Source organism: Halichoerus grypus, chromosome 9, assembly GCF_964656455.1.
Source record: "Halichoerus grypus chromosome 9, mHalGry1.hap1.1, whole genome shotgun sequence".
NCBI classification, from domain to species: domain Eukaryota; kingdom Metazoa; phylum Chordata; class Mammalia; order Carnivora; family Phocidae; genus Halichoerus; species Halichoerus grypus.
The window spans coordinates 116,023,685-116,095,773 of NC_135720.1; the positions used below are offsets into that span (position 1 = coordinate 116,023,685).

General features: G+C 37.0%; 1 non-coding gene across 1 annotated transcript; it reads right to left on the reverse strand.

Annotated features, from left to right (window-relative positions):
- Positions 1-37,332: 37,332 nt before the first annotated feature.
- LOC118545809 (U6 spliceosomal RNA) lies at positions 37,333-37,437 on the reverse strand. Its single transcript, XR_004922227.1, has one exon. It is a non-coding gene; the product is annotated as a U6 spliceosomal RNA (small nuclear RNA).
- Positions 37,438-72,089: the final 34,652 nt, after the last annotated feature.

The window sequence follows — 72,089 nt, forward strand, 5'->3', positions numbered from 1 at the left end:
CAGGACATGTAATCTGACGATGCAAAAATAATAATAAAGCTTATTTGAAATAAAACATCCAGAAATCTAATGGTTCTAAGTAGATTCCAAGACACCCTACTTTTTTATAAGGACACACACACACACACACACATACACACCCTACAAGCATAAAGATTCATATTTCCAAAAGGAGAGAGGAGACAGCTTGGTCAGTCTGCTTGCTGTCATGCCCCACACTTGGCCTCTTGGTCCATGCCTCCTCCTCTTACTTCTATGATTCATCTGTCATGAACAACAGAGTGAGGAACCATGGCATCCTCTCTTCCTTTCCTGAAATGGAATCCAAAGGAAATGGGAACATCTAGAAAAGGAGAAACATCTAGGAAAGGAGAAAATTCCTACTATTTGGATTTAGACATATGATGAAATATTTCTTGATGAGCTGTTAGTAAACTTAATCTGTTTTTTTCCCCCAAAAGATGTTCCCTCTCGGAGATCTAAAAGAGGAAGAGGTAAACAGATTTTCACCTAGTAAGAAAATAATGTAGACATAGTTGTCAAGGTAGAATCTCATTATGTTTTCATCTTGTCTTTTAGGATTCCGGCATTTGTATTCAACAGAAAGTGGTAAATAAATTCGATATTGATTCGTTAAGAAATTAATACAGACATCTATTTACGAGAAATTAAGAATCTTATGTTTTTCCTTCAATCCTTTAGACACTTCATATGATGAACAAGGTAAGTATATTTAGAGATTATGGTAAAATTAAAGGAAAATCAATGTTTTTTTCCTGTTATAACATGAGGGGCTGTAAAACCTAGGTAAAAAAACAGGAAACCAAAGTAATGTATAGAGGATTCTGAGAAATATTCAGAAATGTTCACCTTCACACCATGAGGTATCTTCCCCCCCCCCCCGCCCCAGTACTACCCAATTCCTCTTTTATCCACCTCCTAATCGACTAAAAGTAATCTGAATACTCAAGAAAAATTTAATATCCCAGAACTCAGGAATATTAGCTACTCAGTGTGCCTTTTTAATATAAATGTTAAGAAATGGAAGAATAAATCCCCGAAAATTCATCACATTAAGGTTTGACTTGTGCACTGAAATTCCAGGAGCCCAAGGAAGGGCTGCTCTTGTCTACTGCTGTCATTTACATCTCATGTTTCTTGGGAAACAAACTTCCTCAGAATAGTTAATCATCACAACACTACATTAAATCAGTGCAAGAAGGTACCCAAATGTGAGAAATGTAAGGGTACACAGATAAGTAAAATGCAACTATAAACAAAGGGAGAGAATTAACATGCATTCAGTACCTCCTATGTGCTGGCCACTTTTGTGGACGTTTTTCATTTTATTTTAATATCTACAAATGATGCTGTGAACCACAAAGAATGAAGCCCCTGTGGCTGCTCAAGGCCTCTACAGGTTGCTTTAGTGCAAATTAGAGAGAATGTTCCTTTCTCTAGGCAGATGCAGCCTCACTCAAGGACACTGCTGGGATTTCAGTCCCCAAATCCCTCTGTGCAGTGAACAATCTATGCAACCATAATATAGTGTCCTGAAGATATAGGAGTGGTATCTCACTCTTAACATGTCCAAAACCCAAGTCCTGATCCTGTCACATACAGGTACCGCACCGGCATTCCCTCAATTGCTCAGGCCACCAACGTCTTTAACTTCTTTCTCTCACTCTCCTCAGACAATCCACCAGCAAATCCCATCCTCATTAGTTTCTCATTATATTTCAAATTAGATCACTTCTCACCATGATGACAATCTTAGCCCAAGCATCAACATCTCTTGCCTCAACTATTTCAGCTGACCCCTAACTGGTTTCTTTCTACTCTTGCCCTCTTATAGTCTATTTTCCTCATCAGTAAGGATACTCCTTAACAAGCAGTTCTTAAATCAATTAACTTACTATACATTGTTATCCCTAATTTGCTATCCCTAATAAGAGAAATGTAAACATGAAAAATGTTAATGACTTGCCCAAAGCCACAGGGCTTGCAAGTGACTCAACCTGATAGAAATATAGAATTGTCTGACTTTAGATTTCATGTACCTTATTTTTACACAATTTAGTAATATCTTACTAATTTCCTGCTATGGATCTTTAGTGTATGGATCTTTAGTCTGCAATCTTAGCTTCTTTCTATTCCAGGCTACCTTTGCATTCTTAGGGAAAACTTGGATCAGTAAGCATTTTATTGTGGTCTAAATAAACCATAATTTAAAATTCATAAAGCCAAATGACAACTTATTTCTTTGATTTCCCAGTCACTCTAAGGTGGCCCTATGAAGCTCAATCATCTTGTTTCTAAGGTCCCAAGCTCTACCAGTCTGCCCTCTATCACTTCTGGACATCGAAATATACATTTGCTGGTCAGCTAGAGACTACAAAAATCTTCTGACAGGAAAATATTGGGCAAAGTCATTATATCAGTTTAGGTGCATGAAATTTAGTACTTAAATTTTGATATTTAAATATATCACAAGTTATATTTTAAAGTTGTCATGATAATTCAAAATTTTGAAATGCACTGAATTTATTTTTAATTTTACTAAGTTTTACAGCAAATGTCAGTGAGGCACATGAAAATGTTCAGCACCCTTGGTATTTTTCTGTTTTCAAAATATCCACAGAACAAGGAGAAACAAGTAATAATAGTGTAAACCTAAAGGTTTCGTGTGTCTTGGACTTAATCCCATCACAATAACATCCAAGTATGGCAGGAAAACATTCATTTTCAGAGAAAAAAAAAAACACATTGTCATTACATTTCCAGGTAGATCTTTACTTATACTTTAGTAAAATATCAAATTAGACAATTATGCAACATAATTTGTCATTTCCATACTGTATTATTTATCTTTACACTTTCATGAAAACAAGAGTAATAGCATGAGGAGTTTTCATGTAATTTGCTTTGTCTGTCTCCAGATCTTTTAGACAATGTTTCCATGACATTACTAAGTGATAAGTTTTAGGTTATAGGATGCACATCCAATCACAATATATATGTGTGTGTGTGTGTGTATTCATTATAATTTGCCATCTCTTCATTAAACTTGAACTCTCAATAAGTTGAGTAAATATTTTGCCATTTTTTCTCTTACTTGACCTCAACTTATTTTATAACTAATATGTTCTTGTTTCAGCGTTTCTTTCCATGTATAGTTTATTATCTCTTCTCCCTACGTATTTACCTTTATTAACCTTCACCTGCTTTTTCATGTCATTTGACTCATAAATTAAGTCATGAGAAGATTTTGCCTCCAGTTTCTTGCCTATTTGGATATTTGAGGGCATTGATTGGGTAATTCTCTGTAATGATATTGAAACTACAGAAATAGAAAATCCAAACTGATTTTTCTTGGTTTCATTTGTGTTTTTAGAGGGATCCAAAGGAGATTACAGTAAGTGTTCTCTTGTTTTTCAACAAAAATTCGCTTCCCATTAGAAACATTTCCCTAGATTGTAAATGCTTTGAGAAAAGAGAAATGCCATCAGTTCATATGAATACTAAGTAATAGATAAAGTCTCCTAGTGCTGATTTAGGATAGTCTGTCATTAACATACTGTCAGTTTCTAAACTTGGTCTGCTGGTTTCCAAACTGACTGAGAGGAAAAGAAAAAAAAAAGAGGAAATGATGAGTGACGGAAAAGGGAAGTGATAGAAATAAAGGAGGAGAAGAGGAAAGGAGAGGAAAGGAAAGGAGTGGGGAAGGGATGAGGACAAAGAAATGTAAGCCACAAATTTTCATAGGTATAGCATCTGTCTACTAAAAGCTGAAATCCTTTATAGAGATGGAAGGGATGGAGTTGATGGGAGTGGCCTCCGATCCCACCACCGGGTCAGTAGGTCTCCCAGGGCCAGGGCTGCAATTCCTGAGAGGAGGTCACAGTGATTGATATGAAAGGTCAATGATCCAAATTCTGATGATTCACCTCATGTTTCTGTGTGTGTGTTTTAGCACCATCAGCCAACTCCCTAGGTAAGTTCCTTGTGCCTTTTCTACTATCATCTGGTTTGTACGTCCTGTAGTTTGTGTATGTTTTTTTCTTTTTCTATATCTTAAAAGAAGTTTTTAAACTAAAGTACAAAAATAATTGACACTTGTAAATCCATACCCTAGATTTGACAACTGATATTTTGTCATATTTCTCAAGTGACAGGTAATATAGAAATCCCTTTTATCCCTATCCCTACACACATTCCACTCTCCCCTTTTCACAAACTCTTATAAATATACCATAAATCTTATAAGTTTATTTTTGTCTATTTGTATAATCTTTATGTATCACTGAACAATAATATTGTTTTGTATATATTTGTTTAAAAACTTTACTAAAATGACATCATTCTGAAAGTATCATTACAACTTGCTTTTTTCCCCCAAAATATTGTAATATTGAAAACATACAGAAATCGAGGTTACACATTTTAATTGTTAAATAAATATCCCAACTTACGAACATATTTTTCCTATTCTTTCTCCTACTGATGTGTTCTCAATGAGTTCAATTTCTGCTATCATAAATAATGCTGCAAAATGTCCTTAAATAATTTGAAAAATAGTTTATCCCGGGTACACACCCTGAAATGGGATTAATGACTCTCAGTGTGCATGAACATTTATGTAACTTAAGCACATTTTTAATTTACTAGTTGTTTTTTAATTGAATTCCACATAGGAGGCACTCCAAAATCTGTAAAAGTTTCCCATTTCTCTGCATCAGTAACAACCCCAATTTTGTCATATTTTCACTTTATTGCCACTTGCATAAGTGTAAAATTTTTAATTTGCATTTTCCTGCTAACTCCGGAAACTGAGTATCTTATATGTTTACTACCTACTTAGGCTTCACCTTATACAAATTGTTCATTTAGTTTACCCATTTACCCATTAGGTTATTGATTTGTAGAAATTCTTTGTAACTATGAAAGCTAATCTTTTATATTTTGTTAAATATTTGCAAATATCTTCTCCAATACTATCTCTTACTTTTTTTAAAAAATTTATTATGTTATGTTAGTCACCATACAATACATCATTAGTTTTTCATGAGATCATCCACGATCCATTGTTTTCATATAACACCCAGTGCTCCATGCAATACATGCCCTCCTTAATACCCATCACCAGGCTAACCAATCCCCCCTCCCCTCTCCCCTCTAAAACCCTGTTTGTTTCTCAAAATCCATAGTTGCTCATGGTTCATCTCTCCCTCCGATTTCCCTCTATTCATTTTTCCCTTCCTTCTCCTAATGTCCTCCATGCTATTCCTTATGTTCCACAAATAAGTGAAACCATATGATAATTGACTTTCTCTGCTTGACTTATTTCACTTAGCATAATCTCCTCCAGTCCCATCCATGTTGATGTAAAAGTTGGGTATTCATCCTTTCTGATGGCTGAGTAATATTCCATTGTATATATGGACCACATCTTCTTTATCCATTCATCTGTTGAAGGGCATCTTGGCTCTTTCCACAGTTTGGCTATTGCGGACATTGCTGCTATGAACATTGGGGTGCATATGGCCCTTATTTTCACTACATCTGTGTCTTTGGGGTAAATACCCAGGAGCGCAATTGCTGAGTCATAGGGTAGCTTTATTTTTAAATATTTGAGGAACCTCCACACTGTTTTCCAAAGTGGCTGTACCAACTTGCATTCCCACCAACAGTGTAAGAGAGTTCCCCTTTCTCCACAACCTCTCCAACATTTGTTGTTTCTTGTCTTGTCAATTTTTGCCATTCTAACTGGTGTAAGGTGGTATCTCCATGTGGTTTTGATTTGAATTTCCCTGATGGCTAATGATGATGAACATTTTTTCATGTGTCTGTTAGCCATTTGTATGTCTTCTTCAGAGAAGTGTCTTGTCATAACTTCTGCCCATTTTTTGACTTGATTATTTGTGTTTTGGGTGTTGAGTTTGAGAAGTTCTTTATAGATCTTGGATACCTGCCCTTTATCTGTAGTGTCATTTGCAAATATCTTCTCCCATTCTGTGGGTTGTCTCTTTGTTTTGTTCACTGTTTCCTTTGCTGTGCAGAAGATTTTTATCTTGATGAAGTCTCAAAAGTTCAGTTTTGCTTTTGTTTCACTAGCTTTTGGTGATGTATCTTGAAAGAAGTTGCTGTTGGCGATGTCAAACAGGTTACTGCCTATGTTCTCCCCTAGGATTTTGATGGATTCCTGTCTCACATTGAGGTCTTTCATCCATTTTGAGTTTATCTTTGTGTATGGCATTAGAGAATGGCCGAGTTTCATTCTTCTGCATGTGGCTGTCCAATTTTCCCAGCACCATTTTTTGAAGAGACCGTCTGCTTTGTCAAAGATTATTTGACCATAGAGTTGAGGGTCCATATCTGGGTTCTCTATTCTGTTCCATTGGTCTATATGTCTGTTTTTATGCCAGTACCATGCTGTCTTGGTGATCACAGCTTTATAATATAGCTTGAAATCGGGCAACGCGATGCCCCCAGCTTTGTTTTTCTTTTTCAACATTTCCTTGGCAATTCGGGGTCTTTTCTGATTCCATACAAATTTTAGGATTGTTTGTTCCAGCACTTTGAAAAACGTCATTGGAATTTTGATCGGGATGGCATTGAAGGTATAGATTGCTCTGGGTAGCATAGACATCTTAACAATGTTTATTCTTCCGATCCATGAGCATGGAATGTTTTTCCATCTTTTTGTGTCTTCTTCAATTTCTTTCATGAGAGTTCTGTAGTTCCTAGAGTATAGATCCTTTACCTCTTTGGTTAGGTTTATTCTGAGGTATCTTATGGTTTTTGGTGCTACTGTAAATGGAATTGTTTCTCTAATTTCTCTTTCTACAGTTGCATTGTTAGTGTATAAGAAAGCAACTGATTTCTGTGCACTGATTTTGTATTCTGCCACATTACTGAATTGCTGTATGACACATAGTAATTTGGGAGTGGAGTCTTTTGGGTTTTCCACATAAAGTATCATGTCGTCTGCGAAAAGACAGAGTTTGACTTCTTCTTTGCCAATTTGAATACCTTTTATTTCTTTTTGGTGTCTGATTGCTGTTGCTAGGATTTCTAGTACTATGTTGAACAATAGTGGCGAGAGTGGGCATCCTTGACGTGTTCCTGATCTTAAGGGAAAGGCTCTCAGCTTTTCCCCATTGAGGATCATATTTGCTGTGGGTTTTTCATAGATGGATTTTATGAACTTGAGGAATGTTCCCTCTATCCCTATACTCTGAAGAGTTTTAATCAGGAAAGGATGTTGTATTTTGTCAAATGCTTTTTCTGCATCAATTGAGAGGACCATATGGTTCTTCTCCCTCCTCTTATTAATGTGTTCTATCACATTGATTGATTTCTGAATGTTGAACCACTCTTGCATCCCGGGGATAAATCCCACTTGGTCATGGTAGATGATCCTTTTAATGTATTGTTGGATCCTATTAGCTAGGATTTTGTTGAGGATTTTGGAATCCATATTCATCAGGGATATCAGCCTGATATCATTTGATATCAGGATATCAAAAAGGAAATTCTCCTTTTTGATGGGGTCTTTGCCTGGTTTGGGGATTAAGGTAATGCTGGCCTCATAGAATGAGTTTGGAAGTTTTCCTTGTTTCTATTTTTTGAAACAGCTTCAGTAGAATAGGTATTATTTCTTCTTTGAATGTTTGGTAGAATTCCCCAGGGAATCCATCAGGCTCTAGACTCTTGTTTTTTGGGATGTTTTTGATCACTGCTTCAATCTCGTTACTGGTTATTGGCCTGTTCAGGTTGTCAATTTCTTCCTGTTTCAGTCTTGGCAGCTTATAGGTTTCCAGGAAGGCCTCCATTTCACCCAGATTGCTCAGTTTATTGGTATATAGTTGTTGATAATAATTTCTAATAATTGTTTCTATTTCCTTGGTGTTAGTCGTGATCTCCCCCTTTCATTCATAATTTTATTAATTTGGGTCCTTTCTCTTTTCTTTTAGATAAGTCTGGCCAGTGGTTTATAGATCTTATTAATTCTTTCAAAGAGCCAACTTCTAGTTTCGTTGATCTGATTTACTGTGTTTCTGATTTCTAATTCATTGATCTCTGCTCTAATTTAATTATTTCTCTTCTAATGTGGGGCTTAGGCATCGTTTGTTGCTTTTTCTCTAGTTCTTTAAGGTGTAGAGTTAGTTGGTGAATTTAGGATTTTTCTATTTTTTTGAGTGAGGCTTGGATGGCTATGTATTTCCCCCTTAGGACCGCCTTTGCAGTATCCCATAGGTTTTGGGCCAATGTGTTTTCCTTCTCATTGATTTCCATGAATTGTTTAAGTTCTTCTTTGATTTCCTGGTTGAGCCAAACATTCTTGAGCAGAGTGGTCTTTAGCTTCCAAGTGTTTGAATTTCTGCCAAATTTTTTCTTGTGATTGAGTTCCAGTTTTAAAGCATTGTGGTCTGAGAATATGCAGGGAATAATCTCAATCTTTTGGTATCGGTGAGACCTGATTTGTGACCCAGTATGTGGTCTATTCTGGAGAAAGTTTCATGTGCGCTCGAGAAGAATGAGTATTCTGTTGTTTTAGGGTGGAATGTTCTGTATATATCTATGAGGTCCATCTGGTCCAGTGTATCATTCAAAGCTCTTGTTTCCTTGTTGGTTTTCTGCTTAGATGATCTGTCCATTGGTGAGAGTGGAGTATTGAGGTTTCCTACAATTAATGTATTGTTATCAGTATGACTCATTATTTTGGTTAACAGTTGGCTTCTGTAGTTTGCTGCTCTCATGTTGGGGGGCCTAGATATTTACAATTGTTTATCTTCTTGTTGAATAGACCCTTTAAGAATAATACAGTGTCCTTCTGTGTCTCTACCTACAGTCTTTAGCTTAAAATCTAATTTGTCTGATTTAAGAATTGCTACCCCAGCTTTCTTTTGAGGTACACTGGCATGGAAGATGGATCTCCATCCCTTCATTTTCAATCTGGATGTATCTTTAGTTTCAAAATGAGTCTCTTGTAGACAGCATATAGAATGGTCCTGTCTTTTTATCCAAACTGCAACCCTGTGCCGTTTTATGGGAGCATTTAGGCCATTCACGTTGAGAGTGATTATTGAAAGATATGAATTAATTGTCATCATGTTGCCTGTGAAGACGTTGTTTTTATAGATTGTCCCTGTAAATTTCTGTTTATATCCCTCTTGGGGTCTTTCTCCTTTTATAGAACCCCCCTTAATATTTCTTGCAGGGCCGGCTTAGTGGTCACATATTCTTTCAGTCTGCCGGTCATGGAAGCTCTGCATCTCTCCATCCATTCTAAATGAAAGCCTTGCCGAAAGTATTCTTGGCTGCATGTTCTTCTCATTTAGTACACTGAATATGTCTTGCCAGGCCTTTCTGGCTTGTTAGGTCTCTGTGGATAGGTCTGACATTATTCTGATGTTCCTCCCTCTGTATGTAAGGAATCTCTTCCCCCTAACTGCCCTTAAGATGGTTTCCTTGGTTCTAAGATTTGCAAGTTTTACTATTACATGCTGGGGTATTGGCCTGTTTTCCTTGATCTTGGGAGGGGTCCTCTCTGCCTCTAGGACACGAATGTTTGTTTCATTCCCCAGATTAGGGAAGTTCTCAGCTACGATTTGCTCAAATACATCTTCTAGTCCTCTCTCTCTCTCCACTCCCTCTGGGATTCCAATTATTCTGACATTGGAACGCTTCATGGTGTCACTTATTTCTCTGATTCTATTTTCATGGATTCTGAGTTGCTTTTCCCTGGCCTCCTCTTTTCCCTTTTTATCTATTATATTGTCTTCCAGGTCGCTTATTCGTTCTTCTGCCTCACTTACCCTAGCTGTTAGATTATCTAGATTGGACTGGATCTCATCGATAGCATTTTTAAGTTCTGCCAATTCAGCTTTCATTTCTGCCCTTAGAGACTCTATGTTGCCATTAATTAATTTCTCCATTCTAGCTATTTTCTTCACAATTGCTAGCCTGAATTCTATCTCCGACATCTTGGTTATATCTGCATCCATTTGTAAATCTGCAGCATAAGTCATAATCTCTGAGTCTTTTCTAGTTTGGGTGTTCCTCCTCCTAGTCATTCTGTTGATGGGTAGTTGAGGGAATGTATAGAGTCCAAATTATTGACCAGAACCCAAGCAAGATGCACCTGTTTTCTAGGGACCTTAGGGTTGCTGGCCTCTTATTTTCCCAGTCTGTCTTCTGGGGGAGGGGCCTGCTGCGCTGTTACTCAGGCAACCCTGTTTGGGCGGAGTTGCCCTGCCCCCCTGTGGCAGGGGATGGGCTCAGTCGGCATCAGTTTTGGGGGCTTTTGTTCTCTGGCAGCTTTTCCTGGCAGCTTTCCGCGTCTCTTCCGGGAGTCAGAGCAGAAGAGACCGTTTCCAACCTTCTGCCTCAGAGCAGAGAGATCGCAGTCTGTTCTTCAGTGAGCTCTCCAGACCACACTATCTCCATTTCTGTTCGTGCTGCTATGAATTGCAGCGTCCTGAGTTGTGCACCCCTCCACAACACTCCCAGTCCTGCCTCCAGGTCGGGGCATGTCTCTGCCCTTTGTGCCTCTAAAACCGCCAGCCACTCCCAGTTCGCACGCGCGACACTGCCGCTCCGGGTTCTGCCCTGGGGGCTGCCCTAAAGTCCTTTCCCTGCTACTACCGGTCTTCGAGTCGTGCCCTATCCCCAGCGATCGAGGCTGTCACTCACCAGTTGTGTAGGAGCCCCGTGGCCAGGCTCCCTCCCGCTGCCATTTATCCTCCTATATCTGCCCGCAGAATCATGGCTCCCCACTTTGTACCTCGAAACCAACGTCTGCAATATTCTGTTTGTAGAGATCCAGATCTTCTTATGTCTCAGGCTGATTTCGTGGGTGCTCAGAGTGGTCTGGTAGAAATCCAGCTCAATTCCGGGGACCAGTTGAAATAGGGTCCCCTACTCCTCCGCCATCTTTCCTTCCCTCTCTCTACTATCTCTTACTTTTAAATTTTTTTAATTACGTTCAACTAGCCAACATACAGTACATCATTAGTTTTTGATGTAGTGTTCAGTGATTCATTAGTTGCATAGAACACCCAGTGCTCATTATTTCATGTGCCCTCCTTAATACCCATCACCTGGTTACCCCATCCTCCCACCCCCTCCCTTCTGTAACCCTGAGTTTGTTTCCCGGGTCCATAGTCTCTCATGGTTTGTCTCCCTCACCAATTTCTTCCCATTCAATTTTCCCTCCTTTCCCCTATGATCCTCTGTGCTATTCCTAATTTTTATGGTGTCTCTTGACATTTAGAAGGCCCCATTCTCCCTCCTCCCCAACCACACACAATTAGTTGTAATAATATTTGTCAATCTTTTGTTTTCTTTTAGATTTTGTGGGTTTTGGGGTGTTTTTTTGGCCTTTCTGGTCTGGATATCACATAGATGTTATTCTACACCTTCTCTTAATAGTAATAATTTTCTCCTTCCACATATAGGATGTTAATCCAAATGGAGTTTTTTGTATTTGGGATTTTTTTTTATCTCATGCTTAGTTTTTCTGTGGATTTTCTCTGTCTTAGTGAACCTTTGTCTTTTGCTCAACAGATACTAAATTGCTTCCATTACTAAAGGTTTATGACATATATTATGAGGAATGGCACATTTTTTTCTCTTTATTGTTCTTTTCAGAAATGCTTTGCCTATTCTTGGACCTTTATTCTTACACAAATTTTAGAATCCATTTCTCAAGTATATGAGTCACAGTAGGATTTCACTGGAATTTCACTGAGTCTGTAGATTTATAAAATCAATTTTTCCTATGCATTAATATGATAATGTATCGTTACTCAAATCTTCTTTTATGCCCTTCAATAATGCCCTATAATTTTCTCTAAAGGGTCTGGAGCATCTTTTGTTAGATTAATTACTATGCACATATTTGTTTTTGTTTCTGTTGTGAATGATGTTTTTTTCCATTGGATTTTACAGACAATTATTGCTGCTATATAAGTTGGATGTTGTATTGTTGAGAGTAGATTTGGTATCTAGCCACCCTGCTGAGCTCTAAGACTTCTAATAATTTAGAGTCTTGGATTTTGTATGTAGAAAATCCTATCTGCAAAAACTAACAATTTTGAGTCTTCTTTTCAGTTCTTAAACTTTTTCCTTATCTTATTGCTTTGTCCAAAATATCCGGCACTAATATCAGCAGTAATCACAGGCATCCTTCTTGGTAACTGACTTTAACAGGAATGCCTCTGGTTTCACCACTAAATGTGATGCTTGGTTCCATTTGGCAGCTCCCTTTTATCTGGCTAAGAAAACTCCTATTTCTAGTTCGCTAACAAAAATCTTATTAAGAATAAGTATTGAATGCATTTTAAGTAATGCTTTTTTTTTGTACTTAATAGCATACAATTATTTTATGATTCTAAAATTCTAAAAACTGTTCACTCTATCTACGGATATGTCCTATTTTTTAAAAAGATTTTATTTATCTATTTGAAAGAGAGATTGTGAGAGAGAGAGCACGAGGGGGGGAGGGTCAGAAGGAGAAGCTCCCTGCTGAGTGGGGAGCCCAACGGGGGATCAGTCCTGGGACTCCTGAGACTCTGGGATCATGACCTGAGCTGAGGGTAGACCCTTAACTGACTGAGCCACCCCAGGCGCCCCCTAGATATGTCCTATTTTTATTCCTAGTATCACTGGGCTTGTGCTTTCTTTCTTTCTTTCGTCATTCATGCCAAAGGTAGTTATTATTTATTACTCTATTTGAAAATCAGTTTTGGTTTTTTTGAACATCTACTAATTATTTTTTCCTATTTTATTAGTTTCTGTTTTATCTTTAGTATTTCCTTCTATTTTTGTTCCTTTTTCTAGTTTACTATGTGAAACACTTCATTAATTTCCAGACTTTCTTATTTTCTTTTCTTTTAATTTTTTATTGTTATGTTAATCACCATACATTACATCATTCGTTTTTGATGTAGTGTTCCATGATTCATTGTTTGTGCATAACATAGAGTGCTCCACGCAGAACGTGCCCTCTTTAATATTCATCACCAGGCTAACCCATCCCCCAACCCCCTTCCCCTCTAGAACCCTCAGTTTGTTTTTCAGAGTCCATCGTCTCTCATGGTTCATCTCCCCCTCCGATTTCCTCCCTTCATTCTTCCCCTCCTGCTATCTTCTTCTTCTTTTTTTTTTCTTAACATATATTGCATTATTTGTTTCAGAGGTAGAGATCTGTGATTCAACAGTCTTGCACAATTCACGGCGCTCACCATAGCACATACCCTCCCCAATTTCTATCACCCAGCCAACCCATCCCTCCCAACCCCCCCCCCACTCCAGCAACCCTCAGTTTGTTTCCTGAGATTAAGAATTCCTCATATCAGTGAGGTCATATGATACATGTCTTTCTCTGATTGACTTATTTCACTCAGCATAACACCCTCCAGTTCCATCCACGTCGTTGCAAATGGCAAGCTCTCATTCCTTTTGATGGCTGCATAATATTCCATTGTATATATATGCCACCTCTTCTTTAACCATTCATCTGTCGATGGACATCTTGGCTCTTTCCACAGTTTGGATATTGTGGACATTGCTGCTATAAACATCGGGGTGCATGTACCCCTTCGGATCCCTACATTTCTATCTTTGGGGTAAATACCCAGTAGTGCAATTGCTGGATCGTATGGTAGCTCTATTTTCAACTTTTTGAGGAACCTCCATACTGTTTTCCAGAGTGGTTGCACCAGCTTGCATTCCCACTAACAGTGTAGGAGGGTTCCCCTTTCCCTGCATCCCCGCCAACATCTGTCATTTTTGGACTTGTTAATTTTAGCCATTCTGACTGGTGTGAAGTGACATCTCATTGAGGTTTTGATTTGGATTTCCCTGATGCAGAGTGATGTGGAGCACTTTTTCATGTGTCTGTTGGCCATTTGGATGTCTTCTTTGGAAAAATGTCTGTTCATGTCTTCTGCCCATTTCTTGATTGGATTCTTTGTTCTTTGGGTGTTGAGTTTGATAAGTTCTTTATAGATTTTAGATACTAGCCCTTTATCTGCTATGTCATTTGCAAATATCTTCTCCCATTCTGTCGGTTGTCTTTTGGTTTTGTTGACTGCTTCTTTTGCTGTGCAAAAGCTTTTTATCTTGATGAAGTCCCAATAGTTCATTTTTGCCCTTGCTTCCCTTGCCTTGTGATGTTACTACAAGAAGTTGTTGTGGCTGAGGTCGAAGAGGTTGATGCCTGTGTTCTTTAGGATTTTGATGGACTCCTGTCTCACATTGAGGTCTTTCAACCATTTGGAGTCTATTTTTGTGTGTGGTATAAGGAAATGGTCCAGTTTCATTCTTATGCATGTGGCTGTCCAATTTTCCCAACACCATTTGTTAAAGAGAATGTCTTTTTTCCATTGGACAGTCTTTCCTGCTTTGTCAAAGATTAGTTGACCATAGAGTTGAGGGTCCATTTCTGGGCTCTCTATTCTGTTCCATTGATCTATGTGTCCGTTTTTGTGCCAGTACCATACTGTCTTGATGATTACAGCTTTGTAATAGAGCTGGAAGTCTGGAATTGTGATGCCACCAGCTTTGGTTTTCTTTTTCAACATTCCTCTGGCTATGCGGGGTCTTTTCTGGTTCCATACAAATTTTAGGATTATTTGTTCCATTTCTTTGAAAAAAGTGGATGGTATTTTGATGGGGATTGCATTGAATGTGTAGATTGCTCTAGGTAGCATTGACATCTTCACATTATTTGTTCTTCCGATCCGTGAGCATGGAACGTTTTTCCATTTCTTTGTGTCTTCCTCAATTTCTTTCATGAGTATTTTATAGTTTTCTGAGTACAGATCCTTTACCTCTTTGGTTAGATTTATTCCTAGGTATCTTATGGTTTTGGGTGCAATTGTGAATGGGATCAACTCCTTAATTTCTCTTTCTTCTGTCTTGTTGTTGGTGTATAGGAATACCACTGATTTCTGTGCCCTGATTTTATATCCTGCCACTTGACTGAATTCCTGTATGAGTTCTAGCAGTTTTGGGGTGGAGTCTTTTGGGTTTTCCACATAAAGTATCATATCATCTGCAAAGAGTGAGAGTTTGACTTCTTCTTCGCCAATTTGGATGCCTTTTATTTCTTTTTGTTGTCTGGTTGCTGTAGCTAGGACTTCTAATACTATGTTGAATAGCAGTGGTGATAGTGGACATCCCTGCCACATTCCTGACCTTAGGGGGAAAGCTCTCAGTTTTTCCCCATTGAGAATGATATTCACTGTAGGTTTTTCACAGATGACTTTTATGATATTGAGGTATGTACCCTCTATCCCTATACTCTGAAGAGTTTTGATTGAGAAAGGATGCTGTACTTTGTCAAATGCTTTTTCTGCATCTATTGAGAGGATCATATGATTCTTGTTCTTTCTTTTGTTAATCACATTGATTGATTTGCAGATGTTGAACCAAACTTGCAGGCCAGAGATAAATCCCACTTGGTCGTGGTGAATAATCCTTTTAATGTACTGTTGGATCCTATTGGCTAGTATTTTGGTGAGAATTTTTGCATCCATGTTCATCAAGGATATTGGTCTGTCATTCTCCTTTTTGATGGGGTCTTTGTCTGGTTTTGGGATCAAGGTAATGGTGGCCTCATAAAACGAGTTTGGAAGTTGTCCTTCCAATTCTATTTTTTGGAACAGTTTCAGAAGAGTAGGTATTAATTCTTCTTTAAATGTTTGGTAGAATTCCCCTGGGAAGCCATCTGGCCCTGGGCTCTTGTTTGTTGAGAGATTTTTGATGACTGCTTCAATTTCCTTAGTGGTTATAGGTCTGTTCAGGTTTTCTATTTCTTCCTGGTTCAGTTTTGGTAGTTGATACATCTCTAGGAATGCTTCCATTTCTTCCAGACTAATTTGCTGGCATAGAGTTGCTCGTAATGTGTTCTTATAATTGTTTGTATTTCTTTGGTGTTGGTTGTGATCTCTCCTCTTTCATTCATGATTTTGTTGATTTGGGTCATTTGTCTTTTCTTTTGATAAGTCTGGCCAGGGGTTTTTCAATCTTGTTAATTCTTTCAAAGAACCAGCTCTTAGTTTCGTTGATGTGTTCTACTGTTCTTTTGGTTTCTATTTCATTGATTTCTGCTCTGATCTTTATTATTTCTCTTCACCTGCTGAGTTTAGGCTTTACTTGCTGCTGTTTCTCCAGCTCCTTTAGGTGTAGGGTTAGCTTGTGTGTTTGAGACCTCTCTTGTTTCTGTAGAAAGGCTTGTATTGCTATATACTTTCCTCTTAGGACTGCCTTTGCTGCATCCCAAAGATTTTGAACAGTTGTGTTTTCATTTTCATTGGTTTCCATGAATTTTTTAAATTCTTCTTTAATTTCCTGGTTGACCCATTCATTCTTTACTAGGATGCTCTTTAGCCTCCATGTATTTGAGTTCCTTCTGACTTTTCTCTTGTGATTGATTTCTAGTTTCAAAGCATTGTGGTCTGAAAATATGCAGGGAATAATCCCAATCTTTTGGTACCAGTTGAGACCTGATTTGTGACCTAGGATGTGATCTCTTCTGGAGAATATTCCATGGGCACTAGAGAAGAATATATATTCCATTGCTTTGGGATGGAATGTTCTGAATATGTCTGTGAAGTCCATTTGGTCCAGTGTGTCATTTAAAGTCTTTATTTCCTTGTTGATCTTTTGCTTAGATGATCTGTCCATTTCAGTGAGGGGGGTGTTAAAGTCCCCCACTATTATTGTATTGTTGTCAATGTGTTTCTTTGCTTTTGTTATTAATTGCCTTTTATAATTGGCTACTCCCATGTTAGGGGCATAAATGTTTACAATTGTTAGATCTTCTTGTTGATAGACACTTTAATCAGGATATAGTGTCCTTCCTCATCTCTTATTACAGTCCTTGGTTCAAAATCTAATTTGTCTGATATAAGGATTGCTACCCCAGCTTTCTTTTGGTGTCCATTAGCGTGGTAAATTGTTTTCCGCCCCCTCACTTTCAATCTGGGGGTGTCTTTGGGTCTAAAATGAGTCTCTTGCAGACAGCATATCGATGGGTCTTGTTTTTTAATCCAATCTGATAGGCTGTGTCTTTTGATTGGGGCATTTAGCCCATTTACATTCATGGTAACTATTGAAAGATAGGAATTTAGTGCCATTGTATTGCCTGTAAAGTGACTGTTACTGTATATTGTCTGTGTTCCTTTCCGGTCTATGTGGCTTTTAGGCTCCCTCTTTGCTTAGAGGACCCCTTTCAATATTTCTTGTAAGGCTCGTTTCATGTTTGCAAATTCCTTTAGTTTTTGTTTGTCCTGGAAGCTTTTTATCTCTCCTTCTATTTTCAATGACAGCCTAGCTGGATATAGTATTCTTGGCTCCATATTTTTCTCATTTAGTGCTCTGAATATATCATGCCAGTCCTTTCTGGCCTGCCAGGTCTCTGTGGATAGGTCTGTTGCCAATCTAATGTTTCTACCATTGTAGGTTACATATCTCTTCTCCCGAGCTGCTTTCAGGATTTTCTCTTTGTCTCTGAGACTCCTAAGTTTTACTATTAGATGTCGGGGTGTTGACCTATTTTTATTGATTTTGAGAGGGGTTCTCTGTGCCTCCTGGATTTTGATGCCTGTTTCCTTCCCCAAATTAGGGAAGTTCTCTGCTATAATTTGCTCCAGTATACCTTCTGCCCCTTTCTCTCTTTCTTCTTCCTCTGAGATCCCAATTATTCTAATGTTGTTTCCACTTATGGTATCGCTTATCTCTCGAATTCTGCCCTCGTGATCCAGTAGTTGTTTATCTCTCTTTTTCTCAGCTTCTTTATTTCCCATCACTTGGTCTTCTATATCACTGATTCTCTCTTCTGCCTCATTTATCTTAGCAGTTAGCACCCCCATTTTTTATTGTACCTCATTAATAACCTTTTTGATTTCGACTTGTTTAGATTTTAGTTCTTTTATTTCTCCAGAAAGGGTTTCTCTAATAACTTCCATGCTTTTTTCAAGCCCAGCTAGTATCTTTAAAGTGATGATTCTGAATTCTAGATCCAACATTGTACTAATGTCCATATTGAGTAGGTCCCTGGCAGTCGGTACTACCTCTTGCTCTTTTTGTTGAGGTGATATTTTCAGTCTTGTCATTTTGTCCAGAGGAGAATAGATGAATGAGAGAACAAAATGCTAACAGGGTAACAACGTCCCAAGAAAATATACTCTAAACAAATCAGAAAAAACCTGAAACCAGGGGAAAAGAAAGGGAAAGAAAGAAAAAAGAAAAAGATAAAGATAAAGATAAAAGCAAACAAAAATAGAACAAAATAAAAAAAAGAGAATATGATCAAATATGATCAGGCTGGTGCATAGATCAGTGCCACACACTAGATTTTGGGTGTATTTTGGTCTGTTAGAAGAAAGTGCCTCCCAAAATTTTAAAGAAAGAAAAATTTATATAGGTACAAAAATAAGGGTTGATACAATGAAGGGATGGAATATGATGTAAAGATGAAAATTATAAAAAATTTTATAAAAGGAATTGATAAGATAAGAAGTTGTTTGAAAAAAGAAAGAAGAGGATTTAAAAAAAAAAGAAAAAAAAGGGAGAAAATGTAATCAGGCAGGAGACTAGAACAAAGTCATACACTAGAGATTTAAGGTATATTTTGATCTGTTAGAAGAAACTGTGTCTCATAATTTTAAAGAGAGAACAACTTATATATATATATATATATATATATATGCCAAAAATAAGGGTAACTACTATGAAGGGATAGAATATGACTCTAAAAATGAAAAATAAAAATGTTTTTTAAAAAAGGGATTGATAAGATGTTGGTTGAAAAGGGGAAAAAGAAAAATAAAAAAAAAAAGACAGTTAAAAAAAAATTAACTTTGAAAGACTAAAGAATCATGGTAAAAAAAGCCATGGATGCTATGTGCAGTATTCCCCTAGCTCTGGAGATCTGCCATTCTCATTGATCGGTAAACTTGGTCTTGGCTGGCTGTTCTCGCTGATCTTCTGGGGGAGGGGCCTGTTGCCGTGGTTCCCAAATGTCTTTCCCAGATGCGGAATTGTCCCACCCTTGCCAGGTCCGGGCTAAGTAACCTGCTCGGGTTTGCTCTCAGGAGCTTTTGTTCCCTGCAAGCTTTCAGTACAGCTTTGGAGGACTAGAGTGAAAATGGGGGCCACCCAATCTCCACCCCAGAGGAGCCGAGAACTCGGGGCCCCGCTCCTTAGTGCACCCCCAGAGAAAAGCAGTCAATCACTCCTGTCTCCCTGGTCTCCGGCTGCACTCTGTGCTCACCGGCCTGTGACCGCGCATTTCTATCTCTGGCCCCGACCCCGTGTGGAGTCTCCAAACCCAGCAGATCCCTGCGGTGTGCTCCTGCGCCACTCCTCCCCGGGGAAGAAGGGGAGTCTTCCTGGATCTTCCGCTTGTTGGGTCCCTGCTGGAGAAGCAATGGCTTGACTGTGCCACAGATCACGGTTTATGGCAACCCCGAGCTGAGAGCCCGCGCCTCGGCTCCATCTCTGCAGCCGGCTTCCCCGTTCCAATACCTGGGAGCTCTGCCACACTCAGGCACCCCCAGTCTTCCTGTGACCCCAAGGGTCCTGAGACCACACTGTCCCACGAGGGTTCCACCCCCCCGCTTAGCCACTGGAGCGAAGTCCCTCAGCAGAGCGGACTTCTAAAAGTTCCGATTTTGTGCTCCACTGCTCTATCAATTGCCAGAAGCGGCCAATGGAGGCCCCTTCCCCCGCTGTCTATCCTCCCGAATATCGCCTCGGATTCACTTCTCCTCAGTCCTACCTTCCAGAAAGTGGTCGCTTTTCTGTTCAGAGTTGTTGCTATTCTTTTCTTCGATCTCCTGTTGAGTTCGTAGGTGTTCAGAATGGTTTGATCCCTATCCAGCTGAATTCCTGAGACCAGAGGAAATCCAGGTCTCCTACTCCTCCGCCATCTTGCTCCCACCAAAATGGCTTCTCCAGACTTTCTTATTTTCTAACGTAAATATTTAAGTTCATTCTAAGTTCATTTGCTATTTTTATTGTTGATCATAAATTGTATTATGATTTACAAGTGAGATGTGTGTGATTTAGATTCTTTGAAATGTGTTGAGACTTTTGATGCTTTGTAAGTAAACTTACAAAGAATATTTTTTATTGGTTGGGTTCAAGATTTTACCCACAGATGTACTATCAGCCCAAGCTTATTAACTTTATTATTCAAATATTCTCTATTGTTATTCTTTTGCATGACATACTAGCTTCACACAGATATGTTTAAGTCTCCAAATATAATTGCCTCCTTTTGATGTCATTTTTCTTTTTAATACTTCCCATTTTTCTTTTGCATATTTTGGTTTTTATTAGATATATACAAGTTGTAATTGTTTTTTTTTTTAATTTTGCTTTTTTACAATGATACCATGTCCATCCATAGACTCATGGATTTTGGATAAATTTTACATTATCTGATACTAGTATTGCTCCAAAACCTTTGTTGTAATATGTATTTCCCTATTATTTATTTATCTTTTTATTATCAAACTTACAGCTTGTTTTCTCTCATTTTTATCTTTTTTAAATAGCATATTGCTTGACTCTGTTCACATTAACAATTAAAAATTTGTCTCAGATAAATTTAGTCCATTTTACATTTATTGTATATTGCTGATATATTTTACCTAAGTTCTGCCAATTTAATTGTGTTTTCTATTTACCATGTTTTATTCTTTTATTTTTTAAATCTTTCTTACTTTCTATTGGATTGTTAGATTTTCTTGTTCCTTTTGTTTTGCTTTACCTGTTTTGGTAGCTTTTATTTTATTCATTCTTAGATTTATAACATCCATACTGCTTGACTTTTCTAAAAAAAAACTAATCAGTATTTTTTTCTTACTCTAATACTAGACAATAACCTCTTTTGACTATCTACCCTTTCAACATCTTCCATGTTGTTTTATAATATGATTTTTAAAAACAAAATAATTGTTTACTTTTTTATAGCCAATTGATTTGTAAAAATATGTCACCATTTTCTCTGTTTATAATTATTTGACATATCCTGTGTCTTCTCTTTTAATTCTTACCCAAGTACAATCCTTTAGTTGTTTTTAAGGCTCCATATATATGTGAACATTTCTCTAAGCCTTGGTATGACTGAAAATAGCTTTACTTCATCCTCAGCCTTAAATGAGAGTTTAGCTGAGTGTATAATTAACACTTCTTTTCTCTCAAGACTTTGCAGATTTATTTCATTTTCTTCTGGTGTTTCTTATTGTTGATAATAATTTACTACTAGTTTGATGGTTCCTAAGCAAATATGGCTTTAAGATTTTCTCTTTATCCTTGTATTCTTCATTTTAATTATGATGTCTCTGGGTGTGAGATTAACTTCATTTATCTTGCTCAAGACTCAAGATTTTCCATTCTGTGGACTCCTATCTCTCTTTAATTATAGAAAATTCTTGACATTAACTGCTATGAATATATCCCATGTTTATACTTAGGTCTATATCTATCTATCTAACAAACTACAGTCTCTCCTTCTAAGATAGCTATCAAATATATGTAAAGATTCTTCTCTCCTCTTTCAGGTCTGGTAATTTCTCTTTTGTCTATCTCATCTTTATTAATTATGTTAGTCTGTGATCCTGTAATAGATACATCTTAAAATCTCTGTGGTTCTATTCATAAAATTCTATTATGTAAAATGAGGGATGCCTGATTGGTAATTGGCTCTCCTCTCAGCAATGACTTCAGCAAGCAAGTTCATCTTATCCTATGTCTCCACCATCTTCAACTAATGGCTTCTGAGTTCATTACATTTGCCCTAAGTGAGTGCAGGAGAAGAAGCTTGGAGATCATGAGTGGGGGGCTTTTATGGGGAAACCTGAGTATTATTTCACATATCTCTTTCAACAACATTAGGCTGGCTAGAACTCAATCATATAACCCCATCTAACTGAAAGGGAATCTGGGGGAAATAATCAAACCATATTGTATTAGTTTTCTATTACTACTGTAACAAACCACTACAAACTTAATGGCTTAAAACATTACAAATTTATTATCTTAGTTCTATAAGTCAGAAATCTGACACATGTCTCACTGGGCTAAAATCAGGGTGGCAACAGGGCTGCATTCCTTCTGGAAGTTCTGGGAGCAAACCTGTTTCCTTGGTTTTTCAGTTTCTAGATATTCCTTGGCTCACGGTCTCCCATCTTCCATCTTCAAAACTAGCAAAAATTGACTAAGCCCCCCACACATCACTTTGGCCTTCTTCCATTGTCATACCTTTTTCTGTGACTCCTTTCAATCTCCTGCTTCTGTTTTTAAAGACCCTTATGATTCCATTGGGCCCACGCACATAATCCAGGATAATATCTCTATTTAAGGTCAGCTGGTTAACAACCTTAATTCCATCTACAACCTTAAATCCCTTCCCTCATGTAGCCTAACATATTCAGGTTCCAGGACCTAATGGACGTGGACATCTCAGGGCGAGATTCTTCTATCATATATGTGCCTTGGAGAAAAACGAAATTACTTTGGTGAATAGGAAGGCAATCTCTGTCACACTCGATCCTTATTTCTTGATACTGGGTCCTGGATAATTTCCTTCAGATTTACCATTCATTAATTTTTTTCTTCAGTTACATTTATTCTCTTTGTTTACCCCCCAATAATTTTTATAATTTAATGACTCTGTTTTCTATATCTGCTATTTTCATTTTGTTCTTTGTCAGATATAGTTGCTCCTGATTAATTCTGCTTTTGCTTTGTAGATTCTATTCCTTCTTTCATATCTTTGAATATATGAAACATATTTGTTTGAAAATTCCTTTTGAATTCCTCTTCTTATATATGTAGTCCCATTTGTTGTGGCATCTGTCACAGCAGTAGATTTCCTCAAATGTATTTTAATATTAGTCTATGAGTTTATTAGTTATCATTTGTTGGAGTTCCTCATAAACTCCCTATTGTGCAATAATCCTATTAGTACATAGATTTCATAGAGCAGTTTTTATAACCATTTCTGCACTCATAGTTTCTCCCTTATATGAGTGGTTCAAATGTGGGTCCTATACCTGAACTTGGCTTACACTGAGAGTTCTACCACTGCTGGAGGCTCAATCTCCAGCCATAGCCTGCTGCAAATAGATCACTTCTTGGCAAACCCTGACAAACAGATATAAATTAATGGTGTCCTTTTCACAGATAGTGCTTTTGTGAGGCTTAGATATACACAATGACTAGTCCCAAGTTTTTCCAGAGCATGAGGTCTGTGGCCTTAATTTTTACTCTTGATCATGTGCTGAAAAGCCAACCTCCCACTAAGATATATGGGTGATGAACCTTCTCACTTGCTATCAAAATTATGGGCTCCCTCTTGATATGTGGCTCTTGGAGACTTCTCTTTCTAGTTTTCAAGTTCAGCTTTATGGTTTAAAACTTTAAAAATTATCATGCCCAACTTTTCCAAGTGATTAGAGGAGAGGGTGAAATATCCATCTTGACAACAAGTCCCTTTTTCCTGCCTTGACTCTTTATCTTTTAATATCTAGGGACATCCTGATTTTGTTTTCTTGTTATTGAACTTCCCCATAGGACACAAATGATTTTTGAGAAGTATAAACCCCCTATTGAAGCTGTTATGTAGTAATAGTTTGGTGCAAAAGATCTTCCAAACAAAGAGGAAAAAAGAGAAAGAAAAATGAGAGAGAAGAGGAGGAGGAGGAAGATAGGTAGAGAAGGAAAACAGAAAGAACAAAAGCAGCAGGATCGGGAAAGAAGAAAGTCACAGAGGCAGAAAAGTTTCCGTGGACTAAGAAACTAGCAATCCTCACAAGCATTGTTACTCTCTTACTAAGAGAACTTAAAAGATAGGCTACAAAGGTGTTGTAATCCTACCCTACCAGAAGAGTATTGCTAAGGAAATATACAAAAGCCCAAAAAACAATCCGTAAATGGATATCCATCTGCCCACCACACTGCATGGCACCTGATAACAGAAAATGGGATGTGACCCATTGCTGCCCTCTTTCCCACAACCTTTTCCTCATATGTAATCTATGTAGTCTTAGATTCTCCCTGAAACACACAGATCTCATTCTTGTTTGTTTTCTTTTAGCACTGTCTCGATCAAGTATTGGTAAGTTTCTTTACTTTTCTCCAATTCAATTCAAGGTGTCCCCAGGTTTGAATGGCAACAATGGAGGAGATGTCTAATCCCTATCTCCCTGAGCCACGACTGACACTCAGGGGTTGGTGCTCGCAGAGGTTCCCTGTTCTGATACTCCCCAAAATGAAAAACAGCAATAAAAAGATGCCAGACAACCACATAAACTTTTTTGTGTTTCTTTTTAGGAGAACAAAAGGGTAAGTTCCTTTTCTCTTTCTCAATTCTAATTCCCTCTGTATCACAGACATGGAGGTCATGCCCTAACTCTGCCCAGCCTCGTCCCTCATCTTTTCTTCCTTCTCTATAATAGAGCATTTAACTGAAGTTAATGAGAGCTTTGGAAAATGAAAAGTCCACTGATTATGAAGAAAGAGACGATTCAAGTGGTTTTAGCTGGCTGTGATGGTTTCAGCAAAACAAAATATCTTCTTTCACTCAGAAGCAGGAAGAAGGAAGGAAGAAGGTTGTGAAAAGGGCAGGAAATGAGAGTAAAGGGGAGAGTTGTAATTAAATAAGCCATGTTTGTTGGTCCATATTTACAGGTATTGTAGATAAGAAAAGTGAATTTAAGGATATTATCTAACTTACCCAAAGGCACATAGTTCATAGAAGGTAAAACTGAGGTTCTACACACTGAGCTTTTGACTAAATCTTGTGCTTGTCCAACTATCCCCAGGACACCATTAAAAATATTTATATTTAATTTTTCAATTTAAAGTATCTTCCTGAAATAAAAAGTTTCAAGAAATGTAGGACATTATGCATATGTAAAAAATATTACGTCCATTTTAATATGTAACTTAACAATGCAAAAAATGTGAATTAATCTAAATTAATTAATCTAAATCTCAAAATTATTTTGCTAGTCCAATACTGACATAACTGCATCTGATGAATAAGGCTGTTTTATTACATAAATACATAATATGTATATGTAAGATATATATATGTATATATATGTATATAAGATATATATGTAAGATATATATATCTTACATAATGACATATTACATATATATCTTACATATAATGACTTAGAAAACTATCAAGCTCCATATTTTATTACAGATTTTATTTAGTTTTGCTTTGTTTTCATCCAATTAAGTCATAGAAAGGATAATTTACTGTAGGAACAAAGTAAAATATCTTCAGGCTGACATGTGCTAAGTAATCAACGCAGATCTTTAATTTCTCCTGCAATATTTCCAGGCTCTGTGGTACATGAGTATGGAATCAAAAAATAGTTATTGCTCAGAGGGCTGCAAGAGACATAGTACTTTAAAGGACAATTGGGCTTGTCAAAACAAAATAATGAAGAGAACATTTGAAGGAGTTAAAAATATAGGGGAATCTGCTGATATGAATTCCAGACAGCATGGTGTGCTGGGATTTTAGAGAGTAAGAAAAAAAATCAGATTAGGAGTTTTACTAATCATTATGATAATATGCTCCTTAAGATGAGAATTATCTTTTGATGGTGAATAAGGTAAATGGATATGTGACACATATTGGGATTGATCTCAGAGGAAGGTGAGTAATTAGTTATTATATATAGTATTTAGCTGAAAAATTCATGAAGCCATTCACCCCTGAAGTTCAATATACTGTGTGGTCCTAGAGGATGAATGAGGCCCTCTTGAGAGGTCATTCTCAGAGACATCTCAGTGGACTATGGTAACTTGGGGAAGGGCTCTCAAACCAGGAGCATAAAGGACTTGATTCTATTATTTCTTTGAAAATCTTAAACCATGACAGTGCCTGAGGCAGAGGAGGCTACGGTCCATCTGTCCCACACAGGTATATATAGGGATACATAGATAAGGACTGCAATTTGAAACAATATTATAATAATATGTATGGAGTATATGTGTTATATCTTCATAGCAATCCTATGAAGTAGATATTATTATCAATCTTGTGTTTAAAATGAGTAATTTTTAGGCACAAAAAATTAAATAACTTATGCAAGGTCACACAGCTAGTAAGTAGAGGAACTAGGATTCAAATCCAAGCATTCTAGCATCTGATCGCTCTAAAAAGATTTCAATGAGAATCGTATGCTTTTTAGACCATTAATCCAGACTTCTGTGGATTTTTGCTATTATTCCTCAGTGTCAACTCCAGGAACAGCATTTAAGTCTCTTTTCTATTTCTCAATTCAGGAAAGAGGCATGTGAGTAAGCAAGAGGTAAAAAGGAGTACATAGGACAACTAAAGAAAGTTTAACCAAGACTTAACGTCTTCCACGTTCCCTTAAGAGATTCAACCTTTACAAAGAAGATGTAAATGGCCTCCCTGTTCATCACCAGTCCTCCATGTCTTTCTGGGCCTCTGTCACAGCACCAAAGCACAATATCCTTCCACCATCTGTGACTAAATCACAGGGGAGGGGAGTGGAGAGCTTCTTCCTGAAGCATCTCTTCAAATGGGATTAACTCTGATGCCTTTAAACAGCTGACCTCATGAATTTATCTGTGTGTCCATTTAGGACAGTTTACAAGGGAATTGAGCACGTTTCTGGTTCTTTCTCTGCCATGAATCCTTGGTATCTGGGGACCTTGTTCTGACTGTCTGCCCCTTCCTGGGCAGGCCCTAAATTTAGAATGTCAGTCTTTTTGCTTCCCATTATCCTAGATTTTATTAGCTAAGGCTAAAGGCCCAGGAATACAGGACTTCAGTTTGTGGATTTAGACTAAATGAATCATTAAAAGTTGAGCTGAACAGAGCATTGTTAAATCCTGTCTTTTTAGAGACTGATTAAATAAGGTTCCAAATAGATGACGGAAATGATCTAAGATCAAACTTCACACAGGAATTTAACCTTCAACATAAGGCAAATAAGACAAATGCTCAGCCTTCTTCCACTGAATATAGTGGGGTTCATTCTATAGTAGTTTACATATTACTAATACTGTCATGATTTAATATTAAAATTTCCACAAACCTTCCCTATTATTTAGGTTATTTTATAAGAGGAACACTCCAGAGATTAATAAAAAGAACAAAAAAAAAAAGAGAGAGAAAGAGTCTATATATAGGAAAGAAGTTAATTTACTTTTTAAAGGACTATTCCAGAAAGAACAGAAAGAGAAAACTGTATGCAGTACAGAGGAAAATGCATTGAACTTTGAGTCAGAAAAATTGGAGGCGAAAACTGCATATATTTTTTAGCATACTCAGGCACAGACCTTCCCCTGTCTCCGCCTCAGTCTTCTTTTTTTATAAAATTGGAACCTTTCTAAGATTGCCTTTCTTTGATTCTTGAAGCTATTACTTTATGAAGAAGAGATTCTCCAAACTGAGAAAAGGAAAGAAAGAAAGAAGGCGGAGTAGAAAATAGGGGAAAGGAAAGGTGTTGAATGAAATCAGAATATTGAAAATACAGTAAACCTGGAGACTCTCCTGAGAATTTCACTCCTGGATAGTGTCCAAAGAGGGGGAAGATTCGAGATGCAAGTGTGGTAACCCATCTGCCTACTAGAGAATGGAGGGTACAGTTTCTGGAAAGACTCTTGGGAAATGGTGGATTATTTAAACCATTAACTCTAAACTGATTTGAATATTTGTTATTGTTCTTTAGCGTTACTGCAAGGATCCATGAGTAAGTTTTTCTTCTCCTTTCAAAATCTGGTATTGTAGGGCTCCCACACTAGGCAGAGGCCGTCTCCCTGTCTTATCTGGGGAGATATGCTACGTCAGAATGAGAGTGCTTGAAGCTCATCATTCTCCACCTTCTCCTTCATTAGTTATCATACCTACACCATGCTCACCTGCCTCACCTTTCCCCTAAGACAATGACACACCCCTTCTTGCTTTTAAGCAAATTCCTGCACTCTTGTCATGTCTTGTCATGGGACCTCATCTCCCAGCCCCACCTTCTCTTCAGCTGTCATAGCTTCTCTCCTCTATATCTTTGTATTTTTCTCTTCCATTAACTCTCTCTTCTTATAGAGCAGGTTTGATTTTCTTCCATCCCAACAGGTCCTCCCTGGACTCTGTGTCCTTTTCTAACTACACGACTCCCCCACCCCCACAAAATGCTGTTTACTTTGGCCGTGGACTTGGGAATAAGTTATTGTTTACCCCATTATTGAAAATATGCATTATTCCTCCATGGATTGAGAGTGGTATAATAAGAATTATTAAAAACCACTTTTAAAATGTTTGTTTATTAATTAATGTATTATAAATGTATAGGGAGTCTGTTACAGATGCAGGCTCTGGAGCCAGGCTGCCTGGAGTTGTATGCCAGCTCCCTATTTACTGGTTCTTTGAACATAAGCAAATTATTTAATTTCTCATTAAGCTTTTATAATTTCAACTACCAGTTGAAAAATTAACAGAAAAGAACAGAAAAGTGAGGGAATATAGAAGACATGAATGGAGAAAGAAGAAAAATTGAGGTGATAAGGCTTAAATCAGTCTCCTGGAACTGATTTCCATTTATTTCCAAAGCAGAATGAACGCATTTTCTAAACAAAGGGAAGAATAAGAGAGGAATGAGGGGCAGAAAAGTAACGAATTAGGGAAAATGACACAAAAAAATTTAAAAATTTAGAAAGAGATAATCCTGGTTGACAAATTTTTTTCTTCTGAGCTATGTGCTTCTGATAAAATTTTTCATATTGAATATTATATTTTTGGTCACACTTAAACCTAGTAAAATTACTTCTTGCTCAAAGATCATGATTTCATGATTTTTCTCTAAAAAGTATCACAACTTCTGGGTGCTTCACAACCTGAACATGTTTGTGAATTACAGGTTTTAATTAAATGTGACCCAACCATACCTATGATTAAATTAATGAAAAAAGGGAATTCATTTGGTTTATCTCAACTCAGGCCACAGCCTGTGGTGATGTGGATCTCACACTGTACTGTTGTTGAAATGTGCAGGGTACTCACTTAAACCTTTTCCTTTTCCAAAGTAGAGCTCCCAAATTGGCAACCCACTACCCCAGTGCCACCTGTACATGTGTTCTGGTTGACCAGCATTGCATTATTTTAAATTTTGAATGTGAATGCTTCTAGATAGAGTGTGCACTTTTCAAATGCCCAAATTCCCCACTATCCCCTAAAACTGACAGATTCACAATTCATGAGACTTGCTGAAGCAGTTGAGCATTTGACCCCCACAAAGTCAACCAGTATCTCTGTTTAGCGGGGAAAATTTGGCACTCTCTAAGAGAACTAATTCTAGTATTTTCATTAGGCAGACTATCCACAGAAGCTGTGTCCTTAACTGAAACATACATAATACTTAGTATTTTGGCAGGATACTCAAGTCTTATAATTAACCTTTTTATCTGATTCTTCACTTTGAAAGTAAGTGGAAACCTTTCACTGTCATGCTTATTTGCCTTCAACTGGGCAAGGCCACAAAACTCTCAGTTCAAAACTTTCCAAAAATACATATGTTCCACCTCTGCTTATACCTTTGCCTGTGGCAGATACCAATAGGTGATTATAGTTCTCTTTCCTGCTCAGCCCACGTACAATCTAAAATTTTTCTCTTGTCCAAGGAGTTGCTACTAATTGATCAGAATTAGCCCATTAACTCATATATATTCATCATTCCTGATATGGGTCAATATTATTAAATCTTAAATATATGGGACCTGTCTTTTATAAATTATCTTTATTTGGTAGTGGGAATGGCAGTATGTTACCTTAGTCTATAGCACACAGAAAAGGCAGTATCTCTTCCCAAGTGCTGAGATCTTATCATTTCTGTGAAAAGCTACTATTTCCCCCCAAACACAACAAACTAGCAAACAAAAACCAAGTCATAAATATACAAGTAAAAACTATAATTATTTTAAGAGAAATAAGTTGTAAATTTTTCAACTCACTAAAAGCTTTCTTACTAAATATAATTTTTTAAAATAATACTTCAGCACTTAAAGAATGTTCAACAGAGAAATAAAACTATGTGAGGTAAAAAGATTTGAACAGGTAAAAGAAGAAAGAGTGGGGAGGAAAGCAATAGGGAGGAAGAATTTCAGTGAAAATCTCCAGAATAGGAAAACGGAAGTCCAAAGTAGGTTCTAAAACTTCAAACCATAATTTCACACACACACACAAAACATTTGAAATTCCATGGGAAAATTAATTCATCTCATAAATAAACTTGTTTCAGTAAAGAGGTCTTGACATCTTAAAATAAGATTGGTTACTCTCAAGGAAGAAGCAATGGTTCTCCACTCCTGCCAATCTCACTGCAACATCAACGGGTATAACTAAGGTACTGTGGTAACTAAGGAATACAAAAAGATTTTTTTCTTAAAGAGTTAAATCACACAGATCAGCAAACCAAAACAACACAATGAAGTGCTCATGAAAATGCCCTGTCACCAGCATTCAGAACTTTCCAAATGACAGTAAGATATAAGAGGGAAAAGTAGTCATAATAAAATAAAATTTTAAAAAAGCATGGTGACTAATATAACACAATAAAATAAAATTTTAAAAAAAGAGGGAAAAATAGAGAAAGTAGAAAAAAAGTAAACTAAAGCCAAAAACCTTAAACACAGTGAAAACTTCCTACTTTGCACGAGTTTCATTCCTTTGTAGTCACTGAATATTTCTTTCCATAACAATTCTGATAGAACTTATCAGCTTTCCCATCCGTTATTATTCTTGATTTTTCACTGTAGCCATGCCTCTAAGAAAGGAGGTATAATTTCCATTTTAAAGATGAGAAAAGTAATGTTTCAAAGGTTTAGTGACTTATGTAGTCATAAAGCTAGAGAGTAGTGAGGCTGGGACTCTCTAGTCTTGGATATTTATTTATTTATTTATTTGAGAGAGAGAGAGAGAGCGTGCAGGAGAGAGTGGGGAGGGGCAGAAGGAGAAGGAGAGAGAATCTTTTTTTTTTTCAGGAAACCAACTTTTATTATGTTATATTAATCACCATACATCACATCATTAGTTTTTGATGTAGTGTTCCATGATTCATTGTTTGTGCATAACACCCAGTGCTCCATTCAGTATGTGCCCTCTTTAATACCCATCACCAGGCTAACCCATCCCCCTACCCCCCTCCCCTCTAGAACCCTCAGTTTGTTTCTCAGAGTCCATAGTCTCTCATGGTTCATCTCTCCTTCTGGTTCCCCCCTTCATTTTTCCCTTCCTGCTATCTTCTTCTTTTTTTTTTAACATATAATGTATTATTTGTTTCAGAGGTACAGGTCTGTGATTCAACAGTCTTATACAATTCACAGTGCTCACCATAGCACATACCCTCCCCAAGGTCTATCCCCAGCCACCCATCCCTCCCACCCCCCACCACTCCAGCAACCCTCAGTTTGTTTCCTGAGATTAAGAATTCCTCTTATCAGTGAGATCATATGATACATATCTTTCTCTGATTGACTTATTTCACTCAGCATAATACCCTCCAGTTCCATCCACGTCGTTGCAAATGGCAAGATTTCATTCCTTTTGATGGCTGCATGATATTCCATTGTGTATGTATGTATGTATGTGTGTATATATATATATATATATATATATATATATATATACATACCACATCTTCTTTATCCATTCATCTGTCAATGGACATCTTGGCTCTTTCCACAGTTTGGCTATTGTGGACATTGCTGCTATAAACATCGGGGTGCACGTACCCCTTCGAATCACTACCTTTGTATCTTTGGGGTAAATACCCCGTATTGCAATTGCTGGGTCGTAGGGTAGCTCTATTTTCAACTTTTTGAGGAACCTCCATACTGTTTAAGGAGAGAGAATCTTAAGCAGGCTCCAAACTCAGCCCAACATGAGGCTTGATCTCAGGATCCTAAGAACGTGACCTGAGCCAAAATTAAAGAGTTGGACACTTAACCGTCTGAGCCACCCAGGTGCCCCTAGCCTTGGATCTTTAACTTCAAGACTATTTGTACCGCACATGTGGGGAGGAGGGAATGGGATTGCCTACACTTCTTGCTCTCTGAAAGTCTAAATCTAGATGAGATTATATTTGTCAATTTTTTTTGCTTAAACAACATTTATCTCTCATAGTTCTTGTCATTTTTCATCATAGGTGATGCAAAAGCCCTCAAAGGAACTTCAAAAACTTTATGTAAGTTTCTCCTACTTTTCAACTCAGTTTTGTTTTGTTTTTTAATCTTCTACGAAGTGCCTGCTTTGGGAGGGGGCCCTGGAGTGGGGGTTAAGTAGGCACATAAAGGAAGAGGAAAGGAGACAACTCACTGTTTTACTGTTCTCCTTTTCCTTTACCAGTGTGAGGAACTTGAGGCTGATTTCAGGATCCCTCTACACGACAATTTTCTTAATTAGCAAAGTGGAAACTCTGCTAATAAAATTAATTCATAGGTGAAAGGAAAAATCCTTTGGTTGGATGAAGTTGTTTACCAAAAATAAACAGAAACTTTTAGAAGGATTTGACCATAGGAAGATAGTAAAAATTAAGAACAAGAAAAATAATTGCAGGAAATATGATCTTAAGAGTCTCCTAAGGAAAAAAGGGGGGGAATGAAGACTTACCTTCTTACTGCTTTCCATGTAAATGTAATAATGTAGTAAATGCTTGACCTGAAGCTCCCTGAAATGTACATCCTTCAGTCATGCTCTCTCCAGACTTACCTGTTTGTGTTTATATTTTAGCTGGCACTGCAGGACCCATAAGTAAGTTTCTTTCTTGTTCTGTAATTCCCATGTGCTTTGCTTTACTACACTGTTAGAATATGTAAGACTCTTATTCGTGGATGTTTTTATTTCCTGCTGCACAAATTGTCAATTATTTTCTCCTTCTTTATTCCCTATTCTTATTTTAATAAGCTGGGAGCCTCCTGAGGAAGTACTATCACTTTTAAATTTCTCAAAGTCCTGAGATTCAATGGCCAAGGAAAAAGTGTTAAGAATAAAAGTGTTAAAAGATAGGAAGTTCCCTTACTAGAAATCCCAGTCACACTCAGCTCACTGATAGAGGGTCCCCTGCTATTAACAAAGAGTAAGTCTGCAAGAAGTGTCCAGATAGCATCTTAAATGACATTACAACGAACATCTCTGGCAGAAGCACTGGGAATGAGGGATGGGTGAGAGACAGTTGATACAGAAAAGAAAAAAAAGTGGTAAATGGAAACAGTGACCTATTCATGCTCTGAGATTTTACCAGTCTCTTAATGGCCTGCTGCTTAAAGTGGGTCCAGGGATCTGCATTAGCATCACCTTGGAGTTTCTTAGCAATAAAGAATCTCCACCTAAAACCCACTAAAACAGAATCTGCATTTTTAAGAAAATCCCCAGGTGGCTTAGAACCATTACTTACAGGGTTTCAATCCTCTATAGCTAGAAAAGAAATAAAAAGTTGAGTGCACTTGATCTAAGTTTAACCAGCTCCTCCATCCCTTCAGATTCTCCACAGCAAGAGTAGCCTTAAAGTCAATGACAAGAAAAATGAAACTCACCAAGGTTTCATTCATTTCTTAACGAATTTCTATCCATCACTGCTGAGGATGCTCAGAGCTTGAGCTCCTGGGGCAGGGCCAACACTAAAGAGGAAGAGTGATTTGCGGGTTAGAGCTCCTAACAAATCACATGCTGTGTCTACTACTCCTGGAGCATTTATACACGTGAAACATGATTAAAATAATCAAAGTCAATCAAGAGTAAACACTGGGGAAGTGTCACTAAAGCACATGTAGCCCTAGAGGTAGAGAGAGGTGTCTGTGTGTATGGTGTTTGTAAAGAAGGCTGTTATTGTTAAGCATGTGGGTCTAGTGCCTCAATCCCTTTACCAGCCAACTGCACTTATGAAAGTCTTGAGCCTTCTGAGAGTTCCTATTCCCTTTTATGCTAAGATATTGCAGGCAAGTTACTCCAATGAGTAAGGGAGCTGAGGTCACCCACAGGAGACAGAAATTCCCACTGCCTCCTTCAGAAGATGAGGCCAGAGATTCTGGCTAAACAAGTTCAAATTAGCCCAGGTGGAAGAAAGGCAATGGCCTGTGGAATCTACTGAGTTACAATGACCCATCAGGGAAGGAACCCTGACCACTGCATCCCTGCAGCTCCAGCTGTCAGATCCCAGTAGTTACAGGGGTCCTCCACGGTGAGGAATGAAGAATAAAATTTATTTACTCTTCTGATGAAGTAGAAATTTTGTTCCCTGTGTCTGCATTTATGATGTTCTCCCAAAAATAATTTCAGTGCAAACTGTGTATTTTCTGTGCCAAAGAACCAATCTAATTAGTCTGTCTTGCTTTTCCCATATTTTAGCTGGAACCATTGGACCCATAAGTGAGTTCCTTTTCTGTTTCCTAATTCTGATACTCTTTAGTCTTCTGTGAGCTATGGGACCTCTCCTTACCCAAGCTCTTTCTATTTCCAGGCTTTCTCACCCACGCTTCTTGATTGCATGATTGCGTTTGAATTACTGACACCTCCTGATGCTCAAGACATCAGAAAAGAACACCCTGAACTGTCACTGAGTTTAAGACAAGGGAAAGCAAAATCATTCATATTTAAAATAATATGAAATATAAATAAATATTTAAAACCAGAAAAAAAATTCTCTTTATTATGATAAAAATAATTAAAGTAACTACTGTGGACTTTTCCTAAACGGAGGGAAGCACTACAAGAACAGTTGGTTCTAGGAGAAGGCAAAAGAATAAGCATGATAAAGACAAAGGAGGAGGTGATGAAAATAAACCAACATAACTGATATCCCACCTACCCCTAGGAGTGTCAATCCTTTGAGAGAACTGAGTGCTGGGCAGGGCACAGAGGGAAAGAGATGAGGGATGAAAGTGAAGGAAAGATTGACAACCTTCAGCCCCAGTTTTATACCTTCCCCTCTGCCATAGATTTCTCATTTAAGATGAATACCAAATGATTTAATCTGGAGGGAGGGCTATTGGGCTTCTTTGCTAAAATTATCTACTGATATGCCTTAGTAATTCTCCCTCTGGTTGAGTTGCTTCACAGTTTCTTTAAATAGAATATTGGAGGCATGAGCATTCTGTTAATATCAAACCTGCTGATTTTCCTTTTCTCTGTATTTCAGTGCAATTCACAACACCAATTCGTAAGTATCAAATTTGTTTCTCCACTCTGGTTCCTTTAATTTCTCACCCACAAGGTCTTAAGTACTGATCTGCCCTGTTTTCTTGACGCCATGTTTCTCGACTTCTCTAACATTCCTATTACACAGTTTCCAAAGAAGCTGTGCATGAAGTAGAGAGACTGCAAAGCCCATGGGCTAACAAAGGAAAATAGAAAAGGACCCTCTTAATAGCAGTCATAATGCCCTGTCAGCAAGGGAAGTTCACTTTTCAAATAACAGTAAGTCTGTAATGGAATGAGAGAAAAAAAAGAGAAAAAAAAATTTTTTTTTTTAAAGGATTTTATTTATTTATTTGACAGAGAGAGAGAAAGCGAGAGAGGGAACACAAGCAGGGGGAGTGGGAGAGGGAGAAGCAGGCTTCCCGCTGAGCAGAGAGCCCGATGTGGGGCTCGATCCCAGGATCCCGAGATCATGACCTGAGCCGAAGACAGTCGCTTAACCGACTGAGCCACCCAGGCGCCCCGAGAAAAAAAATTTTTAAAGGAGACATTATGAATTAGTATGGAATGAGTCTATCCCAATCCTCTAAAGGTCGCAAATATCACTGAAAAAAAAAAAGGGGGAGGCCCCCATTCCTGGAAGTCCCTATATTGTACAACACGGAGCCCGTCTGAGGATTGCCATGCAAGCAACCCTTGATGTTCCTAGGGTGTCTACTTATGACACACTCTCTAGAGTGAGGGTTGAAGAATGGTTATTTCCCTCACAGCGATGAAGCCTACTGATTATCTCCCTCTCTCCCTCACCCCTCTCCCTCTTCCTCTCTTTTTCCCTCTCTGTTTCTCAGCAGGAGCTACGGGACCTATCAGTAAGTTTACTGCCTGATTCTCCACTGTAGAGAATTTTAATTTCCTGCAGTAATGTTGGGATTTCAGGGGTTTGGGGGGTCCACATTTTCTTGGCCTTTTTGTTGTCTTGTACCTACCATTTCAGTAAGTCATTAATGATGTACATTCCAGTGCCAAACACAAACTATAAGGTTTTCAATCACATCACACAAAGGACTTTTAAAAACAGAATGTGATGGACAGAAGTGAAATTATAGGGGAAAGGAAGAAAATTAAGTTTAAATGGAGAAGGATTTTTCCAATCCTCTACAGGGGTTTAAATGGACCAAAAGGGTGACCTCTACTTAGTACCTTTGCTACTTAGCCTCTCAGTAGATCCATTAGATAAGGAGGCCCTTATATGGATTAGATTGTCTTAGCATCCATGAAGAAAGTCAACATCCTTACTACCCCACTGTAGCTGAGCCCAAGTTTAGTGGCATAGATTACCAGGAAAAGCATGCAAATGAGAACTACGGGCTCCAGAGCCTGAGAGCAGCTACTGATTTCCTTTCTCTTTTCTTTTGTTTATTTTTCTAGAACTCTCTCAAAAAACCATTGGTAAGTCACCTCTCAATTATAATGTCTTTTGGTCCTGTACAATGCTTAGAATGTCAGTTGATTTTTATTTCAAATGATTCATGCCCATAGACTCCAGGATCAAGTGTTTCTGCTGTCTCATTATCCCACTCAGAATTCCTAGAGGTTGGATTCACCCAGGTTCTGCAATAAAAAGATATTAACTATGAAGCTGAAATATGAAGTGAAAAAATAACCCCCAGGAGTGGTCTTTTCTAAGTTCTATAATCTAGCTTTTTAGAACCACCATGTAATAAAGATTTAGAACACAGCACCTAAACTTCTTGCTTTCCCTGCAAATAATTTTTTGTTATTGGGATTATGTTTGAAATAATGCAAATCCTGTTTTGTCTTCCAATCTAATTTCTCTGAAAAGTTCTCTCCAAGACAGTTAGGTTTTATTTTCACCAACTTTTAGCAACTTACCTTATTGCATTTTTCCATAGAAACATTATAAATAATGGTTAGGTTCAAGATACAGTTGTCCATAATTACATATTTACAAACTAAGAGCAAATAATTATAGCTTCACACACTGGGTTATAGGATTCCTAACAAAAATTAGGAATTTTTGAAATTAGAAACCTAAAAAAAAAGATGTTTGAGGTTTCCCATATTTGCTTGACAGAATGAATGTAAGTTCTGTATCTGTACCTAGTCATTCTTTGTGTGATTCCTTCATGAATTTGCATGTCATCCTTGAGCAGAGGCCATGCTAATCTTCTCTGTATTGTTCCAATTTTAGTATATGTGCTGCTGAAGTGAACATCCTTTGTATGATTCCTATAATGGCTTACAGTTTTTCTAACTCTCCCATGCATTATTTTGTTGGGCCTACACAACATTTCAATGGTGGTGGGTAAAGCAGATATTATACCCATCTTGAGAGATGAAAAAATTGAGGTTCAGAAGCCATTCCTCAAAAAAATAAGGGAAGGAAGATAGTTAATGAAGTTAGAACTTTAGAAGTTGTGCTCTTTTTTTTTTTAATGTGAGTTCTTTCCACTACTATTTTGAGTGCTCTAAAAGGTTATTAGTTAGGAATACAATGAACTTATAATATTAAAAATAGTGGACAAAAAGGCCTATGGGGAGAGGAAGTGAGAGAAAATGAAATACAAAGAGTAACAGACAGAAATAAAGATACAGGTTAAAAAGAGAAAAATCGAGAGAAATTTTAAAAGAACAAAAGTAGGAAGAAAGTTGAAGGCAAGAGATTGAGTTCAAGGCAGGAGAAGAAAAAAGAGTAAATGAATATAAATAAAGCTGAGAAAGAGAAGTGAAAGAAGTCTACAAAACAGTCACAAATTAAAAAAGGAAAAAGACTAAGAAAATATAGGAAAACTAAGAAAACAAAATAATACTTGAAATGATTATCTGTCTAAAGACTTAGTGGCTTACACCACAAGGCAGGTATCCTAGGAATTCTACTCCAGGATCAAGGGCATTTTTTTTTAATAGATATAGTCAAAGCAAACATTAAATTACTTTTGCAAAATACCTAAATTTCTAGCTTGTCTACAACTCATGGCCCAGGATAGCCACAACTGGTAATCCATCTTCTAGCTTTTTTACAGAGAAAAAAAAAAAAATTCAGAGTTAAAGGTTTTGGGGCTTACGGGTTAGAACTGGGATATTTCCCATCAAGAGTGCCATGAAGTAAGGAGCTATGGAGAAGAGAGACAACGCAATGCCCACTGAAAGGAAGGGTGATCTTTTAAGATTCAATTAACTGTGCAGACTCAGATGATGATCCCAGCCTTCACCAGGCTACTCAGCGGGACATAAGGCAGGAAGCACAGCTTGCCACTAGGGCAGCATCAACCATCCCTCTTCTGTGACAGTAGTCCTCGAAGTGGTCTATGCAGGTGTCTAAGGTGCCACCCAGAAACTATTCTCTTTGGCCTCCCATAGGCTACATACAGAAGTTGCTTGGAGTTAGAATCCCCAGGAGCCAAAATATCCTATAAGAACTCCACACACATAACCTGCAGGGATCCTATAAGGAACATGCCCAAATACATGGTCACTACATTCAGGGAAGCCCAAAGATAAGGCTTTCTAACAGGTATTTATAGTTCTGCCAGTTCACATGCAGTTTACCAACCAAGAATCATTCTTCCTTTCATTTTCTTATTTTTTAATTAATTAATTAATTAATTATTTATTAATTTAGAAAGAGAAGGAGTCTGTGGGGGAGGGGGAGAGGGAGAGAGTCATAAGCAGACTCTGTTCTGAGCATGGAGCCCAACGCGGGGCTCGATTTCATGACCATGACATCATGACCAGAGCTAAAATCAAGAGTCAGACACTTAACTGACTGAACTACCCAGGCACCCCAAGGATCATTCTTAAGTAAAAGGAATGTTGTCAAGTGAGATAGCACGTTTAATCAGAACTAGAAAATCACCTGAAGGCCAAATTCTCATTAAAAACTGAAGGTTTTTTTGACTCTTTCCCAGAGACACTCAACCTAATCAAAGCAGTAGTCAGTTAGCTGGAAACTGTGAGAAGACTATATCCTTACCTCCTACCTTCAAGCCTACCCTAGAGCATATTAGTTGGTCAGAAATATTTTAGTACAAAGGTGGTCCTTTAAAAAAGCAGTATCTTCTGACAGGAAAGAAAGATATAAAGTTTAAACCTTTAATGTTTCTAATGTCTCCTAGGTTGACAATGATTCTAGAGAGAGCCTCATCTCAGGCTGAATTGCAATATATGCTCAATATCTCTTTTGCTATACAGTTATCATACCTGGATTAGTTCTCCCTAATGTTCTTATTACTGTTATCACTTCTTCTCCCTTACTCTACCTCCCAAAGCCCCATCCCTATAATAAAATTAATGAAAAATGTATTCTTCATCCAAACACTCATACTAATATGCCAGTTTTGATTTCTTTTTAGTGCAAACTCCAGGACCTATTGGTAAGTTTCCTGTATATACATCAATTCATATATATTACTCAAATTCATAATAGGTAGCATAACATTTTTCTAATAATAATTATAGTAGTTTGTCAGTATACATTAGAAGACTGTTCCAAAGCAAAGATGCAATAGAGAGAATCTGGGGGAGGACATAAGAAATGAGAAAGAAAACAAAAGAAGGATGGCCAAGAGAGTGAAAAAAGGTGACATGAGAGAAAAAAAGATGGGGACAGTGAAGGAAAGGAATACAATAAAGATTTCACTTCAAACACCTGTTGTAGTAAACGGCAAGCATGAAATGGTTCTCCCTCCAACTAAAACAGGGTTACAAGTCTCCTAGGGGAAGATCTGATTCTTATGGTGAGGATACGGTCCAATAAAAATATTTAATCTTGAAGATTGGGATTTAGTGATTCTGGGAAGTTATTTAACTGTTCTCCTTTGGAAAACATCAGTGGTATGTGTGTTTATCATATTCAACAACCACAGTAATTTATGTTTGTTTCTATTTTTAGTGCAATATACTGGGCCCAGTGGTAAGTCACTTATCTATCTTTTTCCTCTGGTGTTCTTTGATCTTCTACAGTGTATAGAGGGCCTGTCCCCTGTCCCAAATGTTACCTATTACCATAAGGACAGTGGTTTTAGACATGTTTTCATGCATCTCAGTTTCTACTTGCTGAGAATTCTCTAAGGTTATTTCTTAAGAAAAAAGTAAGAAAATGTCCCTAGTAATGGTCATAATGGCTTCTATAATAATAGAGAATTTTCTATAGTAACAGAGAAAGAATAAGTGTAGCTTTTCACTTCTGAAGTGATTTGTAGTTCATAAAGGGCCTACTCAAAGACAAGAGAGACAATGTAAAGAAAATGAGAAAAAAAGAAAGTAAATTTTAAAAATAAATGTAAAATAAGGAAAAAACAGTCAAATTTAAATAGACTGAGGTCTTACCAGTTTTTTTTTTTCCCAGTTTCCTGGGAAAAGTGTACTAGGGAATACTACTAAGGATCTAGTCTATACTGAGTTCCCCAATCTTTTCTCCCAATGCTTTCTCTTTCCTCATGCCCTATCCTGCCCACTTGCCCCAAACACCCAACACACACACACACACACAGCTTCAGGGAACAGGATGTGATGATAGGTGGGCTGCAATTATAGGAACTAGCAGATGCATCAGGCAACTATGAACTATAAGTGAAAGAGAGTGAAGGGTAAGGTCATATTGTGACTAGCGAGGGCAAAACTAGTGTCAAATTCTAGAGTGTCAAAACAAACCAAACCTCAGGTCATTGTAAATTCTGAGTCTGGAAATTAAGTAATAGCATTCCAAAGTTTAAGCCAAACAAGAGGACATTATCAGAAGTCAAGTCAGATGTACTCAAACATTCCTTCAACTAGCTGAGCTCTTATATCAGAAACTGAGCTGAGGCTTGGGGATAAAGTCATGAACACTATATCAAAAAACTTATGATGTACTATAGGCTGGCTAACTGAACATAATAAAAAATATACTTCCAAAATAAAGTCATGAATAAGAGAGAAAGATTTGGTTAATCTCTGATGCCATGGAGTTTATTGTCCTACAAGATATCTTGGGGAAAGGAACTCAAAACATGGAGAGGGCAAGCAGTCTTCCACACAATCATACTATGATCACTAAAAGTGGATGCTGCCTGCCCTAAATGCTGGTTCTAAACACTTCCTTTGTGAATGAACATGAGTCATCATTTGTAGACTGTTCTCCTAATTCAGGGCCTCCTTTCTCAGTACTCTTAATTATCACCAAGACTTACAGCTTGGAAGTTCTCATAATTCTTGTAAGAGAGAAATCACAAACCAGCTCACCTCAGAGGATCTCACTGGGGCTAAAGGAAGGGTCTCATCTGGCCCAAAGTCCCCAAATAGCTACCATGTGCCTGAGAATCTATATGGGCACATGGATTCCCTTTCCCTTTCCTTTCCTGCATAATTCCCTCTCCCCTATGTGTAAACACTTAAAACATACAGTAATGTATAAATGGAAATTATACTGCTACATTTATTCCTTCCTAGCTTTCCCCTAAATTACAGGTAATTTGAAGAAAATACAAAATGCACTGATTATTTTTTTTTAATAAAAATGAGTGCTCCAAATAGGACTAGTTAAAAAAAAAAAAAAAAAAGGAATGAGAAGAAAACTTTCCAAATCAACTAAAAGGTTAGGTAGGGAAAAGAAATAAATGAAAATGAGAATAACAAACGTACATAGAAGTACACGTTTAAGATATTATGAACCTCTAGAAATTTCAAGCATTTACCACCAACGAAAGGAATGGAAAGGAGGACAGCCACTCTTCTGCCCCAGACCAGCAGAAGCAGGCCTGAGGATGCAAAACACAGGGGTGTGAGCTTAAGTCCAGATGTTACACTGAGCTAAAAGGCAGGTTTTAGAGCTCCCTGCATCCTCCTTGTAGTTACCCTTTTCAAGCCCATCATGGGATAACTGAGTTCTCTTCGTTCTGCATACTCTGATTTCTCCCTTTTCTTTCCCTTCCATTTTTCCGCCAGGTGAAACTTCAGAAATGACTAGTAAGTTCCATACTTGTTCTTACACAGCTTCCTACAGGGTCTGCAATCTTTTGCTTCTGTCTTGTGGGTATAGACATTCATGTTTCTCCATCTCTTGCTTATTCCACTACCAGGCTGCACCCAAGGAATGGATGAATTGAGGGGAATACAAACCCCACTTATTAACCCAAAAAACTTAATATGGATACATTACATAAAAATATCAGAGGAAACTACCTGAAATTTATTGTAATGTGTCAACAAGGGTGGGGGAGGGGACATTTGTATGAATGAATGAAAGCTTGCTCAGAATAGCAGAAACAGGGAGTAGAAAAGTAAAAGCAGCACAGTTTAAATTACCCAATCTCCTGTAGGATTTTAAGCAGTTACCACTCACTGCAAAAAGGGAAGAGATGAATCATCGCTCTTTCCCGAAGCCTCTCAGACTAAGCAGGAGGCAGAAGTGCACAACAGCTGTAAGGGTCCAGTGCTCACTCCATGAACATTTCTGATATTCCCTCTCAGAAAAACGAGCAAGAAAACTAACCCCCTTTTCACCAGTCTTTCCACACTGATTTCTCTCTTTGTTTTTCAGCTACAGGATCCTCTTGTAAGTATGACTATCTCCCTTCATGATGGAACTCAATTATCTCCAGCAGTGTCTAACAGATCTACTTGAAAAAAAATTTATCCATCCATATTGGGATAGCAATACTTAAAGCTCCTATTTCCCTGACCCCTTTTTTCCCATTACTCAGCATTCCACTAGGTTATTAGTAAGTTTCTAAAATGTTCACCGAGTCGCATAAAAACTAAAGAGCAGAGAAAAAATTTCTCCATGTTTCTAAAGATTGGCAGGGACTTTCCATACAGAAGGAGAAAAAATGAATAGGAAAAACAAAGATACAGATAATATTTCTGTTTTCCAGCTGGGTCATCTATATGAGCAATTAGTAAGTTGTTTATTTGTTTCTTTGCTGTGCGCTTATCAAAGTCCAGCAATGTCTATTGGAATTTGAGTTCCAGTACATGAACTTGAAACTTATTTTCTTAGCTTTTGCTTCTCCATTAACCTCAATTCCACCAGCTGATTATAAGTTTCCTAGAAAGTTCAAATACTCCTGATCAGAAAAACTTTTTAAACAGTTATATCACTAGAAAATTTACCAATAGAAAAAAACGAATAGGAGAGTAAATGAGCAGGGAGCAATAAGAAATCTCTCTGCTTATTTTTCAGTGGGATCAACTCCTCACACAAACAGTAAGTCTGCGTATTCATTTAATTCTCTGCCACGGGCTTGATTGGTTCTTAGTGGGGTCCAAGAGTCTTTATCTAGCCATGTTGGTATGCAAAGGGCTTGAGGTACCTCATGGCCCCTTGCTATTTCATTATCAAAGTCTCTCTGGGTGATTCATGATGCAGTAGAAAGTTCTAACACTACTGATTTACATAAACAGGGGAGAAAAAAGTTTTGCTTAGTTACAGAGACCACTAATGAGACTATCTACAGAAAAGGAAAAGATGATGGAAGAGAAAGGAGGGGATCAGAAGTTTCTAAAGCAGTTTTTCATTTGGACCTCCTGCCCTACCCACTCTGTTTTTCCACATTTTGAATTCCAAGACACCTGAGGAAAATTTCCCTGGCCATTTGGGATTTTAGAGGCTTGAAGTTCCTATTTCTTAGACATCCTGTATTCAAACTACCAATAATTCTCCTAGCTTTTTAATAATTTTATGGAAAAAAATCAAATTCCATGATTTACATAAAAAATAAAGATCAGAGACAAAAGCTTTCCAGCAGTTGAAAATGACATGTTACAAGGGACAAAACAAACTGAATGGGGAAGAAGGGAAAAGGAGGTAACAATTTTCTCTGTTCTGTTTTCCAGCGGGATCAGTCCCACCTGCCCTCAGTAAGTCTTTCCATATTTCCTCCGCTGTGGAGTCCTATAACTTCTTTCCCTGGCTGTGCTGGGATTTCTGGGCATGGGCACATACTTCCTTAACCACTTGCCTTCCCATGGCCAAATACCATGGGTATTCATGCTTTTTATGAAAGTTCAAATCCTGCTGATTTACACTGAAAGAAATTAAAGACCAAAGGGAACATTTTCCCTATTGTTACAATGACTTAATGAAAAAGAACTCTAAACTGAGAGGGGAAAAAAGAGTGGAAGAGAAAAGACTTGCAAAAATACTTTTCTGTCTTTCAGCTGGTCCACCACCTTCAATGCCCAGAGGTAAGTTCAGTCTGTTCTGTTTTTTGGGTTTTTTTGTTTGTTTGTTTTTTACTGTTTTCTATTGTTGTTGTTCGCTACATGGCCTACAGAACTTTTTCTGCCCTGCTCATTTCTAACTCCTGTGAAACAGCCTGAGACTCATAGCTCTTACCTTTCTTTGCCTTCTGCTCAATCTGTGAAGTAAACTTACATTTATTTAATTTCAAACATTTGTTTCCTTTGCATCTCCTCAGTGATGAGAACTATACAGGTGCTTTAACTATGTTATATCCCATTTAATCCTTGGAGTAAATCAATTGACCTCTTTCAAGGGCTAAGAAACCAAGGGCACATACTTGCCCAGGAACACAGTTCACTGAACCATAGTTTGAACCAAGAGCCATGTGACTACCAAGCTTCTTCCTCACACCAGTATGCTTCCCTAGAAGGAAAGTTGTTCCTTTCAAACAATTATTCACTGATATCTATTTTTTTTTAAGGTGTGCCCCTGCCTCCCATAAGTAAGTATTATATCTCTTTCTCTATATGGTTCTCTGGTCTTCAAAGTCTAAGGGACTTTGTTCTGTTAAAGTGATTTGAGTTTCTCATTGCTCTCTTGCTTCCCCTACATTATAGATAATTTAAGAATATACTGATTAAAACAAAAGAAGTAAAGTAGCATTTGTCAACAACAACAAAAAACCCTGAAAAATATAAATAACAGAGGTAGTCAAAATTTTTGAGAGACAAACAGGAAGTCCAAAATAATGTTTAAATAGAGAATTTTGAATGTTCCCTCAAAGTAAGCTTTCTTCTTATGTCTACCCAAGTCCTCCCCTCAGAGACACCAATGGAAAATGTTAGATAATACTATGTTTTTTCTATTTAAGAAAAATTATATGGATTTCTTTTTCTTATTTTTTAGTGATTTCACAGAGAACCTCAAGTAAGTTCTTTACTTCTCAGCCTGTCAAATGTGAGACTTTTCCCAAGAACAGATATTCTATAATATCTAAAGTGTACAAAAGATTGAGATTCATGTTTCTCATATTTGTTTGCTTTCACATTACCCAAGTCCTCCAGATTAGAACTGCCAGACAATTCTTTTTGATTCATAACTGTAGGAGTTCCCATTACTTCAGTTCCTAACTCAATTTCCCAGGAAACAGACACAAAAAGTGATTCAATATTTAAATCAGATCAAGTACTGACAATAGTGATCTTTAACATAGAATTCATGAAACCACCTTTCACACTATGTCCAAATTTTCCATAATTCAAATCTGGTCCTCATACCTATGTTACAAATGATTTTTATGCAATACCAATATCCCTTGGGGTTCCTCAGATTGAAATTAAATTACATTACTATTAAAACCCAGAGTTCTTGTCAAGACTTTAAAAATTCAGATGCCAATGGAGCCCAGGAAGATAATATAAATGAGCAGGTGAAGCACATCACCTAGTAACAATGGAAAGATCATGTACAGTCTAAAGAAGGTAGCTGCTGCTCAGCTCTAGCCAATTTCTCCATGCAAGAATGCATGCAGTTAGGAGGACTGGGATTAAAGAACCACCAGTTACATGTGAGTGTGACAAGAATAGTGATCAGAGTGAGGGTGGGGAGAAGTTTTTTAGGGTAGAGCCAACAGATTCTGCTGTTACACTGAATGTGAGTTTAAATGGAAAAGAACTAAGGGTTATTCTCAGGTATGGGGCCAAAGCAACTGGGAGAATGGGGCTATTTACTGATCTAGGTAAGATGGGAAGACGGGCAGATTTAGAGGAGGCAATCTTGATTCAGTTTTGCACATGTTAAATTCAAGATGCCTTGGACATTTATGACTAGTTTATTAAAAAAGTCTGCACTCAGTAGGCCACAGGCATGGTCTCTGACACATACCTCTTCCTTATCCATTAACATTTGGGGTAGAACCTATAATTTTCTAGTCATTTGAAATTATTAAAAACCCTCAGGCCGCTCCTCATGAAATACTCCATTTTAGCAGTCAATCTTAGGCCCACTGACTCAGAACAGGGAAGAAGTGCAGTCTCCTTCTCCTTCCTGTCCACCTCCTTTGATTATAGTTCCCACTGAACTGAGGCTAGAAAGATATATTTCACTTAATTAAGCATGCAATTTCCCTCTCTGTTAGTTGCAGTCCTTTTTTCTAAGGACATGAGACAGGCTGCCTTTCAATGTCATTTAGGGTAGGCACTCAAATGTCTTGTAGAATACATGTTGACTTCTTTGAAGGAATATGCAAGAACTTGCCCAGTTCTGAGGACTCTACTTCACAGTCTCTGATGTGAGAGTATTGACTCCAGTATGGCCTATTCTAGAGCCCCACAGCTCCCTCCCCACAGTATACCTCATAGTCTGTTACTACCATCACCAAATAGGCATGAAGTTGAGTAAGATACCAACACAAAAGTTCAAGGTTAGATGTCTTCTTTTCTTTGTTATGTCTGCTTTGTTTTGTTTTGTTTTCTTTTCTTTCAAGATTTTATATAAATTCAAGTTAGTTAACACATAGTGTACTATTAGTTTCAGAGGTAGAATTTAGTGATTCATCCATTGCATATAACACCCAGTGCTCATTATAACAAGTGCACTCCTTAATGTCCATCACCCAGTTACCCCATTCCCCCCCCCACATCCCCTCCAGCAACCCTCAGTTTGTTCCCTATTGTTAAGAGTCTCAGATATATATATCACATCTTTTTTTTAATTTGAATTTTAGGTAGTTAACATACAGTGCAATATTGATTTCTGGAATAGAATCCAGTGATACATCACTTATAACACCCAGTGCTCATCATAACAAATGCCCTCCTTAATATCCTTTACCCATCTACCCAATCTCCCATCCACCTCCCTCCATCAACCCTCACTTTGTTCTCTATCATTAAGAGTCTCTTATGGCTTGTTTCCCTCTCTCTTTTTTTTTTCTTTTCTCCCTTCCCATATGTTCATCTGTTTTCTTTCTTAAATTCCACATAAGTGAGATCATATGGTATTTGTCTGACTGACTTAGTTCACTTAGCATAATACATTCTAGCTCAATCCATGTTGTTGTAAACAGCAAGATTTCATTCTTTTTGATGGCTGAGTAATATTCCTCTGTGTGTGTGTGTGTGTGTGTGTGTGTGTGTGTGTGTGTGTGTGTGTATCTCATATATTTTTTATCCATTCATCAGCTGATGGACATTAGGACTCTCTCCATAGTTTGACTATTGTTGATAATGCTGCTAACATTAGGGTGCATGTATCCCTTCGAATCTGTGTTTTTCTATCCTTTGAGTAAATACCTAGTAGTGCAATTGCTGGATCATAGGGTAGTTCTGTTTTTAACATTTTGAGGAACCTCCATACTGTTTTCCAGATTGGCTGTACCAGTTTGCATTTCCACCAACAGTGCAAGAGGGTTCTCCTTTCTCCACATCCTCATCAGTACCTGTTGTTTCTTGTGTTGTTAATTACAGCCATCTTGACAGGTGTGAGATGGTACCTCATTGTGGTTTTGACTTGTATTTCCCTGATGATGAGTGATGTTGAGCATCTTTTCATGTGTCTATTAGCCATCTGGATGTCTTCTTTGGAAAAGTGTCACCCATGTCTTATTCCCATTTATTAATTGGATTGTTTGTTTTTTGGGTGTTGAATTTTATAAGTTCTTTGTAGATTTTGGATACTAACCCTTTATCAGCTATGTCATTTGCAAATATTTTCTCCAATTCTGTAGGTTGCCTTTTAGTTTTGTTGATTGTTTCCTTTGCTGTGCAGAAGCTTTTTATCCTGAAGAAGTCCCAATATTCATTTTTGTTTTTGTTTCCCTTGCCTGTGGTGACGTGTCTGGTAAGAAGTTGCAATGGCTGAGGTCAAAGAGGTTTCTACCTGTGTTCTTCTCTATGATTTTGATGGTTTCTTGTCTCACATTTAGGTATTTCATCCATTTTGAACTTATTTTTGCGTATAGTGTCAGAAAGTGGTCCAGTTTCATTCTTCTGCATGTAGCTGTCCAGCTTTCTCAACACCATTTGTTGAAGAGACTGTCTTTTTTTCAATTGGATATTCTTTCTGGCTTTGTAGAAGATTAGTTGACCATATAGTTGTGGGTCCATTACTGGGTTCTCTATTCTGTTCCATTGACCTATGTGTCTGTTTTTGTGCCAGTATCATACTGTCTTGATGACTACAGCTTTGTAATATAGCTTGAAGTCCAGAATTGTGATGCCTCCAGTTTTGTTTTCTTTTTCAGAATTGTTTTTGGCTATTCGAGGTGTTTTGCAGTTCCATACAAATTTAAGGATTGTTTGTGCTAACTCTGTGAAAAATTCTGGTGGTATTTTGATAGGGATTGCATTAAATGTATAGATTGCTTTGGGTAGTATAAACATTTTAACAATGTTTGTTCTTCCAATCCATGAGCATGGAATGCTTTCCCATTTCTTTGTATCCTCTTCAATTTCATTTCATAAGTGTTATATAGTTTTCAGAGTATAGATCTTTTACTTCTTTAGTTAAATTTATTCCTAGGTATCTTTGTTTTGATGCAATTGCAAATGGAATCAATTCCTTGATTTCTTTTTCTGCTGCTTTGTTTGGTATATAGAAATGCAACAGATTTCTGCACATTCATTTTATATTCTGTGACTTTGCTGAATTTATGTATGAGTTTTAGCAATTCTTGGTGGAGTCTTTCAGGTTTTCTACATAGATTATCATGTTGTCTGCAAATAGTAAGTTTGACTTCTTCCTTGCCAGTTTGGATGCCTTCTATTTCTTTTTGTTTTCTGATTGCTGAGGCTAGGACTTCCAGTACTATGTTGAACAACAGTGGTGAGAGTGGACATCCCTGTCATGTTCCTGACCTGAGGGGAAAAGTTCTCAGTTTTTCCACATTGAGGATGATATTAGCTGTGGGTCTTTTGTATATGGCCTTTATGATGTTGAGGTATGTTCCTTCTATCCCTCCTTTCTTGAGGGTTTTTATCAAGAAAGATGCTGTACTTTGTCAAATGCTTTTTCTGCATCTATTGAGAGGATCATAAGGTGCTTATCCTTTCTTTCATTAATGTGGTGTATCATATTGATTGATTTGTGGTTGTTGAACCACTCCTGCAGCCTAAGAATAAATCCCATTTGGTTGTGGTGAATAATCATTTTAATATGCAGTTGGATTCAATTAGCTAGCATCTTGTTGAGAATTTTTACATCCATGTTCATCAGGGATATTGGTCTATATTCTCCTTGTTAGTGGGGTCTTTGTCTGGTTTTGGAATCAAAGTAATGCTGGCCTTATAGAATGAGTTTGGAAATTTTCATTTCATTTCTATTTTTTGGAACAGTTTCACAAGAATAGGTATTAACTCTTCCTTAAATGTTTGGTAGAATTCTGCTGTGAAGCCATCCAGCACTGGACTCTTCTTTGTTGGGAGATTTTTGATTACTGCTTCAGTTTCTTTGCTAGTTATGGTCTGTTAAGATTTTCTATTTCTTTCTGATTCAGTTTTGGTCATTTATATGTTTCTAGGAATGTATCCATTTCTTCCAGATTGCCTAATATGTTGACATAAAATTGCACATAATATTCTCTTATACTTGCTTATATTTCTGTGGTGTTGGTTGAGATCTCTCCTCTTTCATTTATGATTTTACTTATTTGGGTCCTTTCTCTTTTCTTTTTCATAAGTCTGGCTAGGGGGTTATCAATTTTGTCAATTCTTTCAAAGACCCAACTCCTAGTTTCATTGATCTGTTCTACTGGGTTTTTTTATTTCTATATCATGAATTTCTGCTCTAACCTTTATTATTTCACTTCTCCTGCTAGATTTAGGCTTTATTTGCTGCTCTTTTTCCAGCTTCTTTAGATGTAAGGTTAGGTTATGTATTTAAGAGTTTTCTTGCTTCTTGAGAAAGGCCGGTATTACTATATAATTCCCTCTTAGGACTGCATTTGCTGCATCCCAGGTGTTTTGGACTGTTGTGTTCTCTTTTTTTTTGTTAATTTTATTTTATTATGTTATGTTAATCACCATACATTATATCATTAGTTTTTGATGTAGTGTTCCATGATTCATTGTTTGTGTATAACACCCAGTGCTCCATTCAGTACATGCCCTCTTTAATATCCATCAGCAGGCTAACACATCCCCCCACCCCTGCCCCTCTAGAACCCTCAGTTTGTTTCTCAGAGTCCATAGTATCTCATGGTTCGTCTCCCACTCCGATTTCCCCACCTTCATTTTTCCTTTCCTAGTATCTTCTTCTTTTTTTTTTTTTAACATATACTGTATTATTTGTTTCAGAGGTACAAGTCTGTGATTCAACAGTCTTACACAATTCACAGCGCTCACTATAGCACACACCCTCCCCAATGTCTATCACCCAGCCACCCCATCAGTCCCACCCCCCACCACTCCAGCAACCCTCAGTTTGTTTCCTGAGATTAAGAATTCCTCATATCAGTGAGATCATATGATACATGGCTTTCTCTGACTGACTTATTTCACTCAGCGTAATACCCTGCAGTTCCATCCACCTCGTTGCAAATGGCAAGATATAACTCCTTTTGATGGCTGCATAATATTCCAGTGTGTGTGTGTGTGTGTGTGTGTGTGTGTGTGTGTATACCACTTCTTCTTTATCCATTCATCTGTCGGTGGACATCTTGGCTCTTTCCATAGTTTGGCTCTTGTGGACATAGCTGCTATAAACATCGGGGTGCACGTACCCCTTCAGATCCCTCCATCTGTATCTTTGGGGTAAATACCCAGTAGTGCATTTGCTGGATCGTATGGTAGCTCTATTTTCAACTTTTTGAGGAACCTCCATACTGTTTTCCAGAGTGGTTGCACCAGCTTGCATCCCCACCAACAGTGTAAGAGGGTCCCCCTTTCTCTGCATCCCCGCCAACATCTGTCGTTTCCTGACTTGTTAATGTTAGCCATTCTGACTGGTGTGAGGTGGTATCTCATTGAGGTTTTGATTTGGATTTCCCTGATGCCGAGGGATGTTGAGCACTTTTTCATGTGTCTGTTGGCCATTTGGATGTCTTCTTTGGAAAAATGTCTGTTCATGTCTTCTGCCCATTTCTTGATTGGATCATTTGTTCTTTGGGTGTTAAATTTAATAAGTTCTTTATAGATTTTGGAAACTCGCCCTTTATCTGATATGTCATTTGCAAATATCTTCTCCCATTCTGTCGGTTGTCTTTTGGTTTTGTTGACTGTTTCTTTTGCTGTGCAAAAGCCTTTTATCTTGATGAAGTCCCAATAGTTCATTTTTGCCCCTGCTTCCCTTGCCTTTGGCGATGTTTCTAGGAAGAAGTTGCTGCGGCTGAGGTCGAAGAGGTTGTTGCCTGTATTCTCCTTTAGGATTTTGATGGACTCCTGTCTCACATTTAAGTCTTTCAACCATTTTGAGTCAATTTTTGTGTGTGGTGTAAGGAAATGGTCCAGTTTCATTCTTCTGCATGTGGCTGTGCAATTTTCCCAACACCATTTGTTGAAGAGACTGTCTTTTTTCCATTGGACATTGTTTCTTGCTTTGTCAAAGATTAGTTGACCATAGAGTTGAGGGTCCATTTCTGGGCTCTCTATTCTGTTCCATTGATCTATGTGTCTGTTTCTGTGCCAGTACCATACTGTCTTGAGGATTACAGCTTTGTAATAGAGCTTGAAGTCCGGAATTGTGATGCCACCAGCTTTGGTTTTCTTTTTCAACATTCCTCTGGCTATTAGGGGTCTTTTCTGGTTCCATACAAATTTTAGGATTATTTGTTCCATTTCTTTGAAAAAAGTGGATGGTATTTTGATAGGGATTGCATTAAATGTGTATATTGCTCTAGGTAGCATTGACATCTTCACAATATTTTTCTTCCAATTCATGAGCATGGAACGTTTTTCCATTTCTTTGTGTCTTCCTCAATTTCTTTCATGAGTATTTTATAGTTTTCTGAGTACAGATCCTTTGCCTCTTTGGTTAGATTTATTCCTAGGTATCTTATGGTTTGGGTGCAATTGTAAATGGGATCAACTCCTTAATTTCTCTTTCTTCTGTCTTGTTGTTGGTGTATAGGAATGCCACTGATTTCTGTGCCCTGATTTTATATCCTGCCACTTTACTGAATGCCTATATGAGTTCGAGCAGTTTTGGGGTGGAGTCTTTTGAGTTTTCCACATAAAGTATCATATCATCTGCAAAGAGTGAGAGTTTGACTTCTTTGCCGATTTGGATGCCTTTTATTTCTTTTTGTTGTCTGATTGCTGTCGCTAGGACTTCCAATACTATATTGAATAGCAGTGGTGATAGTGGACATCCCTGCCACATTCCTGACCTTAGGGGGAAAGCTCTCAGGTTTTCCCCATTGAGAATGATATTGCTGTGGGGTTTTCATAGATGGCTTTTATGATATTGAGGTATGTACCCTCTATCTTATACTCTGAAGAGTTTTGATCAAGAAAGGATGCTGTACTTTGTCAAATGCTTTTTCTGCATCTATTGAGAGGATCATATGGTTCTTGTTCTTTCTTTTATTAATGTATTGTATTACATTGATTGATTTGCGGATGTTGAACCAACCTTGCAGCCCAGGGATAAATCCCACTTGGTCGTGGTGAATAATCCTTTTAATGTACTGTTGGATCCTATTGGCTAGTATTTTGGTGAGAATTTTTGTATCCATGTTCATCAAGGATATTGGTCTGTCCTTCTCCTTTTTGATGGGGTCTTTGTCTGGTTTGGGGATCAAGGTAATGGTAGCCTCATAAAACGAGTTTGGAAGTTGTCCTTCCAATTCTATTTTTTGGAACAGTTTCAGAAGAGTAGGTATTAATTCTTCTTGAAATGTTTGGTAGAATTCCCCTGGGAAGCCATCTGGCCCTGGGCTTTTGTTTGTTGGGAGATTTTTGATGACTGCTTCAATTTCCTTAGTGGTTATAGGTCTGTTCAGGTTTTCTATTTCTTCCTGGTTCAGTTTTAGTAGCCAATACATCTCTAGGAATGCATCCATTACTTCCAGATTATCTAATTTGCTGGCATAGAGTTGCTCATAATGTGTTCTTATAATTGTTTGTATTTCTTTGGTGTTGATTGTGATCTCTCCTCTTTCATTCATGATTTTGTTGATTTGGGTCATTTCTCTTTTCTTTTTGAGAAGTGTGGCCAGGGGTTTATCAATCTTGTTAATTCTTTCAAAGAACCACGTCCTAGTTTCGTTGATGTGTTCTACTGTTCTTTTTGGTTTCTATTTCATTGATTTCTGCTCTGATCTTTATTATTTCTCTTCTCCTGCTGGGTTTAGGCTTTATTTGCTGTTTTGTCTCCAGCTCCTTTAGGTGTAGGGTTAGGTTGTGTATTTGAGACCTTTATTGTAGCAAGGACACTATATCACACTTAAGTGGTCTATCCAACAAGAAGATCTAACAATTGTAAATATCTATGCCCCTAACATGGGAGCAACCAATTATATAAGCCAATTAATAACAAAAGCAAAGAAACATATCGACAATACAATTACAGTGGGGGACTTTAACACACCCCTCACTGAAATGGACAGATCATCTAAGCAAAGGATCAACAAGGAAATAAAGACTTTAAATGACACACTGGACCAAATGGACTTCACAGATATATTCGGAACATTCCATCCCAAAAGAACAGAATACACATTCTTCTCTAGTGCCCATGGAACATTCTCCAGAATAGATCACATCCTAGGTCACAAATCAGGTCTCAACCAGTACCAAAAGATTGGGATCATTCCTGCATATTTTCAGACCACAATGCTTTGAAACTAGAACTCAAATCACAAGAGGAAAGTTGGAAAGAACTCAAATACATGAGGCTAAAGAGCATCCTACTAAAGAATGAATGGGTCAACCAGGAAATTAAAGAAGAATTTAAAAAATTCATGGAAACAAAAAAAATGAAAACACAACTGTTCAAAATCTTAGGGATGCAGCAAAGGCAATCCTAAGAGGAAAGTATATAGCAATACAAGCCTTTCTCATGGACTGTTGTGTTTTCGTTTTCATTTGTTTCCATGTATTTTTTAAATTCTTCTTTAATTTCCTGGTTAGCCCAGTCATTCTTTAGTAGGATTTTCTTTAACCTCCATGTATTTGTGGTTTATCCAAATTTTTTTTGTGGTTGGTTTCAAGTTCATAGCATTGTGGTCTGAAAATATGCATGGTATGATCTCAATGTTTTATACTGGTTGAGGCCTGATTTGTGACCCAGTATGTGCTCTATTCTAGAGAATGTTCCATGTGGACTTTAAAAGAATGTGTATTCTGTTGCTTTAAGATAAAATGCTCTGAATATATCTGTTAAGTCCATCCATCTGGTCTAATGTGTCATTCAAAGCCCTTTTTCCTTGTTCCTCTCCGGCTTAGATGATCTGTCCATTGTTTTGAGTGTGGTGGTAAAGTCCCCAACTAGTATTGTGTATTATCAATGAGTTTCTTTAAGTTTGTTATTAATTGATTTATATATCAATATATGCCCCAACTTAGGGATTATTTACAATTGTTAGATCTTCTTGTTGGATAGGCCTTTTTATTATGCTATAGTGTCCTTCTTCATCTCTTATTACAGTCTTTGGTTTAAAATCTAGTTTGTCTGATAAAAGTATGGCTACAATGCCCACTCAATCCTTGTGAAGCTCAAGCATCCTTGCTACAAGGAAAAGGAAGAGAAGACCTGTTGCTCCATTGCACCCTCATCACCGTGCACTATTCCCTCTCCCCAATTTTCTTTTCCTAATGCTCAAATAGTAACAAAACAAACCAGCAAATCTATTATGAAGACATTTACCCAAAGGATAAGTTGCCACACATCTTTTCCCACAGACATCCCAATCACTGTAAGCAAGTCTCTTGAAGTCCTTCTCATTTGCTTTCAGAAAGGATATCACTATCTCTTCCTCCCCACTCTTCCTTAGTCAACTACTCACAACTCTGAAGATTGCTTTAAGTCTCCTTCCTCTTAAAGTTGTTTTCTTATTTGGACTTGAAAGGAAAGTGACATTTGGTACAGGAGAACTAATTTAGACACCATTTGTTAAGGCCTGAGAGAAGCACCTGTGCCTTGCAACAACTCCAGGATCCCTTCCCATTGTGTCTGGGAACACATATTTCACAACTACGCCAATCTCTTCATGAGGACTTGTCTCACTTCAGCTGGGTCAGGAGGGAGATGGGAAGTCATAAACTCTTTTCCTCAAATTTTTGGTACTAGTTGTCAATTTGGGGATAATAAGAAAAGTCCCCCTCAACATCCTGTTCCCCATCCAAGCATATACTCTGTATCAAAAATCAATTGAATATTTGAATCTGAAGCTACCAGGAGAGGTCAGGTAAAGCATAAATTTGACAGAGATTAGCACATAGTTAGCATTTAAAACCACTGGACTAAATTAGATCACCAAAGGTAATCTAAGGATTGAGCTCAAGAACATCAATTTTAGAGGTTGGGAAGAAGAGAAATATCTGGCAAAGTATATCCCAAAAATATTGGCATAAAAATATCTGGTATATAAAGTAAGCAGGAAGAAAAAGAAAACAGGGTGGGTATGTCATAGAACTCAGAGTATTTCAAGATAGAAAGGATGAAATGAATGAATGATTACATCAAGAACTGCTGAAAAATAAAGTTTTGGACTGGGAATTGATTGCTGAATTTTATAAAACAGAAGTCATCAGTAATCCTGATAGGGTAGATGGGAACAAAAGCCTAATTGGAGGGGTTAAGGAAAGAATTTTCATTCTCATAGAGAATTTTCATTTTCAAAGAAAGATAAGGCAGATGATACAGCATATAGCATAGAGTGGAGCTAGTCTAGCATCAAAGAGGAACCAAAAGCTAGAGTTTTGGTAAGTCTTGGCTTCCCTAGTGGAAAATAAAAGAAAAACTATCCACTAATAAAAAAGATAAAAGAAGGACATTTATATTTTAAGGATATTTTGGAAAAAGAAAAGGTAGATATAAACAACAAAGCCAAAATCTTAGAAATGAAAAACTGTTACTGAAGTTGAAGCAATAGATAATTAAATAATATATTAATATTTATAGTTATGTAAGTATATAGTTATTTCAGTAATAGTTAAGTATTATATTAATCACATCTACAAAGAGTAAACTGGAAGATAGAACTGAGGAAATCTCTCAGAAGAGTACACAGAGATGAAGAGATTAAAAATATGAAAGAAGAGAACCATGCCTGGATAGAATGAGGAGGTCAAGTGTAACAGGAGTTCAGAGAATTCAGAGAACAAATACCAAGTAATATTTTTAAGAAATAGTAATTAACAACATTCCAGAATAAAAGAGACTTAACTCTTCAGATCAAAAGGGGTCTCTGAGTGCTGGAAGTAGACAACTTTAAAATAGACACACACACACACACACACACACACACACACACATGCACACACACACACAGGACTTATCATAGTAAACTGACAGAGATAAAAAAAATCATAAAAACGACTGGAGAAGCCAAGATTCATCTACCAAAAATCATTTTAATGCTAACTTCTCATTAGCAATACTATATTCCAGAAGACAGCAAAACAATGTCATCAATGAACTGAAAGAAAATTATTGTAAACCCATATGATACAATGAGCCAAATTATCAGTTATGAGTGAAGATGAATTGAAATCATATATTTCTATATATTCAAGAAGCTCACTAATTTCAGTGAAAGATTTGCTGAGGAGACATACTTTAGTGAAAATAAAGCTTTAAAAGGAGTTAGAAATAAAAAATATATATATAAGAAAATAAACTAACAAAACACAATGTTAAATCTAAAATGTTGACTATAAAAGAGAAAAAGAAGCAAGAAGAGGAGAAGGAATGGAAGGAGGAGAAATTTATTAGTGTGTTTAAAATGAGTGGATCTCAAGCATCAGAAAAAATAACATAGAGGCAAGGCTGGTGATTATGTATGAAGATAATTTGACAGAAGGACAGAAGTACTGATTAACTTTAAACTTTGTTTAAATATAAATTTGAATATGTAAGCTTAAAAAAGTCAACTCTTGGGGCGCCTGGGTGGCTCAGTCATTAAGCGTCTGCCTTTGGCTCAGGTCATGATCCCAAGGTCCTGGGATCGAGCCCTGCATCAGGCTCCCTGCTTGGCGGGAAGCCTGCTTCTCCCTTTCCCACTCCCCCTGCTTGTTTTCCCTCTCTCACTGTGTCTCTCTCTGTCAAATAAATAAAATCTTAAAAAAAAAAAGTCAACTATTAATACAATAGAAATGCAACACACAGCTTCTGAACATATAGGGAAAGATAAAAGGAATAAACAAAACCTGGTTAATCTCAAAAAAACAAAGCTCAAAAAGAAAAAACAAGTTTTTTTTAAATGAGGAGGCAGAAAAATATACATGTCCTTTAACACAATACAATAAATAAAACAAATGGGATAAACATTTAAAATGGCACCACATAAACCCTGAAGAGCCAAAGCAATCTTAGGAAAGAACAAAGCTGGAGGTATCACATTTCCTGATTTCAAACTATATTACAAAGCTATAGCAATCAAAACAGTATGGTATTGGCATAAAAACAGAAACACAGATCAGTGGAATAGAACAGAGAGCCCAAAAGTAAATCCATGTATATATGATCAATTTACAACAAAGGAGTCAAGAATATACAATAGGGAAAGGACAGTTTCTTTAATAAATGGTGTTGGGAAAACTGGATAAACACATGCAAAAGAATGAAACTGGACCACTACTTACAACCAAATGAAAATCAACTCAAATGGACTAAGGAATTAAATTTAAGACCCAAAACCATAAAACTCTTAAAAGAAACGTTGGTTTCTGACATTGGTCTTTGCAATGAATTTTTGGATTTGACACCAAAAGCCAAGGCAAGAAAAGCAAAAATAAACAAGTGAGATTACATAAAACTAAAAAGCTTCTGCACAGTAAAAGGAATCTTCAACAAAGTAAAAAAATAACCTACCAAACTGGAGAAAATATTTGTAAATCATATATATGATAAGTGGTTAATATCCAAAATATATAAAGAATATAAACAACTCAATAACAAAAAAATAAAGTTTGATTTAAAAATGTACAGAGAAACTGAATAGCCTTTTTTTTTTTCAAGAAAGACAAGACATAACTCATCAGGGAAATGCAAACCAAAACCACAATGAGATGTCACTTCACACTGGTTAGAAGGGCTACTATAAAAAAGACAAGAGATAACAAATGTTGGCAATGATGTGGAGAAAAGGATCCTATGTGTTGTTGGTGGCAATATAAATTGGTTGAGCCACTATGGAAAACAGTATAAAGGTTTCTGAAAAAATTAAAAATAGAACTACGGTATAATCTAGTAATCCCATCTAAGAATAACTCCAAAGGAAATGAAAACAGGATATCAAAGAGCTATCTGTACTCCCATGTTCATTGTAGCATTACTCACAATAGCCAAGATATAAGAGTCTATCAACAGATGAATAGATAAAGAAGACTATGTGGGGGCGCCTGGGTGGCTCAGTTGGTTAAGCGACTGCCTTCAGCTCAGGTCATGATCCTGGAGTCCCAGGATCGAGTCCCACATCAGGCTCCCTGCTCAGCGGGGAGTCTGCTTCTCCCTCTGATCCTCTTCCCTCTCATGCTCTCTGTCTCTCATTAAAAAAAAAAAAAAGAAGAAGAAGACTGTGTGTGTGTATACACACACACACACACACACACACACAATGGAATATTATTCGGCCATGAGAAAGAAGGAAATTCTGTTTGTGACAACATTAATGGACCTTGAGTACATTATACTAAGTGAAATAAGAATGAGAAAGACAAATACTGTGTGGTATAACTTATATCTGGAATCTTAAAAAGAAAAATCAACTCATAGAAACAGCAGAAAAGTAGTTGCCAGGAGTTGAGGAGTGGGGAAAATATGGAAAGGTTGGTAAAAGGTATATACTTTTAGCTATGAAATGAATAAACTCTGAAGATCTAATGTAGAACATGATGACTATAGTTGATAATACTGCATTATATAATTGAAATTGTATAACTGAAATTTGCTGAGAATAGAACTTAAATATTCTTGCAAAAAATTATATATATAATGAGGTGACAGATGTGTTAATTAACTAGATGGGAAGAAATCTTATACAACACATATGTGTATCAAATCATTACAATGTACACTTTAAATATCTTACAGTTTTACTTGTCAATTATACCTCAAAAAGCTGAAAGAATAAAAAAGAAAAGAAAAAACACCAAAAGTAGAACAAAATAATAAAATTAAAATTAAACACCAAAAATAATCAATTTCTTTTTATTTTGTTGAAAAAATTTAAACAAAAAAAAGGAAGAACACAAGTGTAGGAATAAAAAAGGAACTTACCTATGGATACAATAAAAATTTTTAGAATCATAAAAGAATGCACTAAACTAAATGGGAATACATTAAAAACAAATACCAGTTTTTAAAAAAAAATATATGAATTACCAAAACTGACTCAAAAAGAAATATAAAACCCAAATATTGTTGATAATTACAAAATAAAATAAACAGTAAGTCAGAAAACACTCTCACCTTAAAAGCCCCAGGGGTGCCTGGGTGGCTCTGTTGGTTAAGTGTCCACCTTCGGCTCAGGTCATGATCTCAGGGTCCTGGGATCGAGCCCTGCATCAGGCTCCCTGCTCAGTGGGGAGTCTGCTTCTCCCTCTCCCTCTGCCCCTCTCTCTACTCATACTCTGTCTCTCTCTCAAATAAATAAATAAAATCTTAAAAAAAAAAAAAAAAAAAAGCTCCAGGCAAGATGGTTTTGCAGGGAAGGGTTGCCAAATTTTCAAGAAACAGATAATTCCTATATTTGGAACTGTTCCAAAGAAACAGTTTCAAAGAAACAGAAATGAAATCTATTTCAACTCAGGGGGGGAAATCGAAGGGGGAGACAAACCATGAGAGACTATGGACTCTGAGAAACAAACTGAGAGTTCTAGAGGGTGGGGGGGGGGGATGAGTTAGCCTGGTGATGGGTATTAAAGAGGGCACATACTGCATGGAGCACTGGGTGTTATACGCAAACAATGAATCATGGAACACTACATCAAAAACTAATGATGTAACATATGGTGATTAACATAACATAATAAAATTAAATTAATTTAAAAAAAAGATTAAAAAAATCTACTTCAACTCATTTTAGGATGTTATGATTCTTTGATTTCAAGACAAGGCAAAGATTGTATAAGAAAAAAATGCATAGGGTCACCTGGGGGAGGCTCGGTCGGTTAAGCCTCTGCCTTCTGCTCCAGTCATGATCCCGGAGTTCCAGGATCGAGTCCTGCGTCGGGCTCCCTGCTCAGTGGGAAGCCTGCTTCTCCCTCTGCCCCTCACCCAGCCCGTGCTCTCTCTCTCTCACTCTTTCTCTCTCTCAAATAAATAAAAAACTTTTACAAAATGCATAGACATATTTTACTTAGAAACACAGATACAAAATTCCTAAACACATAGTGCAATGATACACTGATCATAAACACAGCGATACTGTATTTATTTTTAATGCCTCATAACCATGATAGAAATTATAGAAAACCTATCAATAAATTCAATAAATTCATAGATAAAAGGAGAAAAATGTATGATCATTTATAAAGATAAAGAAAACTTATTTTATAAGATTCAACATAGAATTCTAACCAAAACTCTTATTAGCAAGAAATAAAAACTTTCTTAAAAGGGAATAAATAAGAACTTCCTTAATCTACTAAAAGAGATCTATTCCTTTATCATTCTTAAGAATTCTAAAAAACAAAATTTTAGAAGCATTGCCACTCAAGTCAAAATCAAGAACAAGATTACTACTACCAATTTATACCAGCCTGTTCAATAAAGCAAAAACAAAAGATATAAAGACACAAAGAGAAGGGAGAATTTGTCATTATTTTCAGACTATGATTATGTGCATAAAAAACTACAAAACATGAATGAACTACTAATACTTAACACAAAGTCAGCAAAGTTGCTAGATACAAAAACAGCAAACAAAACTTCAAACATCCTAATGCCAGCAATAACATTTTAGAAAATATAATTTGAAAACAAAATTTTAGCATTCACTAAAGGAACAAAATTTACAAATCTCCTAAGAATAAACCTCCAAAAAGTGTGTTGTCTTATAGAGACATGATAAATACTAGAAATCAAATGGAACACCTTGTTTTTAACCTAGCCAGCTTAGCCATTTTGCCTTGATATTACAGGGGCACTTGATATTACAGGAGATGAAAAAATCTTGTATCCTGAAATAAACTGAGAGAGAATATGAGGAGATGAGGCAGGTAGGGGAAGGGAAAGGAGAAGAAGTAAGGAGGAAGAAAGGGTGGGAAGGAGGGAAGACAGGCCAGCCATCTAACTGGTCTTGTCTACTCTTAAATTGATCAATAGTTCAGCTTAGCACCGGGCCCTAAAATAAAACCTTAAGCCCATTTGCTCTATATTGCTGACTCCCTAATGGAAATAATTTTAGTGTCAACTTTTACAATGTTGATATGGACACATGTAGTGACTGTTGTCAATATATAATTATAATGCAGAATTCATTTATTCACTAATGATAATAATGAGCAAGCTGATTATAACTTTGTAGATTTTTCCCCTTATATTCCTGCTATGTCTTTTATTCTGTGAGCCAGTTCTTCTGAATCATGTCTCCATGCAAGCATGACAACTTAGAGAGAGAGAGAGAGAGGGAGAGAAAGAGAGAGAGCAAGAAAGAAAGAAAAATGTTTCTCAGTATTCACTTTGCCTCCAGTTTTTGACAATACCTTTTAAAAACATAATATAAGACCTGAATAAATAGATAAACCATTTTCAAAGATAGGAAAATTCAACAACAATATAAATGTTTATTCTCCCCTCAACCAATTTACAATTCAATAAAATTCAAATAAAAATCCCCAACAGGATTTTTTGTGGATTTTGAAATCAATTCTATAACTTATATAAAAAAGAAAAAAAAATCCAATAATAAATAACATATTTATAAACATCAAGGTCCCAAGAGGGAAGGCTCACCCTAGGTATTTCATTTGATTATCAGGTCCTTTTAAAAAGAATACTGATTGAACGTGTGTGGTCTTAGCACAGGAATAAACTAATCAGTGTGGGTATGCTAACCAGTGGGGGTAAAGAGGAGTGGCATCATCAAAATGGCAACAACAAAATTTCTAGCACTTGTCTGATCCAGAAACATCAGTTTGAACAACTATCCATGTACGATAATACCTTCACAAGAGCCAAGGATTCCAGAAGAGGAACTACAGAACCTGGGTAAAGCACAGAAATAAGAAAAGATCCACTGAGGAACGTAGGAGAGATAGATTCACATTACTCCTATCACCCCTCTTCCATGCACAAGTGGCCTAGCACAGGGGGAGACACCTATGGGAGGAGAGTCCTCAGCTCACTCTGGTATGCCCTGGCCAACTCCTATGGCATCAGGCTCCTGATGAACTCCCAACTTGGGCAGCTGTGGACAGAGGATCTCGGTCTGCCTATGCTGACCCAGGTCTCAGTCCCTTCACCACAGACTCAAGGACCAGGCCTACCACAGTGAACCCAGGCTCCAGGCTTGCCCCCACAGACCCATGTACCAGGCTGGTCTCCATGTACCCCAAAACAGGCTTCCTTACCTCTGATCCAGGAACCAGTCCTGCTTGCCCACCAAAACTCTAGCAGCAAGCCTGCACATGGCACCACAAGAGGGCCTACCCAGAATCTTTTAATGATCTGAATGGTAGAGTTTTGCCTGCCAAATCCAGTCTGAAAAGACTGGAAGTAGTGCCTACTCCCTCAAATGCAGAGACACCACCACAAGGCCATAACCGTCATGAATAATCAAGAAAATATGACTCCATCAAAGAAAACTAATAAAAAATCCAATGATTGACCCTAAAGAAATGAAGATCTAAGGACTATTTGACAAAATATTCAGAATAACTCACTACTCTTTTTTTCTATGTGGTTGAGTCTCTTATGGAACCTCTCTATTGAATTCTTCAGGTCAATGTTTTCTTCAGCTCTAAGATTTGTTTTTTTAATGGTTTCTATTTCTTTGTTGAATTTCTCATTCTGTTTATGCATTGTTTCCCTAATTTCATTTAGTTGTCTACTTTATAGTTCACTGAATAGTGACCTAGAAGACAAGTTATTTGAAATCATCTAGTCAGAGGAGCAAAAAAAAAGAAAAAGAATGAAAAAGGGTAAAGAAAGCCCACATGAATTATGGGACACAATTAAAAGAAAAAATCTGCATATTCTTGGAGTCCCAGCAAAAGAGGGGGAAAGGAACAGAAAGCTTATTTAAAGTAATAATGACAGAAAACTTCCCAATCTGGGAAGAAATTTGGAAATCCAAATTCTTGAAGTTAGTAAATCACCTCAAAATTTCAACCCAAAACACTTTTGTCCAAGGACATTAATTACAACTACCTAAAATCAAAAATTAAGAATTTTAAAAGCAAGAGAAAAAAATAGTTACACATATAAGGGAACCCTCATAAGGCTTTAAGTTAATTTCTCAGCAGAAATCTTTCAGGCCAGGAGAGTAGATTGATATATTCAAAGTGCTGAAAGGAAAACACTGCAAACCAGAAAGACAACCAAGCAAAGCTGTCCTTCAGGAATGGAGGAAAGAGAAAGACTTCTCAAACAAATGAAAACTGAGGGAGTTCATCACCACTAGACCTTACTTACAAGAAATTCTGAAAGGAATCCTTTGAGGTGAAATGAAAAGCTGCTCATTATTAATATGAAAATATATGACATACTGGTAAAGTTAAACATATAGCCAAATTCAGAATATTCTATTACTGATATATGGTGGTGTGTTAATTACTTAAATCTAGCATAAAGGTTTAAATGACAAAAGTATTAAAAATAACTATAGCTACAATAATTTGTTATGCATATGCAATATAAAGAAGTAAATTATGACATGAAAAACATAAAAATAGGGTGCCTGGGTGGCTCAGTCATTAAGTGTCTGCCTTTGGCTCAGGTCATGATCTCAGGGTCCTGGGATCGAGCCCCACATCAGGCTCCCTGCTCAGCGGGAAGCCTACTTCTCCTTCTCCCACTCCCCCTGCTTGTGTTCCTGCTCTCGCTATCTCTCTCTCTGTCAAATAAATAAATAAAATCTTTTAAAAAACACAAAAATATAGGAGAAGGAAATAAAAAGATAGAGTTTTTGTACAGGATTGAAAATATCAGCTTAAAATAGACAGCTATAAAATGTTTTATGTAAGCCTCATGATAACCAACAAGGCAAAAACCTACAGGATATCCACAAAAGATAAGGAGAAGGGGGGTCAAATCATACCACTTGGGAAAATCATCAATTCACAAAGAATGACAGCAAAAGAGGAATACAGGAACAAGGGGCTAAAAAACATCCAAAAACCAGTAAGATGGCACTAGTAAATCCTTACCTATCAATAATTACCTTAAATATAAATGGATTAAGTTCTTCAATCAAAAGGCAAAATGGATTAAAAAACAAGACCCAAGTATATGCTACCAACACGAAACTCAATTCACCTTTAAGGACACACTTAAGCTTATAGTGAAGGGATGACAACAACATTACATGCATGAGGAAATCAAAAGCGAGCACAGAGGTAGCTGTACTTATATCAGACAAAATAGACTTTAAAGCAAAAACTGTAACAAGAGACAAAGAAGTTCATTATATAATTATAAAGTGATCAATTCTTCAAAAGGATATAACAATTGTAAATATATATGCACCCAACATTGGAGCAACTAAATATATTAAGCAAATACTAACAAATATGAAGGGAGAAATAAACAAAATACAATAATAGTAGGGAACTTCAATACCTCACTTTCAACAATGGAAAGATCATATACAGACGAAAATCAATAAGGAAACAATACCTTAGACCAGTGAAGCTAACAGACATCTACAGAACATTCCACCCAACAGCGGAATAAACATTCTTCTCAAGTGCACACACATATTCTCCAGAATGGATCATATTTTAAGTCACAACATAAGGCTTAGCAAATACAGAAGATTGAAATCATATCAAATACCTTTTCCAACCACAATGCTATGAAACTAGAAATCAACACTAAGAGGAAAACAAGAAAATTCACAAAAGTGTGGACATTAAACAATAGGCTGCTGAATGACCAATGGGTCACAGAAGAAATCAAAAGGCAAATAAAAAAATTTCTCAAAACAAAAAGTGGAAATACAATATACCAAAACTTATGACATACAGCAAAAGCAGTTCTCAGGGGAAGTTTTATAATGAAAAACACTTATATTAAGAAAACAACCCACAAACAACCTAACTTTATACCTCAAGGAATTACAAAAAGAACAAACTAAGCCAAACATAGCAGAAGGAAAGAAATAACAAAGATCAGATCAGAAATAAATGAAATAGAGACCAGAAAAACAACAGAAAAGATAATGAAACTAAGAGCTGGTTTTTTGAAAAGATAAAATTGACAAACTGTTAGAGTAAGTAAAAAAGAGAGAAGACTCAAAATCAGAAATGAAACAGAAGCCATTACAACTGAAACCACAGAAACACAAAAGGTCATAAAAGACTACTATGAACACTTATATGTCAACAGCTAGATAACCTAGAAGAGATGGATAAATTACTAGAAACATACAACCTACCAAGACTGAATCAGGAAGTAATAAAATTTGAACAGACCAATAATGTGTAAGGAGATTGAAATAGTAATCAAAACCTCCCAACAAAGAAATGCCCAGCACCCGATAATTTCACTGTGAATTACATCAAACACATAAAAAGCGGTGACGCTAATCTCTGTCAAACTCTTCCCCCAAAAATGAAGTGGAGGAACACTTTCAAATTTATGAGGCCAGCATCAACCTTGTGATAAAGCCAAATAAAGACACTACAATAAAAGAAAACTGCAGGGGTGCCTGGATGGCTCAGTCAGTTAAGCGTCTGCTGTTGGCTCAGGTCATGATCCCGGGGTCCTGGGATCAAGCCCCATGTAGGGCTCCCTGCTCAGTGGGGAGTCTGCTTCTCCCTCTGTCTCTGCCCCTCCCTTCATTCATGCTCACGCTCTCGCTCTATCTGAAATACATAAATAAAATCTTTAAAAAAGAAAACTACAAGCCAATATTCCTGGTGAATAAAGATACAAAAAAATCTAAACAAAATACTAGTAAACATCATATTTACAAGACCATACACAATGATAAAGTGGGATTTACCCCTGGATGGCTCAATACATGCAAATCAATAAATGTGCTAGATCACATTAATAGAATGAAAGATAAAAATCATATGATCATCTCAATATATGCAAAAAAAGCATCTGACAAAATTCATAATAAAAATTCTCAACAAATTAGATGTAGAAGGAATATACCTCAACATAATAAAGCCCATATGTGAAAAACCCACAGCTAACATCATACTCTATAGCAAAAGGTTGAAAGCTTTTCCTTTAATATCAGGAACAAGGCAAGGGTGCACACTCTCACCACTCCTATTCAGTATGGTACTGGAAGTCCTGGCCAGAGTAATTAGCTAAGGATAAGAAATTAAAGGCATTCAGATTGGAAAGGAAGAAACAAAACTCTCTCTGCATGCATGTGATATGATTTTATATATAGAAATCCTTAAAGATTCCACCAAAAATCTGTTAGAACTAATAAATTCAGTAGAATTGCTGGATACAAAATACACAAAAAAAAATACATTGCATTTCTGTATACTAGCAATGAAACATCTGAAAAAAAATGAAGCAATCTCATTTACAATAGCATCAAAAACAATGAAATACTTAGGGACAAATTTAACCAAGAATGTGAAAGATCTGAACACTGAAAATTATAGGACATTGATGAAAAAAACTTGAAGAAGACACAAATAGGGGCACCTGGGAGGCTCAGTTGGTTAAACGTCTGCCTTTGGCTGAGTTCATGATCTCAGGGTCCTGGGATCTAGCCTTCTGTCAGGCTCCCTGCTCAGCGAAGAGTCTGCTTCTCCCTCTCCCTCTGCCATCCCCCCCACCCCTGATTGTGTTCTCTCTCTCTCAAATAAATACAATCTTTTAAAAAAAATGAAGAAGACACAAGTAAATGGAAAGATATTCCATGGATTGGAAGAATTAACATTGTTAAAAGTCCATCTACCCAAAACTATCTATAGAGTTAGTGCAATTCCTATCAAATGTCCAATGGTATTGTTCATAGAAACAGAAAACACAATTCTAAAATTTGTATGGTACCACAAAAGACTGAATAACCAAAGCCATCCTGAGGAAGAAAAACAAAGCTGGAGGCATCACATCTCATCCACTCTATTACAAAGCTATAGTAATCAAATAGTATGTTAGTGGCATAAAACAGACATATAGACCAATGGAATAGATTTGAGAGCTCAAAAATAAACCCATTCATAGTCATGTAACACTTGACAAGGGAGCCAAGAATATTCAATGTGGAAAGGATAGTATCTTCAATATACGATGCTGGGAAAAAACATATTCACAAGCAAAAGAATGAAATTAGACTCCTATCTTACTCCACTCACAAAAATAAACTCAAAATGGATAAGACTGAAAACTGTAAAATTCTTAGGAAAAACTCCTTAACACTGGACAAAATAAAAAGGTGGAACTACACCAAACTAAAAGGCTACTGTAGAGCAAAAGAAATGATCTGCAAAATGAAAAGGCAACCTATGGAATTAGAAAAAATATCTGCAAAACCCCTATCTGATAAGGAGTTCATTTCATACATATATCCCATATATTATGCATATGAAACTCATCAACTCAAAGCAAAAAATCTGATTTAAAAGTGAGCAGCAGAACTGAATTGACATTTTTTCAGAGAAGACAATACAATGACCAACAGGTACATGAAAAAATGTTCAACATCACTGGGAAATGCAAATCAAAACTACAATGAGATATTACCTCACATCTGTTATAAAGGCTATTACCGTAAAGAGAAGAAAAAAGTGTTGGTGAGGCTGTGGAGAAAAGGGAACCATGTCCACTGTTGGTGAGTGCATACTATGAGGTTCCTCAAAAATTAAAAATAGAACTATGATATGATCCAGCAAACCTACATCTGAATATATATGTGAAGGAAATAAAATCACTGTCTCAAACAGAAATCTGTACCCCTATGCTCACTGTAGCATCATTTACAATAGCTAAGACATGGAAACAATCTCACTGTCCGTCAATGGATGAATGGGTGTCTATACATATATATTCACACACACAATGAATGGGTACATATATAGATAACACAATGAAATATTATTCAGTCATAAAGAAAGGAAATCCTGCCTTTGGTGACATCAATGGACCTTGAGAGCATTATGCTAAATGAGATATGCAGACAGAGAAAGATAAATGTTCTCCCCTATATGTGGAATCAAAAAAAGCTGAATTCAGAACTAGAGAATAGAATGGTGGTTGCCAGAGGCTGGGGTGGGGTGGGAGAAATAGGGAGATGTTGATCAGAGGGTACCTACTTCCAGCTACAAGATGAATAAGTTCTAGAGATCTAATGTATAGCATGGTGACTAGAATTAACATTACTGTACTGTATATTTGAAATTGTTGTAAGAAGATCTTAAATGTTATCACCACACACACACACACACACACACACAATGGTAAATATGTGAGAGACTAGAGGTGTTAATTAACCTTATTGTGGTAATCATACTACAGTATATACATGTATTAAATCACCACATTGTATACCTTAAACTTACATGTTATATGTCAATAATATATAATATAAATGAAGTTTATATATTATAAAATCAGTGTGACAAAATCAAGAAGCCAGAGACAGATCCTTATATAGGAGAATAGATTTATGACTCAGAAAAGGAGGAGGCTTTCTTTTAAAATACCCAGAAAACAAGTAACATAAATGTTAACTAACAAAAATTCAAAACTTTTTATTGACCAAACACACTACAAATAAGGTTAAAAGAAAAGAAGCAGTCAGACTGAGAGAAACTATTTGCAGTGTGCATAACTATCAACGTTATCAGCATTAAGAATATAAATACAATCTCACAATCAGTAAGAAAAATAAATGAAATGATTTAAGGATAAGAATAAACAGTTCACAAAATAGAGAAACTGAATGCTAATAAACATAAGTTGCCAAATCTCATTAATGATCCAAAAAACAACATAAAAATGAGATACTACTTTTCTCAAAATATATTGGCCAAAATTTTAAAGCTTGACAAGATCAAATATTTATTAAAATATGTGGTAAAGGGGCATCTGGATGGTACAGCTGGTTGAGCATCAGACTCTTGGTTTCCATTCAGGTCATGATCTCAGGATTGTGACATAGAGCCCCAAGTCAGGCTCTGTGCCCAGTGTGGAGTCTGTTTAAGACTCTCTCTCCCTCTGCACTCTCTCTCTTGAATAAATAAATGAACCTTGAATTCTACTTCTGGGTATAAACATGAGTAAAATCTTACATTGGTACAAAAAATGTCATGTACAAAGATGTTTATCGTGACATTTAAAAATCAGAAATAAATTAACATACATAAACTCAGAATAATATACAGCAGTTTAAAGTGAACTAACTCTACATGTCTGTGTATATAATTGAGAAAAGATCTCCATAGTGTTGAATGAAACAAGCCAGATGCAAAATATTTCCTGATACAAACTGATATTAAAAGATGACACATAATAATAAAAAATAAGTATTTCAGATAATTGAATAACAATTTATGTATCAATATTTTTAAAAAGATGATACTTATGCAAATTAAAGCAAAAAATATTGGAACCCACCATATTGCTTAAAGATCCACATATATATCAAAGTACTTTTAAAAATTACTGGATACAGAAGAGCTCCCAGAGAGCTCCTTTGCCCCTTCTGCCATGGGAGTCTGCAACCTGGAAGAGGACCCTCACCCAACCACACTGGCACCCTGATCTTAGACTTCTAGCCTCCAGAGCTGTGAAAACAAATTTCTGTTGTTTATAAGCTACCCAGCCAATGGCATTTTGTTGTAGCAGCCTGAATGGACTAAGGCACTAATCATTAGAGGAATGCAAGTCAAAACCACAACAAGATAGCATTTCACACCTGATCATAGGATGGCTATAATCAAGAAAGAAAAAATAGGGCCCCTGGGTGGCTCAGTCGGTTAAGCGACTGCCTTCAGCTCAGGTCATGATCCCAGGGTCCTGGGATTGAGTCCCACATCAGGCTCCCTGCTCTGCGGAGAGCCTGCTTCTCCCTCTCCCACTCCCCCTGCTTGTGTTCCCTCTCGCTGTGTCTCTCTCTGTCAAATAAATAAATAAAATCTTTAAAAAAAAAAAAAAGAAAGGAAAAAAAAATTACTGGATACACACTGAATGCTTAATGGAGGGAAGAAAATGAACCTGGGATTGGTGATTCAAAGGGATTTTAGACACCTCTTTATTTTTTTTTTCTTAGAAGAAAAATTGGGAATATGACAAACATTACATTATAGGTAGTATGATTATTGATTTCTGAGATATTATTATTTTTTACAATATCTCAAAAAGAAAGCAAATAAGACAATAATGCTGTGAAGCCCTAAGAATCCATAGCAACATTTGCTATGGTCACCAGTGTGTCCACCTGCAAAAGATCCAGCCTCTCTTGCAATGCACCCTGTTCCTTCAAGCTCTGAGAATCTCTAAGGGAGTGATGACACATTCTCACCCACTAGTCTACTAGAACAAACATCTGGTTTCTCTTATTTTATTCACTGTCCATGAGGCTATTTGAAGGAACCCCACTTACTTCCATGAGTGATGCCCTTCTTTGTCAAGGCGCTGCTTCTGAAAAAAACCACTGATCTTCAAAATGACTTGGGGTGCTGGGTTCCATGAAAAATGAAATTTTCATACTTTGCACTGATACTTATAATCTGAGCCCCAAATTAGCACAGCTTGAGTTCAGTCTCATAATACTACTTCAGTGAAATTGCTGCTTAGTCAACTGTGAACAAGAATACACACACACACACACACACACACACACACACATTCTTCCACACTCAAGGAACAGTTTTCACCATTAATGCAACTGAAATTCATAATACTTAGAAAACAATAATTTTCTTCTTTGTGAGTTTTCTCATTCTTACATATAGTTTGATTACTCAGAGTCATAGTGTATCAGATACCTCTTTTTCAAATCTTACTTTGTCATCTGATCTCTTCTTTGCTTTTTCACACCTGGCTCTTTCTAGTGATTCCCTAGAACAAAAGAACAAGCTGCCCCAAAAGTGTATTAATTATTTTACCTCTTGCTAGATTAAAAAAAAAGAAAAAACCTCCTTATAACTTTGAAATTATTTTTCCTAGCCTGATCAAGTTTTCAAAATCTTACAGCTAAAAATTTTCCAGGACTTAGGCACAAAATGTCATATGATCACCCCTCTCCCAGCAATCTCTTTTGCTCACCCTCATGCTCTTATAGCAGAGATCATTGCATGCCTTCATATACCCCATACCTGTTTCACCTTTATATAAGGCACAAAATCTTCCTAATGGGTGCTTGAAGAGAACAGAGGGAAAGGAGGAGCACTCTGATGCTGGCTACACTAGGGAGAATTTTTTCCTTGATTCAGTAAACATTTGTTAAGTGCCTGCTCT